Raw genomic sequence first — 60948 nt, 5'->3', positions numbered from 1 at the left:
TTTTGCTGCACTGTACATAGCTTTCACAATAAAGAACTTAGCTTTTAGAAGCTCTGCGTTCTGGCGCGTTACTCACAAGCAACCACTGAACGTCCTAACAGCAACTAACCACAATCTTCAGAAGGGGAGATTTCTTCGATGTACTATTGCTAGTGGAAAAGTCTCATGACTGCAGCACCTTGGAGGAAAAAAAGCTTATATATATAGTGATAGTGATCTCTACAGTGTAGTGAGAACCTCCCTTCTTGCAAACGCCTCCCCATTCATTCTCAACCTGGCACAAGTCTTGAGGTCAACAATGGTAAGCCAGGAAAAGACAGGTCTCTGTCAACCAACTTATCCCACTTACAAGAGCCTATATAATCTTAAGGGCAATAGTCATCATTCACCCTTCTAAGCTTAACGGACTTTGCCAGATTAATTGCACTGCAACGGTTTGTCTTTCAGGAAGCACAGAACCCGATTACGGTGTCTGAACAAGTTGCCACTGACCCTACAGCGCAGCAAAGAATAAACTTCAAATGGCATCTACAATTAAAGACTCATTCAATGATTTCCTAGTACGTTTTCAAGTTTCTTACTGTGTATTCATGGTCCACATAACCCGATATAAATTTACTTCTGCTATTCTAGAACAGCAGTAATAATTACCCTGAAATGTGATCTAATAAGTTAAAACATTGAAGGAAGAACAAGATACACACAAGACTGAAGCCAACGGACTCTCTGTACCCAGCCTTAAAAACGGAATTAAACAAAACTGAAACGCTGAACTTTATTCAACCTTCCAGATTGCTATCTTCCCTTCTTCCTTTCCAGAACCACTAAGAACATATCTGTCCTCTGCAGAGCACAGAGCTTTCACCGTATCGATGTGCCCAACCAATTCTTTCTCCACCGTCTTCTTTTCAGCATCAACCACATAGATCTTTCCTTTGGTTTTGCCTTGAGAAAGACCTCTGCCGCCAACCCATATCTGAAAGGCAAACACGTCCTTTTAAAACAAAATACTGTATTTCCATCGTGCATGTAAATATGGATTATTTTAATCATTTATTCCAGCAGTAACAGGAGCAGCTGCAAGAAAGCAAGGGGGGGACACCTCAAACTGGTGACTAATAGCTAATTTATTAATACAAGTACTAATGCCCAACTTATTTTGGCATATGTGATCACCTTCAGGAGACACAAATATATACCTGATCTTTAATGCTTCATGCATACATTTCTGAGAAGGAAAACACAGAACTGCACAGTAATATGAATCAACTTGGCATGTTAGCTGCATAACCAGGTGAAGTTTAACATTTAGTAACCATGTAAGCTAGGGACACGGGTGGCGCTGTGGGTTAAACCACAGAGCTTAGGGCTTGCTGATCAGAAGGTCAGCGGTTCGAATCCCCACGACGGGGTGAGCTCCCCTTGCTCGGTCCCATCTCCTGCCAGCATAGCAGTTCAAAACTACAAGTACCGGTAGATAAATAGGTACCACTCCTGCGGGAAGGTAAAGGGTGTTTCCGTGCGCTGCTCTGGTTCGCCAGAAGCGTCTTTGCCATGCTGGCCACATGACCCGGAACCTGTATGCTGGCTCCCTCGGCCAGTAATGCGAGATGAGCACCGCAACCCCAGAGTTGGACACGACTGGACCTAATGGTCAGGGGTCCCTTTACCTTTACGCATGTAAGCTAGCGTCACTATCTGCCTATATTACTGTACTTTTCCATGTATAAGACACCCCCATGTATTTGGGGGGACTCTAATTTAAGAAAATGGGGGGAGATGGCACAGAGAAGTTGAGCTTTTTTGAGGGGGGGTTGCCAAAAATGGCTCAGCAACACGCGTCACAAAATCCACCTCTTGTCTGTCCTCTCGCCGGCCGAGAAGCTGCCAGTCATAGAATCATAGAATCATAGAGTTGGAAGAGACCACAAGGGCCATCCAGTCCAACCCCCTGCCCTATTACCACGGCATCAGCCAATCAACACCGGCCATTGACACAATAGATGTAAGACGCCCAAAAGCCGTTGATAGCCATGGCAGCAACCAATCAAACGTCCACCCTATGCACTATCCATAGGACTATAAGACGACCCCAACTTTTAAACATAATTTGTACAAAAAAAAAACCCTAGTCTTATACATGGAGTAGTACGGTAATTGTTATTTAAATTAAAATAAGGTATTTGAGACTGCCCACTCCATAGTAAGACTCCCTGGAAAAGACCCTGATGTTGGGGAAGATGGAGGGCGCAAGGAGAAGGGGACGACAGAGGATGAGATGGTTGGACAGTGTTCTCGAAGCGACTGGCATGAGTTTGGCCAAACTGCGAGAGGCAGTGGAGGATAGGGGTGCCTGGCGTGCTCTGGTCCATGGGGTCACGAAGAGTCGGACACGACTGAACGACTGAACAATAACAACAACAACTCCATAGTAAGTAAATACTGATAAATGACAGAACACACCATTTCGCCTTCATTAATTGTAGATGCGTCACGAAAAAGCTACGCAATGCCATTCTGGAGTCCTTAAAGAAAAAATACAGTGGTGCCCCACTAGACGAATGCCTCGCTAGACGAAAAACTCGCTAGACGAAAGGCATTCGCTAGCGGAAGGCTGCCCCGCAAGACGAAAAAGTCAATGGCCTTGCCTCGCAAGACGAAAAAAAATTTTTTCGCAAAAAACGCTATTCTGCCTTGGTGCTTCGCAAGATGAAAAATTCGCTATACGAAGACACCCGCAGAACAAATTATTTTCGTCTTGCGAGGCACCACTGTACAAAAAAATACTTTCCAAGTGTGGCTGGTTCATTAAACAATGAGAGGATTATAGCTAAAGAACCCTGAAACCAAATCCTTGAGCCGAACAGAAATTTAGATTTGTGATGTGGCAAATCTGAGGGAGGCTTCAAAAGCAAAGTGATGCCCTTACCACAATTCTACGGAGTTAGCAAGCAGCCTTTGCATAAACCTAGGGGGACTTCTGTATCATAGCTGAGATCACTGAATAAGCCAACCAGAGGCAAGCAGAGTTCCTTTGCATCCGATTTACCTGGTTTTTAACTTTCATCATACATGTGATCTCTGAGCAGTCTTGCAGGCTGATCTTTTGAGAGGGTGTCGAGAGATCAGTCATGTTCCAGAAATACAACTCGGCGCTCGCAGAACAGGATGCCAACACTTGGTCACTCTAAGGCAAAAACGAAGAGAAAAGCAGGAGAATACTCATATGAATGCAAAAGGATTGTCTAGCGCATTTAGGTTAAGGTGGTAGTAATAAATCGACTGCCACAATCTACCGTCACATACCTCGGGGAACAACTGGAAACAGAGGAAGGGCGTAGCACTCACGCTGTCTTCCATTTGTACTTTTTGCCGGATAACACCATTTGTTGAGACGACCAGAATGCAGCTCCCTATACCTTAAAACAAACATTCACAAAGCGCTTAGTAACAAAGATAATATTGTCTCATCCTTTTAAATGACATTCTTTTCAGGTAGATAAAGACACAGGAAACTTACAGCACCAAAGCCTGTTACTGTGGAATTTGATAGCAGTCAGAGTTTCGCAGGGCAACTGGAACCTGCGGTTCACTTTCAAGGTGCTGATATTCCACATAATCACTGTTCCGTCCACGCTGCAAGAATAGGCCTCGCTGCCCATGCACAAGGAAAGTACGTGATGTTAGGACATTGTGATACGATTTTTTTAAAAAAATTGACAAAAAATTAATACTGTGGCTGAAGTCACAACATGTAATTCGATTCACGAGTCCATATCTGTCAGAGAAGTCTATCTGTCTACCGTATTTTTCGCTCCATAAGACGCACTTGTTCCCTCCTGGAAAGGAAGGGGAAATGTTGGTGCGTCTTATGGAGCGAAGGCTTAGTTCTCCGCTGCCTCCCCCCACCCCCCTGCATTCGGCGGGAGGTGGGGGGGCGGCAGCGGAGATGTTGCTGGATCCTCCACGCACCTCCATTCGCAGAAACATGTTTGTTTCTGCGAATGGAGCCTGTGGGGTGGATCCAGAAGTTCCTCCTCCGCGCCGCCCGCCGATCCCAAAAGCAGGCTTTTGGGATCAGCGTGCAGCGTGTGGGGTGGTGTAGGAAGCGGCAGAATCCCAGCTGCTTCCTCCAACAACCTCCGCGCTGCCCACCGATCCCAAAAGCAGGCATTTTGGATCGGCGCAGAGTGCTGGGCGGTGGGGAAAGCAGCCGGGATCCCAGCTGCTTCCTCCACCAACCAGCAACCCGCGCCGATCCAAAAAGCCAGCTTTCTGCATCGGCGCAGGGAGGTGGGGAAAGCATTGGGAATCCCAGCTGCTTCCTCCACCACCCAGCACCCTGCGCTGATGCAGAAATCAGGCTTTTGGGATTGACGTGGGGTGCTGGGTGGTGGAGAAAGCAGCGGGGATCCCAAGCTTTCTGCATCGGCGCGGGGTGGTGGGGAAAGCAGCCAGGATTCCAGCTGGCAGGATTTATAGGTAAAATATTTCAAGTGGATACCCAGACATGCACAAGAGAACAGAAACGTTTTACAAACTGGTGCATCATCCAGCTTCTCTCCCCCAAACCATGAATGGTTGCAGTTCCCACAGCTCTCGTGTGCAACCCTTTTACTGCGCTTCCTTTTCCTTCCCCATGAAATCCCTCATACTTTTGACATTTGGCTTCATTGGGTTTTAAAAAATGGAACTTCTCACTAAAAATTTTCCCACGTGCTAAGACTGCACAGTTGCAAAGCTACCCCCTAGTAGTTTCCACTAAGCTTTGCTAAGTTCTGTGTCCTCTAGGTTTTGGGGGAAATAAATTCAAAGCTGCTCTCCATTTTTCACCTAGGGGTGGGCTGAAAGGAAGAGGTCCTAAGAAACAGGGGCTCAGAAATTACTCAAGCATCTGGCTATCAGGAGGTTCACAGCCTGGTTTTTGGCAGCACATTATAGTTCCCTTTTGAGGGAAACACTTTGAGGAAAAGAGGGTCCACCAACAGAAGTCTCTCCCCCCCCCCCCCGCCCAATCCCTTGCACTAAGGATACAACCCAGCTGGTCTTTGAACAAGAGAACCTGCCATACTATATATTCAGCTGACCTGGAGATGCCATCTCCGTTTTCCACAATGATGTCCACAACTTCGGAGCGATGGTCGTTCAGCTGCTTATTGCAAGACATGCTGTGGGTGTTGATCAAATAGATAATGGAGTCCTGGGAACCGATCCAGACTTGGCTTTGTTCCGCCATTACCATACAATTCTGCATTTGCAAGAAGGAGGAATACTCAAGGAAGACTATATCACTGCAACGTGGAAGCTCTCAATACCACCACCAAAACGTTACAACCCTGAAAAGCCCTGATGATACTGAAAGACACACAAATGTTTTCCAGAGGTGAAATTCCAGGTAACTGTGTGCTGCACACACAACTGTGTGTAACCTTGGGCCTCTTGGATGGGCAGTTCCCTATCCCAAACACTGTGCTGTGAGGGAGGAGAAGCACCTGTCTCTACTGAACTTAAGGAAACACCTGTACCCCTTTCTGAGATATGCTGCAGAGAACCTGCGCCTCTCAGGTCTTCATTGTAGTGTCTCTTTGCCCCATCTCTCAGTGAAGCCTTGAAGAATTCCAAACAGTGTGTGTCAATTCCACTAGCAGCTAGCCACTATTTACCTCTCAAGAAATAAAACATGGGTGGTTTTGCTTTGGCACCATACTCTGGATTTCCTGATACAGTCAGGGGCGTCGCTGGGGGGTGGGGTGGAGGGCTGCCCCGGGTTCCAGGGGAGGGAGGGTGACTCTCAGCATGCCCACCCCACAACTCATAAGTTGCTCAGTGTAGCAGCTGGCTTACACAGCACACACTTTGCTTTTTCCTTCTTGCTGGGGAGAGCCACAGAAGCACAGCTCTGCCCAGCCAGGGCTCCACCCAGCAGCCTGGCACATTTCACCAGGGCACTGCCCTCTCAGGCGGCACAAAGGTGCCATCTTCAAGGGGTGACATTTGGCACCTCCACCTAGAGCCTCAAGCACAAGCCAGAGCAAATCCAGTGGCTTTGGGCTTAGCATTCACCACAGCACTGCAAAAGCATTAGCTGTGCTTGCTTTACGCAGTCCACCTGGACCTGGGTACCATCTGTGGCGGTTCGCTCAACCTGCACAGGACCCCCAGACATTTAACGGTCCGTTGATACCTGCACTCACCACTTTGTTAATTAACCACTGCCACCAACCAGTTTGTCTGGTATTTTACTTCACTCTGTTCAGTCAAGGAGAATATTGGAGCAAAACTATTTTATTTGAAGTTTAGTACATAAGCATGTGGTTTCTGAATAAACAGTTATTTCTTGGTTGTGTTTTTGTTAACAACAGTGCCCAACGATTTCTCCCGCCCTTGTTCCTACTCCTTCCCTTGCCACCCTCCTTCCAACCTCTCAATACCCACAAGCCCCCAAGACAAAGACAAAGACCAAGACCCCCGACAAAAGACAAGACAAAAGACCAGCCCCCCTGCCTTCCCCGGGAGGGGTTTATATAGCCCACATAACTCCGCCCCCTAAAGGTTCATGCTGGTTATTCCTTTTAACTCCTTCTATGCCTTCTATGGGTGATCGCCACACCATCCGCCCACACCCCTTCAAGTCACAGTGAGCATTTTGCACCTCATACATGCAAATGAGGTGCCACAAAGCATTGTGGGGGAACGCAAAACGCTCACTGTGACTTGAAGGGGTGTGGGCAGATGTGGGGGGGGGGGGTTGTGACAAAAAAATCTGCACCGGGTACAATTTGGGCTTGCTACGCCTCTGGATACAGTATATTAGGACAGAATATATTGTCACATAAATAACAATGAAACAAGAAAAACAACAACACAACTCACATCTACTATAATTAAAACTATGAGGATGGAAGACTCAGAAAAGCTTAAAAAGTCAAAACACCCATGCGCGTTTCAATACTTTTTGCTAGCAAATTAAAAAGTACCGTATGCGGTATTTGCACATTGTTGCTTACCAGTTTAGAGTTTCCTACTTTAAGATAGTGCTGTATGGACCATGTAGATGCATCGAACACGACCACCTTCCCCTCATTTAAGGCACACCATAATTTTGGGTGGGCGTCACCATGCTTTTCTGCTGGATCAAGTTGCCCTAAGCGTTGGAAGGAGAAAACAATGGCACACTTGATATAAAATACGTTTGAACCAAATACCGGTACATTATCGAGCAACGCACTATCTAAGAGTATACATCTGGCTACGTGGGTGGCGCTGTGGGTTAAATCACAGAGCCTAGGGCTTGTCGATCAGAAGGTCGGCGGTTCAAATCCCCGCGACGGGGTGAGCTCCCGTTGCTCGTTCCCAGCTCCTGCCCACCTAGCAGTTCGAAAGCACATCAAAGTGCAAGTAGATAAATAGGTAAAGCTCCAGCGGGAAGGTAAACGGCGTTTCTATGTGCTGTTCTGGTTCGCCAGAAAGCGGCTTAGTCATGCTGGCCACATGACCTGGAAGCTGTACGCCGGCTCCCTCGGCAAGTAATGCGAGATGAGCGCCACAACCCCAGAGTCGGACATGACTGGACCTAATGGTCAGGGGTCTCTTTACCTTTACCTATGCCATCTTACAAATTGGGTTACTGGGGAACACTGGGAAGAGCAGCTGTATTTATGATGCCTATTAACGTCTCCCTCAGCTGTTACCTTTTTCTTTTCTTTTCTTTTTTGAATATAATCTTTATTAATTTTCACACTTTGTCATATACATATTATATTACCTTTTACCTTTTCTCCTAGGAGCTGACGTCCCTTCTCCCTTCTTCTGTCTTCTCTTTATCAATTCTTATTTTCCACATTATCTTCTCACTTTCTAGATATTTACTCCATTTACAAACATTAATTCCTAGATTGTCTATATATAAATAAAACCTTCTATATATACAATACTCATTAACTATTTGTATATTATTTATATATCATTTTGTTAACTTGGTTACCTTGTGTTTCCTAATGATTTGTTATTACTATTCCAATAAAAATGTTTATATTTTACATTATGAGGTTTATTTCAATTCTACTGGTATTCCAATTTCAACATATATATAGCATCATTTTTTCCCATTCTTTTTGGAATTTTTCGTCTCCCTGTTGTCTGATTTCCCCCGTTAATTTAGCTGTTTCTGCATATTCCAGTACTTTCTGCTGCCAATCTTCCACAGTTGGGATTTGCTGTTGTTTCCAAACCTGCGCTAACAACAGTCTTGCCGCAGTTGCGTTACCTTTTTCACTAAGAAGTGTTTTTGTTCAAGATGGTCCCTGTATTTTACAAAGCTTAACAGAGCCTAGAATGGACAGGCTACAGGTTTCAAGCTTTACACTTAAGACCTGCACTACAGTATTTCCAACATAGGTGGTGATTATAAGAACCACTCTTCAGCTTAAATTACCAGCACTTTCAAGACTGGGAGGAGCACAAAGAGAAGAAATGCTTTTTTCTGGTTGCATAGCCAAAATAAATTATTTTGATACTATGCTATACTACACTGAAATGCTTACATTTGATTGTAATTTAATCTTCCTGGCATACAGGCGAAACTTGAAAAATTAGAATATCATGGACAGGTTCATTTCTTTCAGTAATTCAACTTAAAAGGTGAAACGAATATATGAGATAGACTCATGACATGCAAAGCGAGATATGTCAAGCCTTTGTTTGTTATAATTGTGATGATTATGGCGTACAGCTGATGAGAACCCCAAATTAACAATTTCACCTTTGGGGTTTTCATCAGCTGTGCACCATAATCATCACAATTACAACAAGCAAAGGCATGACATATCTCGCTTTGCATGTCATGAGTCTATCTCATATATTAAACTCCAGTAGCTAATGAAAACAATTGCTTACATAAATGGACTTTTCCACGATATTCTAATTTGTCAAGTTTCATCTGTACTTGGCATCCTCTTCTGCCGCAGCCTCTGAGAACCATTGCAGTACAGTGTTCACTCCTGAACTACTCTGTAATGTGTCTTTTAGCCCAGGGTTTTCCAAACTTGTGTCTTCAGCTTTTTCTTTTTTGGGGACTACAAATCCCATCATTCCTAGCTAAGCAGGACCAGTGGTAAGGGGTGATGTGAATTGTAGTCCAAAACAACTGGAGACCCAATTATGGGAAACCCTGATTTAGCCTTCACAGAATAGTGAGATAAATAAAGGTAAAAGGTAAAGGATCCCTGGACAGTTAAGTCCAGTCAAAGGCGGCTGGTATGTCCTGGGTAGGACCTTAAGGTCCTCAAATAATAACTTTTTGGAGGTCCCAAGCCACAAAGGATGCTAGGTTGGCTTCAACTAGGGCCAGGGCCTTCTCAGTACTGGCCCCGACTTGGTGGAACAGTCTGTCACAAGAGACCAGGGTCCTGCGGGATTTGGCATCTTTCCGCAGGGCCTGCAAGATGGAGCTGTTCCACCTGGCCTTTGGGTTGGTTTCAGTTTAACCCTGATGTTTCATTCTTTTGGTGTGATTGGTGGGCTACTTAAAAATGAGGCTGCAGTCTAAAATAAATTTTAAATTGTATTTTAATCTGTATTTTAATGAATTGTTTTATGTTTTCGTTGTGATTTTATTGGTGTTAGCCGCCCTGAGCCCAGTTTGGCGGGGAAGGGCGGGGTATAAATAAAAATTTATTATTATTATTATTATTTATTATTATCTCGCTTTCAAGTCAAGGGAGCCGGTGTTTGTCCACAGCCAGCTTTCCAGGTCATGTGGCCAGCATAACTAAACCGCTTCTGGCGCAACTGAACACCGTGACAGAAACCACTGTAAACAGAAACACTGTAAACAGAAACCAGAGCGCACAGAAACACCGTTTACCTTCCTGTCACAGCAGTACCTATTTATCTACTTGCGCTGGCATGCTTTCGAACTGCTAGGTTGGCAGGAGCTGAGACAGAGCAGCGGGAGCTCACCTCGTCGCGGGGATTCAAACCGCCGACCTTCCAATCGGCAAGCCCAAGAGGTTCAGTGGTTTAGACCACAGCGCCACCCACGTCCCTTTTTAGTGAGATGAATATTTGGCCTTGGAATGAGGATACCAGAGTTCTTATTGCCTCCTCTCCTCGGCCATGTATCTCACCAGGAGACTCTTTCTCGTATCTACCCCAACTTCTACAGTTGTTGAGAAGCCAGCATACCTCATCCTGACACACTGGGGTGCTGTAATGTCACCGAGTGCCACCAACTCCAATTGTTCCCTGACACACACACCCCTTCCAGGAATACAGTATTCCATACCTGGTGTGTAAAGTAAGACTTCTACTGCTTGTGGGAAAGTTTCCCCAGCTGATGGATTAATCTTGTGCTTGAGCGTTTCTCTTGTTGTTTTGGGGACCATCATGGGCACTGAAGAAGAGCAGACAAATACACGTTGTTTTTTTCAAAGTTTATGTCAGGCCCAGAAGGATAAACACATGCAAATGCCTGAAGAAATAAAAGCCAGTCCCAGAACGAAAACAGAAGTCTGTTTGGAAGGCAGTCAGAATAGTCACACAACAGGTCCTGGCATCCTGCTCCTCCCACTATTCGCCCTGGGCCTGGAGAAGAGCCTTTGGGTGCAGTCAAACTCTGACACACTGTAGGCTACTCTGGCTCCTAGGTATTCCTGGGCTTGATGCATGACTGGAGATGTCTTGGCCCAACAGAGTTCTGGACGGCGCTCTTAGATATATAACAACGGTTCTAGCAGGAGCATTTAAGCCACAAAACAGCTCACCTTCATTCTTCATCTTGTCAAAGTAAGATAGTTTGGAAGCAGCATAAATGATCTTGGAAGACTGCAACACACCCACGACCGCATCCATCAGGAGAACGTTCGTAAGTGCTTGTTGAATATATTGAGGGTCCTGGGGGACAAAATGAAAAGAATCCATTATGTTCTGTGAACCGCCCTGAGACCTCTGGGTATAGGGCAGTATATATATGTGTGTGTGTGTGTGTGTGTGTGTGTCTGTGTATACAGTGGTGCCTCGCAAGACGACATTAATTCATTCCGCGAGTGTTGTCGTATAGCAGAAATTTCGTCTTGCGAAGCACGGTCAGAGGAAGCACGGTTTTACGGGGGGGGGGGGAATTGCAAAACATTTTTGTTTTGCGAGTCATGGCCATAGGAAAATTCATCTTGCAAGTCACCCTTTTGTTAGCGAATGCCTTTCGTCTAGCGAGTTTTTCGTCTAGCGAGGTGCCACTGTATATATATGCAACCCGAGGTATGACTGTAATTGCTTGTTGCCTTCTGTTCCTTTTTTATAAAGAAAACGCCCATGTTTATCTCCCAATGTGTATGTCCATGACGATCCCATTCGGCTTTGCATGTGTGCATAACGCAATATTCTATATAATCAATCTAACAATATGAAGCCTTTGTTTGTTTGCTTATTAAGTTCCCACTTAAGGGGAGGAAATACTTTCCTTCAGGACCTTTAACTACCATCCCATTAACAGTAAAAACGGATCGCACCAATCCATCCAGAATCAGGTTGAAATGTGCGCCAAGGAAGCCATACAATAAAACGGTTGTTTAAAATATGGATCTAGAAGATGTCAGGCACATTAATCAAGAGTATCGTGATTTTTGTACCGACGGCTGCAGTCCTGGCAAAACTGGTCACTTGACTTCTCTAATTATTACTCTCCTCTTACAACGGAAGGAAGGCGAGCAGAACATGGGAATTTGAAAAGTCAACGAGATAGCAAAAGCATACGAAACTCTTCTTTAGACAATACAAAACATATTTCAGCCGCCAATTCAAAGTGCCAGACCTTGTGATCATCTGCCATTTTCTTGCCAGCCCACATCTCTTTTACCATCAGGTGCCACAGATCACACTCAGATTTAAGATTTGCTTCGAAAACCTCCTTTTTGGACATGGCTTTTATCTTGAGGGTGGGAATCCGGAGAAGCAGGAAAGCAACTGTCGTACTCTTCACTTCCTGGGTTTGGGGGCAGTGGGAGAAGACAGAAAAATTAGAACTTAAAACTGAAATGAGGCCAAGTACAGCTTACACAGCCATCTCCTCCAAAACCCTTCCCTGTAACTTTTCCAGTTCCTCGGATTCTAAGCTCTTTCCAGGGGATTGCTTTTCTCTAAACCAGGCATGGCCAAACTTGGCCCTCCAGCTGTTTTGGGACTACAAATCCCATCATCCCTAGCGAACAGGGTCAGTGGTCAGGGATGATGGGACTTGTAGTCCCCAAACAGCTGGAGGGCCAAGTTTGGCCATGCCTGCTCTAAACAAACAATGGTCACAGTAGCGAGGGTGTGGAGAAAGCACCAGCCTTCCAGATGTTGTTGAACTACAAATTCCATCATGCCTGGCCATTGGCTATGCTTGCTGGGGCTAAAGGGAACTGAACATCCAGATGGCCAAAGCTTCTCCAAACCTGCAGCAGATTCAACAGAGCCCCCTGGATTGTATTGTATGTGATATTATTAAAATGCCGGGGTGGGGACACAGAGTTTGCATGTGAGTTCCAGTAAGAGATGGCAATAATTTCCAGCGCTGAACAGGTTGCCAAACATGCCCCCAGACACAACTGACCCGAAAAATTAAACTTCGGTATGGTAAAACTGATGTTAAAAGCCAAACACTTACACAAGATGATAATGACTGTTTTAGATATAGCGCTGCCTCAACTATTTCTTGCGCATACCACCATCAGCCCTAAAGCACATAAATATCTAAAAGGCCTCTATAAAGGCCACCAACTGGGATATAAGGTAGGCCCAAATCTGCAGCCGTATAATAGATACCTTCAAAATTAGGGTATTCAGCTATTGAGTCCGTGTCGCACTCACCTCTATGTCCCTGAAAGTTGCAATCTCTTGGTAGCCGGGCCGAACTCCTTCAGTCAGAAGGAACATGCGCTTTTGAGTCATGGCTATTTTCCCAACTCCTTTGTTCGTTTTAACAGAGGACGACAACTTGTAGACACATTCGTTTTTGTCCAAGCGTTCTATCACGCTGGGGGGCAGGTTTACTTCTTGAGCCTCTGCTTCCGTTTCCTTCCAGTAGGTGTAAAAGTCCTTAAATGTTTCCGGGTCTATTTGTTTCTGATGTCCTTAAATGAAAGGAACAGTTATTTCCTGTTAACATTTTCTACACAACCTGAGACACCCTGAGAAAAGTCATGCTAACCTGGTTCGACAAGACACAGGAAGCCAAACTAGTTCCTCTTTTACCCAAGCAGTGGGATAAGGTTTTAGCTTCTGTGGCAAATGTGTTTTTAGATTATCAAACACGTCTTAAAACATTTAGAATTTAGTGGACTCCGTTTCATTCATATAAAAAGGGATTAGGTTTATGCAATGTTCAATGCTAACGAATTTTTGCAGGAAAATATTAGGATGCATAAATACTACTGGGGGGGGGGAATTAAACCTGTCAGGTGATAATATTGTCCTAAACCACATGCCAACAATATGGGGTTTGACAGTGGGTCAACTTAGATAGATTCTTCGCACCTTTACTTCAGCCAAAAAACAGATATTGGTTCATTGGAAAGAGAATATGGTGGCTCCTTTTGATCAATGGATACAAGATATGATAACTCAACATATGAAGAAGAAGAGTTTGGATTTGATGTCCCGCTTTTCACTACCCGAAGGAGTCTCAAAGCGGCTAACATTCTCCTTTCCCTTCCTCCCCCACAACAAACACTCTGTGAGGTGAGTGAGCCTGAGAGACTTCAGAGAAGTGTGACTAGCCCAAGGTCACCCAGCAGCTGCATGTGGAGGAGCGGAGACGCGAACCCGGTTCACCAGATTATGAGTCTACCGCTCTTAACCACTACACCACACTGGCTCTCCAGCAATGAACGGATTGCTTTTAGACACAGATTGCGTATGGATAAATGTAATGGTATTTGGAATGCATTTATAAAAATTATAATGACTTGTTAATAATTTTATAATCATACTATTTATATACCCGTACATTGTATTTTTGTAACAGTTTGAAGCACTTTTCTCTTTTTGTTTTGTCTTTCACTCCTTCCTTCCTCCAGTTTATTTCTCCACTGAAAATTTTCAATAAAATATAAATAAAAACAGTAAGCTTTCGGTCTTCTTCCTGGCCCTCTGCCTCTGCCATTACGGCCCCTAACATCTCAAATCCAAGTTTCTATCCTCTATTTTCTGAATGGAAGAAGTGGCTTCATAAGGACTAGGCTTTGCAAGAGGAGATGGGGCAAGTGAGATGAAGTGGGCAACCCAGTCACAGGAGAAACTGGAGAAACGGATCGGCAGCGAGACATGGAACAGCAGCGTGATGGCTATACCTCATCCACAAAACAATTGCTAAACCTGCCGCGATGTCCCACGGACAAAACCAAAATCAGCTGCTACTATACGTACCATCTGTGACTGCAGAACTGCCTCCTGGAAAAAATACCTCAGCAACTATTATCAATTCGCCATTTTAAGTATGGTTTGAGTAAGAATTGCTGCCGGTTTAGAATCATAGAATCATAGAGTTGGAAGAGACCACAAGGGCCATCCAGTCCAACCCCCTGCCAAGCAGGAAACACCATCAAAGCATTCTTGACAGATGGCTGTCAAGCCTCTGCTTAAAGACCTCCAAAGAAGGAGACTCCACCACACTCCTTGGCAGCAAATTCCACTGTCGAACAGCTCTCACTGTCAGGAAGTTCTTCCTAATGTTTAGGTGGAATCTTCTTTCTTGTAGTTTGAATCCATTGCTCCGTGTCCGCTTCTCTGGAGCAGCAGACAACAACCTTTCACCCTCCTCTATATGACATCCTTTTATATATTTGAACATGGCTATCATAACACCCCTTAACCTTCTCTTCTCCAGGCTTAACCTTCTCTTCTTCTTCTTCTTCTTCTTCTTCTTTCATTGCCACAGTCTCCCACTTAGCCTAGTTTGTGCAAGCCAATATACACAGAGACAGATTCCAGACCTGGCCAAGGAAAGGGTGCCAGCTCTCAGTAGCAAACATGCACAGGTTATTAGAAGTGTAAAATGAGATATCAACCAAACCACGTGAAGCTGGCAATTTTGCCTGCAGCAGGGTAGGTACCATCTTTAAAATCCATCTCGCTTTGGATGATAGCGCTGCAGAGAGGCAACAGAATCAGCCAAGGTATCCCATGTTTTTCACTCATAGACCTTTCCTCTGCAGCAAGACTGGCCTCATTTCATTCCTACCATTATTAAGCTACGGATGCAGGACTGGGGCAAACACAGTAAAAGTCATTATCCCTACAAGGGATAATAAGAACACCGAAATACGGAGAGAAGGAGAGAAAGCTCAGTTAGTAGAGCATGGGAATCTCAGGGTTGTGGGTTCGAGCCCCGCGTGGGGCAAAAGATCCCTGCATTGCAGGGGGTTGGACTAGATGACTCTCGTGGTCCCTTCCAACTCTTATGATTCTATGGAAGCAAAATTACAACTGAATATGAATCCAACCAGGAATCATTGATTATTACTGATGTTGTTGTCTGCACTGCAATAATCATCTCAGACACTATGCAACAGGCTAGCAATGGAGAACTAAGAACAGGTGGATACAGATCAGTATTTGCTTAGTGGCTATTGGTTGCAGGATGCGTGCAATCACTTGGTAGGCAATGGGCTTCTACATCACGAGGAGAATCTCACCCCAATTGTGGAGACTTGGCTCATGTTAAAGCCTCCATATCACCGCGTATCTGTATGATCAAGCAAGAGATTTGAGTTCAGGCTCTAGTCCAGTGAGGAGTGTTGTGTTTATAGCACATAAGGGTAAAGGTAAATGACCCCTGGACAGTTAAGTCCAGTCAAAGGTGATTATGGGGTTGTGGCGCTCATCTCGCTTTCAGGCCAAGGGAGCTGGCATTTGTCCGCAGACAGCTTTTGCGGGTCACGTGGCCAGCATGTCTAAACCGCTACTGGTGCAATGGCACACCGTGACAGAAACCAGAGCACACAGAAACACTGTTTACCTTCCCACCACAGCGGTACCTATTTATCTACTTGCGCTGGCATGCTTTCGAACTGCTAGGTTGGCAGGAGCTGGGACAGTGCAACGGGAGCCCACTCCGTCATGGGGATTCAAACCGCCGGCCTTACGATCGGGAAGCCCAAGAGGCTCAGTGGTTTAGACCACTGCGCCATCCGTGTCCCATGTTTATGGTACAGTACCTTGCTGGTGTAGTTAGCTTTGCCAGCATCTCCTTCACAGCAACAAACGTATCGGGGAATGAACATGTTTTACGTCAACAGTAAGAGCAATCTTCAAGGAAGTAAAAAACGTAGGCATGAAAATTCCTGACAAAAAACAACTGCGTTCGAGCATATTTTTCCCCCCTTACCTACTGTCAGTGCGTCAAACAGCCGGTGAATCGTGTCTGTGTCTTTGACAATCCCAGATTCTTGAATGCGCTTCACAAAGTCATCCAGCTGCATGTGCGTTTTCGGCAACTGGAATTTTTTCACACGGTCGTCAACTTTGCTTATTTCCCTTTGGTTATCCATCACTTGACTTATCAACCTCTTCAGCTCCGGCTTCTGATCCGCTTGGGAACGTTCGGAAGGAGGAAGGTTTTCCACCACTTTCCTCACAAGGTCTGTGGGGAATATCCTTATGTCTGTCTTATAAAGGTTCTGGAAGTCAGAAAGCGCGTTCAGAAGCTTTCCTTGCATCAAACCAATAAGTCCCCGGAGGTAGAAGTACCTTGCCAGAAGCGCAGAGTTATCGGGAGACAAAATATTTATAGCTCTGCTGAGATGAGTGTTGAAATCAAGGTAGTAAGAGAAGACACACTGGCTCAGAAGAGGAAAGTGGATCTCTGGGATCTTGAAAGTAGTCACCGACTTAGAGGTTGATCTCATAGCTAGAAAAGGTAACAAACAATTGCTTACAACTGAAACAAATGCAACTAAATTAAAATAATTATACAACTTTTAGAAGGCAACTGAAGGCAGCCCTGTATAAGGAAGTTTCTATTTTATTATTAGACTTTCCTTTAAAAACATACAAAGATAAATGAACACAAACGAACAATAACTCTCTTGTTTCATCAACCTTTTACAACCTTATTTCCCTTAGCTCTGCCAAGCTATGACTTCCCTCCCTCCCGAAAGTAGGCTTTCTTAACAAATCTATTCTCACAGACTCTTAATATCACAACTAGTCCATGTCGTAGGGTTTACTTCAATCCTGCTAGTGTTTTCAAACTTCTACAGTTATTATCTATATAATCAATAAATTTACTCCAGTCTCTTTGGAATTTTGACTCATCCTGGTTTCGGATCCTGCAGGTCAGCTTTGCAAGTTCCGCGTAATCTATCACCTTCGCCTGCCACTCCTCGATCGTTGGTAACGGAAGTTTTTATTTTTTAAATGTTTTATTATGCTTTTATATTTGTTGGGTGCTACCTTGAGTGGCTGGGGCAACCCAGTCAGATGGGCAGCGTGCAAATTATAAAAACAAAATAAAAATTTCTTTCCAGTAGCACCTTAGAGACCAACTAAGTTTGTTCTTGGTATGAGCTTTCGTGTGCATGCACAGTTCTTCAGATACACTGAAACAGAAGTCACAAGATCCTTAAATATAGTGAGGGAGTGGGGAGGGGTATTACTCAGAGGGTGGTAGGAATGGGTGATAAGCTGATTGGTGTGGAAAACCTGTTGACGACTCTTAACGGCTGCAATTAGTCTTGCAGGGAAAGGCAAGGGGTGAGATGGCTAAAGATAGCTTTGTCATGTATAATGAGATAAGAATCCAATGTCTTTGTTCAGACCAGGTTTCTCCATGGTTTTAAGTTTGGTGATTAGTTGCAATTCAGCCACTTCTCTTTCCAGTCTATTTCTGAAATTTCTTTGTATTAAGACAGCTACTTTGAGATCTTTTATAGAATGTCCTGGTGACTTCTGTTTCAGTGTATCTGAAGAAGTGTGCATACACACGAAAGCTCATACCAAGAACAAACTTAGTTGGTCTCTAAGGTGCTACTGGAAAGAAATTTTTATTTAGTTTTGACTATGGCAGACCAACACGGCTACCCACCTGTAACTCAAATTATAAAAGTAAGATTAAGATAATGACAGTAAGATTAGGAAGCAATAGGCCACTGACTATTGTTGTGCCCATCGCACACTGGTTTCAACGCCCCTACTAGGAAGGCTTGCTCATGTTTGCTCTTCTGAAAAGGATCGCAAGGAGACTGGCAAAAGTAACGGCACAGCGCTTTGCAGTAGGACGAAATTGGATTCTGAGACCTGACAACCTTTCCCTAACAGCACCATGGACTGGTCTAACAGAATGTGGTTCAAGAGAGGAGTGCTGCATTTGACATTTATTTTATCTTCTTCATTTACGCTGGAATGAGAAGGGAAACAACCACAGTAGCCCAATTAAGTTCTCCTCTTACCTTGTTTCATGTCTAAACGCCGAAGAGACGAATTCCTCGCCGGGGCATCGTTTGGCGCGATCTCTTGCAGATTAGGCAAGCTCAATCCCATTCGCCTGCTCATCATGTACTGAGGATTAAACCTTCTTGAAATTACTTTTTCCATGGTTGGCCTCCTTGGGCTGAATACTGAAGTTAACCTACAGATAACAACATTTATATTTCAGTGAATCTGAAGAAGTGTGCATGCACACGAAAGCTCATACCAAGAACAAACTTAGTTGGTCTCTAAGGTGCTACTGGAAGGGATTTTTTATTTTTTATTTTGTTTTAACATTTATATATATATATATATATATATATATATATATATATATATATATATATATATATATATATAACCTACTTGCAGCATCCAACAAACTCTCCGCCCTTGTGGCTGTCACAAAACCCAGGCTAGGGCATAGCCCAGGCTGCGTTTCACAAACCCAAAGAAGAAGAAGAGGAGTTTGGATTTGATATCCCGCTTTTCACTACCCGAAGGAGTCTCAAAGCGGCTAACATTCTCCTTTCCCTTCCTCCCCCACAACAAACACTCTGTGAGGTGAGTGGGGCTGAGAGACTTCAGAGAAGTGTGACTAGCCCAAGGTCACCCAGCAGCTGCATGTGGAGGAGCGGAGACACGAACCCGGTTCCCCAGATTACGAGTCTACCGCTCTTAACCACTACACCACACTGGCTCTCAAGACATTTACCAACACATAAAATTATTTGATGAAGTGGCCAAGGGATTTCAAAGATTATTTTAAATCATGCTTCTGTAGCAAAACTTCCCAAAAAGAAAAGAAAAAAAAAGCCATGCATTCGGCGGAGTAGAAAAGGTGTCTTCTGCCATGCAGCCGCTTTATAAATAGTGAAAAACCTTCCTCACCTGTCTTTCTCAGCTTCAGTGCTCAGCTCTAGGCGACCAAAAGCATCCATCCTTCTGTTGAGGCGAGCTTTAAGGAAAAAGTGAAACATATAGGTCTCCAAAACCTGCGAAGCGTAACAGGAAAGCGGCATTATTATCTTGACATATTTAAAGGGCTAGCTATTCACTGACATGAAACATCCCCAAAGCGTCCCCTTAAAAGCTGGACTTGTATGCCTGCACACTTAAGATGAGTGCTTCACACCAGAGGTTCACCTGTTTTGTTTTTCAGGGCAAAACACGGTTTTGTAAGGGGAAGGGGGAGAACCATTTACCTAAGAAACTTTCCAATGCTCTGACCCAAAGTCCAGAGGTAGCATTACTATCAATTTACGATGGGGTGGAAGTTTCACAGGCTACAAAGGACTCGCTCACAAATTTATTTGACAAGCTGCGCAAATTATTATAGCTAGGAAGTGGAAGGGGCAAGCAGAATATAAAATGGAAGGGTGGTACAAAGAGGTGTGGGGTATAGCTATTAATGATAAATTAACACATGACGTTAAGGTAAGACGGGGAATATGCAGGAGAAATGATTTTGAGGAGATAAGGAGGGTATTTGTAGAATTTGTACTGTTAAAGCGGAAAGGGGTCAAACCATTGCAAGAGGTGTTGAAATTTTGGGAGGTTGGATAGTTACAACGGAATGGTCTCGGTGGTGGGGCGCACATTTTTGTTCTTATTTATTTATGGTTATTAGTTTGTAAAAAACTAATAACCATAAATAAATAAATTTCCCTTTTCGCGCTAAATCACTCCCATTGCTTCTCCAAGCTGCTGCTGCTGGTACTTTTTTAAAAAACAAAAACAACAGAATCTTCTCCCTAGGAGCAGTCAATGTGCTCAGACTCAGGGATCAGGGCCACAGAGTGAACCGCATAATGGTGCTCAATGATAAACTTAGCCAGAGAGTTACCTAAGTGTGGACCTTGCTGAGGGATGGGGTGCCAAACAAAGCAGTATGGCCCTCCGTCTCAAGGGGGGGGACACATTTTAAGCAAATTGTGTGTGTGTGCACAGCTTTTAAATCTCCTTCCTGGGGAGAGCATTCCACAAGCGGGAAGCCACCGCAGAAAGGGCCCGCTCTCATGCTGCCACCCTCCAGACCTCTCACAAAGGAGGCACACAAAGGAGGGCCTCAGATGATGATCACGGGGTCCGGGTGGGTTCATGTGAGGGGAAGCTGCCTGTGAGCTATTGCGGTCACATAGAGCAAATTGCAAAAGTTCAACCAGGACGTGACAGCAGCCAGATTTGCCTTCTCCAAGAAGAGACGAAGCTGGCACGCTGGCCAAAACTGTGGGAAAGGAACACAGGCACGTGATCGTGAAGAGACAGAGGGGTTACCCTCTTTCGATGCAACGGCTGAAAAACTGGAAGGGGGGTGGTGGTGGAATGGCTTCTTTTCTAATTCTCTCTTTATTCTCTATGTGACTTTTTAGCTGTGTTCATCCACTAGGTGGCATGTTATCGACATGGGATATTGGTTCGTCACTGACAGCCTCGCCAGAATTTCATCACGGGAATAACGATTTCACTTCAGGGATGTTGACAAGACACCCTGAAAACTCTTGTTATCCATTTCCAAAACAACGCTGGTGGCTAATGTTCAATGGATGACCTGGTCCTATGGAGTTGAGGGATGGGGAAGAGGCGGGGGGGGGGGCATTTGCATCTCACACTCAAGCTCCAAGCAGGCCCCTCAAATTTGGGCCCTTGGTAAAATGATTGGCATTGGGTAAGTTTCGCAACTTGTCCTTACGCATTTGAGACCAAAGTGTGACAATCTCACAGCTTAGGATGGCACGTTTAAACAAATAACTGATACAGATTTAGCCATATTAAAAGAGATTTAACTGATATAGATTTAAAATTCCTTCCAGTAGCACCTTAGAGACCAACTAAGTTTGTTCTTGGTATGAGCTTTCGTGTGCATGCACACGAAAGCTCATACCAAGAACAAACTTAGTTGGCCTCTAAGGTGCTCCTGGAAGGAATTTTTTATTTTATTTTGTTTTGACTATGGCAGACCAACATGGCTACCTACCTGTAAGTGATATAGATTTAGTCACGCTTGAGTTTTTGTTCTCGTGTTATTCCAAACCTAGCCTCCCCCACCCCCTCAGAATCAGGGGCAGAAAGACTGGAGATCTCCCCTCTTGTTTTATATTTATTGTCTTTCATTTCCCCACATTCTCCTCACAACAACCCTGTGGGGTAGGTATTTGGGGCCAAACCCAGCGTTTGGCCCAAGATCTTGCAGTGAACTTCATGGCTGTGTGGTCTCCCAGATCCCAGACCAAGTAATATCCCACCACTTCATTTCATAATCTGGGAAGTAGGCCTAAAAGTGAATATGATCTTTTCCCACAGGTCTGGAAAGTTGAGGAAGCCCCTATTATAGGTTGTGGGTGGCAACTTTTAACAGCCCACTAACGCTGCCTAATGCATCCTTCTGGGCCACACAAATTCACCCTACCACGTCCAGGATCCACCAGCTACCACTGAGGTATTCATGGCAGTTTCCTGGTCCTTGGCAACAGATGCCATAGTTCCACTCCTCTTCCACTCAGAGGAGAGGGCAGAAGAAAGACTCAGGGAGCTGGCCTTTCCGGTGGTTTTAGTCAAGGTTCTCCCATTACATAATGCTATGCCAAAAGGTGAAATCCTTCTTTCGACTGAGCTGCACAGGTAAGACCAAAGGAATGAATTAACAGCTAGAAGCTAAATGGCTTTAAAAAAAACACACCATTGAATTCATGTACTTCCCATAAAAGAACACTTGCGAAGGAAAGCTACAGGCCACATCCAAAATACCAGAATTGTTTAAAACTCTCCTTATAATATTGACTGACAAAACGATACAAATCAGTTCTGAAGATTTACCTTTTTGTAAAACTGCTGGTCGCACACTGCTCTCGTTTTCATAAATTCTTCACTGTTAAATACTCTGTGCTCATAATTCAGATGATCTTTCACCTCCCTGTTGGTAAAACAAAATTATCAAAATCAATAATGAATAAAGGTCCTTATTAATTGTGCCCAGTTCTTTAGGTGGAATCATTAAGCCCATACCCCCCCCCACCTTAATTATATTGTCACCTGTATGCCTTCAGCAACACATCTAATACAGCACAGAGCACTCACCATATATAAATGACACGGGGGAAAGGCATGTGTCATGGAAGTGTACAAGTTAGGGGTGAAGAAGGAATTTATCTGGGCCACTTGTCACAGAATCATAGAAGTGTAGAGCTGGGAGGGATCCTGTGGGTCATCTAGTCCAACCCCCTGGAATATAAGAATCTTTTTGCCCGACTTGGGGCTTGAACCCACAACCCTGAAATTAAGAGTCTCCTGCTGAGCTATCTCAGGGGATCAAACTGGCCTGACACTCATAGAATCATAGAGTTGGAAGAGACCACAAGGGCCATCCAGTCCAACCCCCTGCCAAGCAGGAAACACCATCAAAGCATTCCTGACAGATGGCTGTCAAGCCTCTGCTTAAAGACCTCCAAAGAAGGAGACTCCACCACACTCCTTGGCAGCAAATTCCACTGTCAAACAGCTCTTACTGTCAGGAAGTTCTTCCTCATGTTTAGGTGGAATCTTCTTTCTTGTAGTTTGAATCCATCGCTCCATGTCCGCTTCTCTGGAGCAGCAGAAAACAACCTTTCTCCCTGCTCTATATGACATCCTTTTTGAACATGGCTATCATATCACCCCTGACTTGCTTGTGGATCAGAACACAGCTCCCAATCGGACAGCACACTTCATCATATTTTGAAATGCATTTCGGGGCGCAGAACATGCACACACCAAAAGGTTTAGGAAACTGATACACATGATGGATCATTCTTGTGTATAACAGCTGAAGCCAATGACTGATGTTCTGCAAATCAGTCTAACCCCTTTTTAAAACCATCTGCCCTAGTGGCTATTACAGCAAGATGGTATGCAAGCAATACCTTATTGTTAATTATTGCAAACACACACATCCCGATTCACAAGCAACAAATGCTTCACATTTGTATTTGTCTTGGTCCAGGGTTCTGGCGCATAAAGCAGTAGAAGAACGGAAAGACACTACTGGAAGAGAAGAACAAAGGGAAAGTTGGAAGAAAAGAATGAAACAAAAATCTCAAGCCCATTGACAGAATGTTGACTGGCTTTAGCACTGTAACGTTTTACCTCTTCATAGAAATCATTGGCTCAAATATTTATGAAAGCAGCAGTCATTCCCCTTGAGTGTTGGTATGCCTGTCTATGGTGCTAGGGGTGCCAATTCTGTGCAGTGAATCAATATTGCAGTTTTGAAAAATACATACCTAGCATTTTTTCCCCAGATTCCAAATTCTAATTCTTTTCTCTCTCACTCTTTTTTAAAAAGCAACCACAATGATGCTCAACTGGTAGATGCAACATTTATTGACCTCTTTCCACACCGACTCATCTTCTTCCACCGAAACTCCACTGACTTTTCAGCAGTGACCACAGGGCAGAATCATGTCTGCACTGAAGTGGCCATTAAAAACAACTCAAGCACATTTCCAGCTCTCTTTGGAAGCAAACTATGGCCAGCAGCCTTTGCAACCCCATAGTTAACACTGGGAAGGGAAGGGGAGGCATTGAACAGGAGAAGAGAGAACACAAACTTGTAGGATGCTCTCATTTATTTTAACCACGGTTAAGATTAGCAAGGCATCAGGAAATGTCACAGCTGCAAATGTCAAACAAGTGCCAAAATTCAGGTGGACCGTTAACCTTATTTAGGCACAGTCAATCCCCCAGAGCAGATGGGAGGGGGGAACAGAGGGGAGGGAGTCCTGATACATGAATGCACCTCGTCCCATGCACACGTCAACTTAGTTGAAGCCCATCCAATAGGTCTATTCAAAGTAAAACTTATTTGAATTCCACCCTCAGTCGCCACATTACAATGAATTCACACAGAGTCAACTGGCAACAGCCACTTGAAAGCTCAGCATAAAATGGTCTGCACATAATCCTTTTCCCTTAACAATGATTCTGTCCTCAAGACCAAGTCCTGGAAGCCTGGGGAGCTTCATAACATTACTCACTGAATTGTTTGCAGTGCTCCCCCCTCAAACCAGCCGCGAGTCTGATGAGTAATGTGGTGCACTTTCCAGCCAGGAAGCTTAAAAGTACATCTAACGTAAATTAGGGTAATTAACATTCACTATGAACACAGTTCACAGTGACACGGGTGGCACTGTGGTCTAAACCACAGAGCCTACGGCTTGCCAATCAGCAGGTCGGTGGTTCGAATCCCCGTGACGGGGTGAGCTCCCGTTGTTCGGTCCCAGCTCCTGCCAACCTAGCAGTTTGAAAGCACATCAAAGTGCAAGTAGATAAATAGGTACCGTTCCGGCGGAAAGGTAAACGGCGTTTCCATGCGCTGCTCTGGTTCGCTAGAAGCGGCTTAGTCATGACCTGGAAGCTGTCTGTGGACAAACGCCGGCTCCCTTGGCCTACAGAGCGAGATGAGCGCCGCAACCCCAGAGTCGTCCGCGACTGGACCTAATGGTCAGGGGTCCTTTTACCTTTACCTTTATGGACTTAAAAGGAGCCCTGACGCATCGGAATGGAAGCCCATTTAGTCCAGTATCTTGCTCTCACAACAGTAAACACTATGCCCATGAGAAACGCAGCCATAACTGAGTGTCAGATTCAATGCCTCATTTATTCCATTGCCGAATCTAGGGACTCTTTGTTTTAGTACAGAAGAGAAGCTGAGAGAGAGAGGGAGAGAGAGAGAGAGAGAGAGAGAGAGAGAGAGAGAGAGCGCTAATGCTTTGAGTTCCAGGATCATGCACTGTGCGAGGGTTATTTCAGCACTTACCTAAAGATATTGACTATTAACTGCAGAGTAATCTGCTGAATTTCAGAATTCAGCCTCTGCTGCCAAATCCTCCTTCGCAACTGAACTTCACCAAGGTCTGTGCAGGAAGCAAGGTGAGAGAGCTCCAGGTCATAGTGCAGCTGAAGGTTTTCAACCCTGCAGGGGGGAAAAGAACACATAACTCCCTAAAATTTAAAGCATTTGTGGGAGTGGAATGTATTCTTAGGCTTTCCACAAATGTTACTACCTGACCCCTCCACAGACTGGGAAAGTGGTTCCTCAAGCATACAAAAGTGAGGAAGAGGGGAGAGACTCCCTACCTAACACTCAAACTTGAAAAATCAGCTCCAAGATGGTGTGGCAATTGAGAACCTCCCTCTGGCCACACAGTGCTCAGTCAGGCTCAGATGCATCGCGGCCCTTGGTACTGTCTTCAAGCCCAATGTTTTTCTCCCCTACGCAGACGCGGGGGGTGGGGGGAGGCGTTGTGGTCTAAGCCACTGAGCCTCTTGAGCCTGCCGATCAGAAGGTTGGTGGTTTGAATCCACACGACGGGGTGAGCTCCCGTTGCTCTGACCCAGCTCCTGCCAACCTAGCAGTTCGAAAGCACACTAGTGCAAGTAGATAAATAGGTACCGCTGTGGCGGGAAGGTAAACAACGTTTCCTTGCGCTCTGGTTTCCATCACAGTGTCCCATTGCGCCAGAAGCGGTTTAGCCATGCTGGCCACATGACCCAGAAAGCTGTCTGTAGACAAACGCCGGCTCCCTCGGCCTGAAAGCGAGATGAGCGCCACAACCCCATAGTCACCATGGACTGGACTTTACCGTCCAGGGGTCCTTTACCCCATCATTCAGCCCAGACGCTGAGGTCCAGCGCTGAGGGCCTTCTGGCGGTTCCCTCACTGCGAGAAGCAAAGCTACAGGGAACCAGGCAGAGGGCCTTCTCGGTAGTGGCGCCCGCCCTGTGGAACGCCCTCCCATCACAGGTCAAGGAGATAAACAACTACCTGACATTCAGAAAATACCTGAAGGCAGCCCTTTTTAGGGAAGTTTTTAATGTGTGATATTTTTGTATCTGATTTTTGTTGGAAGCCGCCCAGAGTGGCTGGGGAAATCCAGCCAGATGGGCGGGGTACAAATTATTATTATTATTATTATTATTATTATTATTATTATTATTATTATTATTATTATTACCTTTACTTTTTTTTTTACCTTTTCTCCCCTACAGAAATAAAGGGATGGGGGAAGGGTGGATAAAAATCAAAAATATTTTTATTTAAATTGGATTATTTTGTTTTAGATTGGATTTTTAAAATAAAATGCTTTTGGAGGGAAAAATCTTTCTAAACATACCGGTAGTTTTCTGTTTAAGTTACATTATACTCCAAAGGCTATTCATCAAGAAATAAGGATTTGTTTTAAGTTTTTCATGTGTGCTAAAACTCAGTCTAAGTTGTGTGTTTTTTAATGTTTAACCACATCAGTTAACAAACATGGATATATATGCTATAATGTTATTGTTTTAGTTAAATAAATTGTTTAAATTGTTATTAAGGAAATGATTATCCTTCTCCTTCCGATAAAGTATAGCAGAAAAGTTGTCCAAATATAAACAGTTAACTTATTAAACCTCACAATAATGTCATAATTATCGGTCTATGTATTTCTAACAGTATAACCAAATCAGTAATTTTTGATATAACTGTAAAAAAATGCTCTGAAAATTTATTATTCCAAAAATGAAACCTTCATCTGGCTGTAAATATTAAGATTATACCAGCAAGAATGAGTCTTTCTGTAAAAAAAAAAATTAAATCAAGTCTTACTAACCAGTGATATAAATTGATTTGATTTAAATCAAATCCACACTGGGTGAGGGGAGTCTGAGGATTTCACTCCCCATCCAAGAGAGATGGGGGGCAGGGGATGCCAGGATAGGTATTGTCTCAAGAGTCAAAAACTCACCCAGCCTCAATGGTAACCCCAGGGATATATGAAGGAAAGAAACAGAGTGGAATGGCTTCAAGGCATCCTTTGAAACCCAAGGGCCTTAAGCTATGCCTGTCTCGACAAGCAATCAGACTTAAGAGAATAAAAAATAAAAAATAAATTCCTTCCAGCAGCACCTTAGAGACCAACTAAGTTTGTTCTTGGTATGAGCTTCCGTGTGCATGCATACCAAGAACAAACTTAGTTGGTCTCTAAGGTGCTACTGGAAGGAATTTTTTTATTTTTTATTTTGTTTTGACTATGGCAGACCAACACGGCTACCTACCTGTAATTAGACTTAAGAGAGAATTTGGAGTATATATGGGGGAATTTGCTCAACCAGTCAGGTGTCAGTATGCAAGAGAAAATGGGATTAGGTGTATTACAGAAGAGAAACTATCATACTGGATCATGCACCATTATCCGAATTCCGCAGTTCAAAGTTTTTGGGTGTTTATTTCAGAAAACCTATCAAAAATCTCTGTGCATGTATTTGGGTGAATGGCATAACTTAATTAACACACACCTCTTGCTACCATTCAGGTGCCCTGTTGCCCACCCCCACCCCCACGTCCTCCAATACACCGAAGGAATCCATCTTTCTAATCACACAGGATGAAGATAACTTCAGCCCCCGCACAGCTCACTACCTCACACCGCTTTGCCAAGCAGGAGAATGGGCAGGTGCACTGTGTGTCTTTGCCAAATCATTTCATTTTTTCATCCTTAGCTTTTATTCCTACCTTGCTATGAAGATGTTTGCCGCCTCCAGTGGGATATCTGGAATTTCAGTCTCCTCTTCTGATGACTGGGATTGCGCGATATCGCCATTATCAATGTTAATTAGAATTAAGTCGTCGGCTTCCTTTTTAGTCAAGATACAGACAGGTACATCATTTTAAAACAATGTTGATTAAGCAGTAAGAAGCATTGCAAAATGCAAGCTATGGCACTGTTAACAATGGAATAACTGAATACCACCCATAAAATGCAATTAAAATTATCTGAAGAAGTGTGCATGCACACGAAAGCTCATACCAAGAACAAACCTAGTTGGTCTCTAAGGTGCTACTGGAAGGATTTTTTGTTTGTTTGTTTTAATTAAAATTAAGTTTTACTCAAGAGTAGAACTATTGAAATTAATGAACCTGATTTTGTGAATCTCAGTGGGTCTACCCTGAGCAATGCTTAGCTGAATACCACACGATGTATATTTCATTTAACGTGGGCGGAATTCAATGCAGCACTTAGGTCTTTTGCAATCATTTTTGCTTGGCCAAAGGGATGGTCTCCCCTTTCCTCCTTCTGTACACCGTTCTGGGAGTTCTTCTCAACCCCCCAGAACGGATTAGCAGGCAATACGGAGGGATGGGCAGGGAATAAGCCTTTCTGCGCTGGCATGCTCTGGCTTCTGCAAATGAAGCCAGCTACAGTCATACCTCAGGTTGCGAACGCTGTGGGTTACATTTTCTCGGGTTGCGCTCGCGCCGAACCCGGAAGTACCAGAACAGGTTACTTCCAGGTTTAGGCGCTCGCGCATGAGCACTAAATCGCACTTCGCGCATGCGCAGAAGAGCCGACTCGCGACCCACGCAAGCGCAGAAGTGGCGCTGCGAACGTGCCTCCCGCACGGATCACGTTCACAACCCGAGCATCCACTGTAGTTGAATCCAGCCCCATATGAATAAAAATACGTAGGTTTCGAATTTTTGATCACAGAGCAGGGTGGATAAAAATCAATAATAATTTTAAAAATCAGATTTTTAAAATTTAAATCGGATTATTTTGATTTAAATTGGATTTTTAAAATAAAATACTCTTGGAGGAAAAAATCTTTCTAAATATAATTTTCTATTTAAATTACATTATACAGCAAAGGCTATTCATCAGGAAATGAAGATTTGTTTTAAGTTTTTAATGTGAGCTAAAACTCAGTCTAAGTTGTGTTTTTAAAAAAATGTTTAACCACATCAGTTAACAAACATGGATATATATGCTATAATGTTGTTGTTTTAGTTAAATAAATTGTTTAAATTGTTATTAAAGAAATGATTATCCTTCCACTTCCAATAAAGTACAGCAGAAAAATTCTCCCGATATAAAAAGTTAACTTATTAAACCTCACAATAATTTCATAATTACCTGTCTACGAATTTCAAATAGTACAACCAAATCAGTAATTTTTTTAATATAACTGTAGAAACTACTCTGAAAATTTATTATTCCAAAAATGAAACCTTCATCTGGTTGTAAATATTAATATTATACCAGCAAGAATGAGTCTTTCCGTAAAAATAAAATAAAATAAAATAAAATAAATCAAGTCTTACTGACTAGTGATTTAAATTGTGATTTAAATAAATTTGATCTAAATCAAATTCACGCTGTCACAGAGCAATAATTTATGAACAAAAAGCATTGATCTTGTCTGTGGATAAAATATTACAACACAGTTCAAACCGGGGGGAGGAGATCAGTGGTGGAATACACACTTTGCATGCAAAAAGTCTTGGCTCAATGTCCGGGAACAACAGGAGACGCCGACCCTGTCTGAAACCCCAAAGAACCACTGCCAGTCAGTGTAAACAGCACTGAGCAAGATGGAGCAAATATCTTGACTCGGCATAAGGCAGCTTCCTATGTTTCTCTCCAGTCCATCTCAGCCTCGTTAGGGAGCTGCTTGGACTCGCGCAAAAATATCCTACACAAATCTTCCCATTCCAAAAAAATTGAAAAGTCCTTTCAGATGTGAAGGCTGACAACGGGAGCCAGTTCTTTAAGAGCGTGGCCACAACCCTATAAAACAGGAAATGAGCTAACTCTCAGGGTTCCCTGGAAGATCAGCCAGCTTTTATAATCCCCTGTGAAAGGTTCTGACCTGAGACTGCACTGGTGGTGGCAGCAATTATGAGAAACGTCAGGGGCAGTGGAAGAGTGGCAGATGAAGTTAATGGAATACATGGAACTCGCCGAGCTGACCGTGAGAATCCGAGACCAGAGGGAGGAGAAGGTGTCACAGGATTGGAAGAAATTTAAGGATTATTTAGTAAATAATGTAAAATTGAACATTTGAGCAGAATTAGTTAACAGAATTGGCTTTAGCTTGTTAATGTGAGATAAAACTGTTCAGAAGAAGTTTTGTTGCAAATGATTTAATTGTTTAAGAATATCTTAAGATATTGAGTTTAAGTGATGATTTATATTTGATTAATTAATCTAAAGATTATTAATAGATATGCTAAATGTTGATAGAAAAAGATATAAAGTTACCCAAAGTATATATGATTTGGAATGCAGTGGAGGGAACGGGGGAAGCCCCTATACAGAGAAGATAGAAACAAGAAAGGTACAAAGATAAGTGTGTGTCTAGGTATGTATATGTTCTTTTTCATGTTTATTGTTATTGTTATTGTTATTATTGTTGAATTTGTTTATTGTTTATTATGTATTGTGTTTTCTTATTGTGTATATGTAGTGTTTTTCTTTGTCTTATTGGGAAATAATAAAAACTTTATAAAAAAAAAAAAGAGAAACGTCAGGGGATTTACACAGCAATCACAGCGCAAATGAGAGGCCGGCATTCAGGGGGTAGGGGCAGCGGCAGAGAAGTTCGTCCTTTGCCACTTGGTTGGTTATCTGGGGTTGCAGCTACAGCACAGCTAAGAAGCAGATTAAATGGGTGCCCTACATACATGACAAATATTATTAACTGTGTAATCTCTTTCAAAGGGCCCAGTTATCTATAATACCACGTGTTCATATACTGTAAACCATTTCCCCATTTTTAATTCGTATTAGTTCACAGATTACGTCGATCAGACAAGCCATTTTAGACACATCTAGTCTCCCAAGGTTTACATCCTAGAGCATGGGTAGGCAAACTAAGGCCCCAGGGCCCGGATCCGGCCCAATCGCCTTCTAAATCCGGCCCACGGACGGTCCGGGAATCAGCGTGTTTTTACATGAGTAGGATGTGTCCTTTTATTTAAAATGCATCTCTGGGTTATTTGTGGGGCATAGGAATTCGTTCATTTCCCCCCCCCCCAAATATAGTCCGGCCCCCCCACAAGGTCTGGGGGACAGTGGTCCGGCCCCCTGCTGAAAAAGTTTGCTGACCCCTGCCCTAGAGCAGGCATGTCCAAAGTCCACCGGTCAGTTTAATCCAGCCCCCGCAGGCAGTTCCTTCCCATGGTTCTAAAAAACAGTCAACAACTTTGGGGTAAAATCCTTAAAAAAAGGACAAAAACTTTGGTCGGCCCTCATGCATGTTCACTTCAACAAATCCGGCCCTCTTTGGAAAAAAAGTTTGGACGGTTCTGCCCTAGAGCCTATTTTCATTCTGATCCCATACATAATAGGCATGTGAGAAACTTCTATAGAACAACAACTTTTGAGTGCAAGAGAAATAAACGTACAGAAATCGTTTGACTGTACTGAGGCGTTTCTGTTCTTTTATCTGTTATAAAGCTGTACTGGGAAACGTTTTTGAAATGCAAGGTATAAATACTTTAAACAGGAAAGCCAGGCAGCAACTTCACACCATCAGACCATTTATCTATCGACAGCAGTATTGTCAACACTGGCTGGCAGCATCTCTCCAGGGTTTCAGGCAGAGGTCTCTCTCCCGGTCCTTCCTGGAGACGTTGACGGTTGGAGCTGGGACCTTCTGCATGCAAAGCAGAGGTCCCACCACTGAGGCACAGCCGTTCCTCAGTTAAGCACTGCTAAGTAATAAATAAATCGAACTTCAATACCGAATTGAACTTAGCAGCACTTAAATGTGGCTGGATTGCCCATGCTCAAACATCCCTGTCTAAAGGAGACACAGGTACGCCTCATTTATTGAGGATATTGTACAACTTTCAGGCAACAAATATACAGGTGAAACTCGAAAAATTAGAATATCGTGGAAAAGTCCATTGATGTAAGCAATTGTTTTCATTAGCTACTGGAGTTTAATATATGAATCATAGAATCATAGAGTTGGAAGAGACCACAAGGGCCATCCAGTCCAACCCCCTGCCACGCAGGAAACACCATCAAAGCATTCCTGACAGATGGCTGTCAAGCCTCTGCTTAAAGACCTCCAAAGAAGGAGACTCCACCACACTCCTTGGTAGCAAATTCCACTGCCAAACAGCTCTCACTGTCAGGAAGTTCTTCCTAATGTTTAGGTGGAATCTTCTTTCTAGTAAGATAGACTCATGACATGCAAAGTGAGATATGTCAAGCCTTGGCTTGTTATAATTGTGATGATTATGGCATACAGCTGATGAAAACCCCAAAGTTGAAACTGTTAATTTGGGGTTCTCATCAGCTGTACACCATAATAATCACAATTATAACAAATAAAGGCTTGACATATCTCACTTTGCATGTCATGAGTCTATCTCATATATTAGTTTCACCTTTTAAGTTGAATTACTGAAAGAAATGAACCTTTCCATGATATTCTAATTTTTTGAGTTTCACCTGTACAGGCAACTCCCACTTTAGGCGAGGCCGCTAAGTGCGCATAAATTGCGCACAGCGGCATACCTGGAAGTGACCTGGAAAAGTCACAAAGACATCACTGGAACATCACTAAAAGGTTGGCATGGGGGTAGAAAAAGGGGTAAAGTTAAAGGGACCCCTGACCATTAGGTCCAGTCGTGGACGACTCTGGGGTTGTGGCGCTCATCTCGCTTTATTGGCCGAGGGAGCCGGCGTACAGCTTCCAGGTCATGTGGCCAGCATGACAAAGCCGCTTCTGGCGAAACCAGAGCAGCACATGGAAATGCCGTTTACCTTCCCGCTGGAGTGGTACCTATTTATCTACTTGCATTGTGACGTGCTTTGGAACAGCTAGGTTGGCAGGAGCTGGGACTGAGCAACGGGAGCTCACCCCACCACAGGGATTCGAACCACCAACCTTCTGATCGACAAGCCCTAGGCTCTGTGGTTTAACCCACAGCGCCACCCGCGTCCCTCTGAAAAAGGGGTCTGTGGGCTTGTTCAATGGGTTTCCGATCCAACACAAGTGGGCAATGACCCAGAACGCAACCCCAGCACAAATGGGGAGTTGCCTGTACCTCTGAATGTATTTTACATCCTATAGGTGAGAGCAGAGAAGCAGAACTGGAAATGACCCACCTTGCAAACCTCTCCAAAGTGATCGATGTGGCATCCCATGAGGAACGATGTAGGGGCCATGACAAAATCCAACATCTGGCGAGAAAGAATGGGTACGAAAGTGTGCTGCCACTGAATAGGGTGGATATACATCATAAAGCACTCGGATATGAGCGTCAGCAACGCCCAGTCAGAGGAAAATAAAACAATCTTCCGCTCTGTTAAAATGCAGGTTATGATCTGGAAAGGGAGGGAAAATAGGCCACCATAAATTCCATATAAGGAGAGCTTCAGCGTAACAGCACCTTATCATTTGTTTAACAAATTTTAAGTGCTCGGCACTCTTTACAAAAGTCATCTCATTACATCTTATTACATCTCTTCTAGCAGAAAGATGGAAGGAGAATTGAACTGGCAACATCCCTCTGACTTCTTACTCTCACTGCCACTACGAGCATTCAGTATTTACGGCGACCCTGTCGAAGCCCTGGCCTCGCTATGGAAAGGCAGGTGAGATTTTGCCTGGTTATGGGGATCACTGTGTTCCCGTTGTTAAAAGTATGGTCTGTCTTCTCCCATGCTCCTTGCCAGAGGCCCGTTTCACTCATTCAGAGCAAGGGCATTAGGCTGAAATTACTTACAAAGTAATTCTGTGCAACTCCCACAAACTACGCCCGGATCAAGTTTCCACCTGCTTGAAACAAAACTGCCATGCTATACCTGTAACACCTGTTCCGGTTTGAAGCATAGGAAGGGAAGGTGTAGATCCAGATCGATAAGTGGGCTGTCAGGATCCTCCTGAGATGGAAATATTACCTGGAGAGGCTTCATATTAAATATCTAGGAGGAACAACAGAGGTGGGTGTTCAGCTAGTTTATGTGTCATAACCACTAACTGCAACTACAATTTATTTTACAAACAAAAACAGTGAAAATGGGCCTAAGAGTCAGGAACAAGAAGAGTGGTTTTGCACGCAGAACACTCCCAGATCTGCAGTACTATTTCACATTTCTTTGTCCAAATGAACGAGCTTTTGTATTTTTCTTGCTCTGCTACAGGAAGGGACTAAACAATGAAACCGGAGAAATTGACAATAGATTAAACTTATCTGACATCTACTGTGATAATGAGCCGTCTAGTCTAATCCCTTTCTGAGCAAGGAAATGTTAATTCATGTGAGAGTTGGTGGGAAGAGAAAATGACGGTTGCATTACTGAGCGGATGAACCGCGAAGACAAATGCACATTCCGGTGTTACGTAAGATGAGATTTAGTTAATAACTCCTGTAGAACTTATATTTATTATTATTTGAAGCACGATCATGAGCAGTTGCAATACAAGGTCGGATACTATAACACAAACAGAAAACTTGCATTAAATTGCATCACTCAGTGACAGGTTCTCACACAGACTAAAGGTCCTTGGGGAGACTACAGAAATGTTCTGCACTCTCATGATTGCCAAATACTGGAATAAACCCTGAAAACTGTTGTGATCAGATACCTATTGACAAAGGCTCAACCCAGGCTCCTGACAAAGAGAGAGAATAGGGTTGAATGCAAACTCCTACAGTCTGCACTGAAAACAAAACAAAAAAAACCAAGAAACGCGCTGTGAGGTTCTCAGTTAGTTGCTCATGAGTAAGCAGCCAGGACTCTGCTGCTTCCTTTAAAGATTTTATTGTGCAGACTATGTACAGTGCAGAGCTAAAAAGTTCATGTCTGTATCAAGCAGTGTCAGAATCCGGGAATGGCCCCTTCCGGTTCTGACCCCAACAAAAGAGTTTCGGTATACGAAAACCCCGCCTCCCATCTTTCCTTTTCACCCCACGACGTCTTTGGGGCGACGGAAATTGCGTTCCCCCTCTATTGCCCTCGGGACTGTGGGAGTGCTGGGTCTCTCTTGCACCCCCAGAGTCTCTACTCCCTTCCCCCTGTGAACTCTCCCCCTCCTCGTTGGACGTCACTACCAGAGGAGGAGCTGCTGGCAAGGTGGGACTGGGGCTCTCTGTAGCATCCGGAGATCCCTTCCACCACCTTGCGCTGCATCGGGGACAATTCCCTGACACGCGCATTCTTCGATGAATTATGTCATGTCCTGCAAAATGAGGATAACCTCCATTATTCCTAAAAAAAACCCAGCATGGGCAGAAAAATGTTGCAGAGTAGAAATAGAGATCCTAAAAGACAGGAAACGCCAAAGGACATTCATTAATTATAGCATTGCTTTCGACTACCTGTTGGGGCATACTTTCCTGCCAATCTGCAAACCTACTGGGGACAGTTTTAAAATACCGTATTTTTATAACACCACGGGCCTTAGGTTGCCTACCCCTGGCCTAGGGGGAAAAAAAGAAAAGATGGGAAAGTGGTCATGAGCCTTTGCTCTTCTGAGCACCAGTCATGAACCGAGTTCCTTCATTCCCAAACAGTAAGGAAACTAATATACAGCAACATCAGATGTAGTATCTTGCAGAATTACCAAGTGCAGAGGTCCTGGAGGAGGAGTGGGGATTAAACACAGTTTGGCGGCGAATTCTTTTATATAATTATCAACATCTAAATCCTTGTAAGACTTCAACTGTGCCAATAAACTGAAATTAAAAAAAAAACAATAGGAAATAGTAGTGAAGCATATGCAAGTAGAAGGCAAAATTACTTTTTAGTAAAATTCTCATTCCTTCAAAGTATGTTGTCTTCTGTACAGTATATACCAGGGGTCAGCAAACTTTTTCAGCAGGGGGCCGGTCCACCGTCCCTCAGACCTTGTGGGGGGGCGGACTATATTTTGAAAAAAGAATATGAACGAATTCCTACGCCTCACAAATAACCCAGAGATGCATTTTAAATAAAAGCACAAATTCTACTCATGTAAAAACACCAGGCAGGCCCCACAAATAACCCAGAGATGCATTTTAAATAAAAGACACATTCTACTCATGTAAAAACACGCTGACTCCCGGGCCGTCTGCAGGCCGGATTTAGAAGGCAATTGAGCTGCATCCAGCCCCCGGGCCTTAGTTTGGGGACCCCTAGTATATACCCACCAACTTAATGTATTCCTTCTCTGTGTTATTTTCGGCGCCTGCTAAGAACTGCTTTGCTCCAACAGAATATACTTCAGATATATTTTTAAAATATATATTTAGATTTTCTTTTAATGTATCTAAATACGAGCCTTGCTTTCATCATTATTTTAATGAATCTTTTAGACTGTCTTTAGCTTGAGTAAGCAGTATATAAATTTTGTAAAATAAATGAAAGTGCATCACAATATACGTAACTGCAGCAGACTAAATCCATGCTTACAACCATCACTGACCTCTGAAGAACGGTTGAAACAAATACATTTTAAGTGCAGTTCTGAGCACAGGGAACCCAATTAATTTCCACCTATAAGGACATTCATTAATTATGGCACTGCCTTCGACTACCTGTTGGGGCATACTTTCCTGCCAATCTGCAAACCTACTTGGAAGGACAGTTTTAAAATACCGTATTTTTCCGTGTATGAGACTAGGTTTTTTCCCTTAAAAAATAATGTTAAAAATTAGGGGGCGTCTTATACACGGATAGTGTCTCTCCTCCCTCCCCCCCCCCATTTTCTTAAATCTGAGTCCCCAAAAATAGGGGGCATCTTACACATGGGGGCGTCGTATAGACGGGAAAATACGGTAAATCATTTCCTATTCCACACTGATGTGAAGACAGGGACCGTCCAAGCAAAATGCTGCAGTGCTGCCTACAAACAGGTGCATCTGCTGCCTTAATTTGGCTTCCTTTGCCTCCCAATGGTTGTAATTGGTCACTAAAAGCTCTCTTAGTGTGTTACAGTGGACGCTTGGGTTGCGATTTGGCGCTTCGGCACATGCGCGAGCACCGAAACCTGGAAGTTACCCGTTCCGGTACTTCCGGGTTCGGCACGAGCGCAACCTGAAAAAACATACCCCGCAGCGTTCGCAACCTGAGGTATGACTGTATAGCATATTCTGACAGATTTTGTAACAAAACCACAGCTATGGGTGCACGTTACTGCCATCGAAGCAGCTTAGATCATAATCCTTACCAAGATAGACAGTCTTTGAGGGCGTTGAAGTAGGGATACCTAGATATGACGCACACTGCAAATGGCACAAAGTATGAAGCCGATCTAGAGCTCTTTGCCGTTTCCCAAGAAGCTTGCCCATTATAGAAGATGTGGGCATCCTACAAGAAAACTGCATGTTACTTTAGGTACTTGTCAAAAAAATTCAGTTTTGGAAAACCCAGAAGCTCATTTACAAAATACAGGACATAATGTTGACTTTAAGAACCCCTCATGTTGCAGTACATATTAGGCACTCAAGACTCATTCTAATTCTATAATAATAATTTATTTATACCCTGCCCACCTGGTTGGGTTTCCCCAGCCACTCTGGGCAGCTCCCAACAGTATATTATTATTATTATTATTATTATTATTATTAAAAGCAATAAACATCAAACATTAAAAACTTCCCTAAACAGGGCTGCCTTCAGATGTCTTCTAAAAGTCAGATAGTTGTTTATTTCCTTGACATGTGATGGGAGGGTGCCACCACTGAGAAGGCCCTCTGCCTGGTTCCCTGTAACCTCACTTCTCGCAGTGAGGGAACTGCCTGAAGGCCCTCGGAGCTAGACCTCAGTGTCTGGGCTGAACGATTGGGGGAGGAGATGCTCCTTCAGGTCTACAGGGCTGAGACCATTTAGGGCTTTAAAGGTCAGCACCAACACTTTCAATTGTGTTCGGAAACGTACTGGGAGCCAACGTAGGCCTTTCAGGACCGATGTTATATAGTGTTATATTCTTTGGGGAATTCCCATGTTCTGCTTACAAAAACCACCCCACAGGTTTATGGTCGCATGTTAAGAACAAGTTATCTGAGTTGACAAAGTCAAAAGCATTTCCCCTAGTTATATCTGTGACTAGAACGCACAATCAAGAACTCTGCTGGGTCTTCTTCTTCGGAGAGGTGTGCCCTGAACTGTAAGAACTTAGCTAACACTAGGTGACTCAATTTTGAGAACGGTCAGCATTTGTGAATGATCAACTCAGCATTTGGGCTTGTCGGATTAGGAGCACAGCAGCAGGCTAAACAACCTACTTGCATAGGCCGGTAATACTGTGCGACAACACCATAAGTTCTGTTACCACAGACGTCGGTGAAAACAAGGAAATGGATGCGGTCTTCGGTGGATTCCAACGCTATATTAAATCCTCCTGCAAATAAGATGAGCGTATTGTAAGGCACAGCGCTAATTAATTAATTAATAATAAAATAAATACAGTGCACATATTTGCAGACCCTGAAAACTGGTCCCAGGAGTGGAATTAGGAAGGCTGACCAAATCAACTTCCTGGGCAGAGCAATCCAAACAGGATTAAGGGTGGGCAAATTGCTGAACCCACAGCCCTACTGGGCCTACAGTGGCAACAACAACAACAACAACAACAACAACAACAACAACGGTAGGTCGGAAAGGCAGATACAATGGCATTCTTCTCCCTTTCCTGGGGTTTGTATTTTAAAATGCAAAGGCAACATCGCTTCCAAGAATACACGAGACAGTTCAAGCGGTGTTGTTTGTTTTCCCAAGCTGTGGGGGAAGAAAGGACACAAGATCCTTTGGATCCATGCCTTCCCATGATCTTCCCCCAGCACAGATGTTCAACATCTGCACAGACCGCTGGCAGAGGTCACAAGGATTGCCACATTGCCAGGGAGCAGCCTCGGAAGGACTCACCTCTCTCTCTCTCTCTGCTCTCAGACAGGGAAATCCGAAACATCCCATGGCCCCTTGGAACACCCTCCCCCTGGGGGACCAAAGGATCACAGCCTTAATCAATCAAATTAATTTAGCCTATTTAAATACCACCCAGAACGGCAGCGTTTTCGCTCTTAAGATTTTCTCAGGACAGCGTATTTTTCTCTTGTAGCCGAGATACAGCTTATACTGTCTGCATGGGGGTGAGAGTTATATACAGTAGCCCAGAATCAGAATAGGAATCATCGGTTAGATAATCATGTAACCCAGCCCTTAGATTCTAATGTATGATCTATATCTATCTATCTATCTATCTATCTATCTATCTATCTATCCAGTGCTTTCTTTCTGGGGGGGGCGCAGGGGGACGCATACCCCTAAACATTTTGTGTATCTTTGTACTTGTGCCCATTTACTGAATTTATTTCCCCCCGATTTAAACTATAAAATGGTGATTCTCTTGAGTGAAAATGAGAGTACCCCTAAACATTTTTTAAAGGAAAAAAGCAGTGTATCTATCTAACATCAATAAGGCACTTACCCAGAGTTTGTGTTTGCATTTGGGAATGAGGCACAGTGAAGACACGCCGGTGTCTTTAAGATCGATGGTTTGTTGACACACCCCACTTTTCCAGAAGCACTACAAGTACCCTGCTTTTATGCATCAATATTGCTCCTATCCGTTAACAGACATTAAACTGATTATTAAAATGACAGGGGCTCACATTACCTGGAAAGCAAAGCTGTGGCAATCCGTTAAGGTCAATGTCGATAGGGATGGTAACATCTTCAGTCTCAGGAATTTTATGGGCTCCATTCAGAACTCTTGCAGTGTCAATCTTGGATTTCTCTTTCTTTTTCCGAAAAGAACGTCGTTTCCCTTTATTGAATGTGTTACTATTTATATTTGCTGTTTGCAATTCCTCCTTGCTGATGAATGGAGGTACAAAAACAGAAAGAACTTCTGGTTCGAAGGGAGGGCTGCTTCTTATGTCATGTCTTTGAGCAACCTAAAAACAATAAAATAACAACAATTCTTATTTTGTCACCAAATGACATACAGGAATTTACTTCTGTTATTACTTAGCAGCAATTTATTTTTGTTATGAAACAACCCACCCCTGCTAAAAACAATATTTTACTTCTTCAGTAATGTATTGTCTTCGTTTTGTACACGGTGCTCTCTGCACACTTATCCGATACTGAATTCTACTGTATCTGTTGAATTGCACTTCCAAGGAAACAAACTCTAAACCACAGAACCTAGGGCTTGCCGATCAGAAGGTTGGTGGTTCAAATCCCCGCGATGTGGTGAGCTCCCATTGCTCAGTCCCTGCTCCTGCCAACCCAGTAGTTCGAAAGCATGTCAAAGTGCAAGTAGATAAATACAGGTGAAACTTGAAAAATTAGAATATTGTGGAAAAGTCCATTTATGTAAGCAATTGTTTTCATTAGCTACTGGAGTTTAATATATGAGATAGACTCATGACATGCAAAGCGAGATATGTCAAGCCTTTATTTGTTATAATTGTGATGATTATGGTGTACAACTGATGGAAACCCCAAAGCTGAAACTGTTAATTTGGGGTTCTCATCAGCTGTACGCCATAATCATCACAATTATAACAAATAAAGGCTTGACATATCTCACTTTGCATGTCATGAGTCTATCTCATCTATTAGTTTCACCTTTTAAGTTGAATTACTGAAAGAAATGAACCTTTCCACGATATTCTAATTTTTCGAGTTTCAGCTGTAACTAGGTGCAAAAGTCCATCAGGCAGTTTTTCACTGTCAGTTCTTTCTTCAAGAATTAATAATACACATGAACTGAAACATTAGCAGTGTTATTATTGCAATTTCTTACCTACCTTTCAACCTAAGATCCTGGGGCGGGTTACAGCAATTAAATCACAATGTTAAAAGCAGTTCAAAACAATTTACCAACACAAAAATATGGTGGGCCCTAAAAATAGACACCCCGGGTGTCAAAAAGCAAAGGTAAAGAGGTATGTGTTTAGCATTCGATGAAGATGCCAAACACACCTCTGTGGGATGGGAGCTCCATAGCTTTGTGGCTGTCACAGAGAATAGGTAAAGAAACCCTGGACCGTTAAGTGCAGTCAAAGGCGACTATGGGGTTGCGGCACTCATCTCGCTTCAGGCTGAGGGAGCTTTCTGGGTCATGTAGCCAGCATGACTAAACCACTTCTGGCACAACAGAACACCATGACGGAAGCCAGAGCACACGGAAACGCCGTTTACCTGCCCGCCACAGCAGTATCTATTTATCTACTTTCACTGGTGTGCACAACTGCTAGGTTGGAAGGAGCTGGGACAGAGCAACGGGAGCTCACTCTGTTGCGGGGCTTCGAACCGCTGACCTTCCAATCAGCAAGCCCAAGAGGCTCGTTGGTTTAGACCACAGTGCCACCCACATCACAGAGAATGTCCTCTCCCAGGGAACCAGCAGCCCAAGCTTTCAAAAGTGATGGAACAACCAAGAGGGACTCCTCTGCTAATCTTAACACCCAAGGGGATCTGTAGGGAAAGAGGCAATCCTTCATGTGCTTGGAGCCTGAGTCATTTGAGGCTTTAAAAATTAACACGAGGACCTTGAATTGCACCCAGAAATGGAACTGGCAATCAGTGTTGCTGTTTTGAACCAACTGAAGTTTCTCATTCGTCTTCAAGAGCATCCCCAAGCAGAGTGCAGTCATCCAATCGGGATGCTACCAGAGCCACGTCACTTCCTGTCCAAAAGGTGAACCATCCATGGCTGGAAAAAGACACTCCCAGCCATCGAGGTCATCTAAGCTTCCAGATCCAGGAGGACCTCCAAGCTCTAAACCTCCTCTTTCCAAAAACCCTGTCCAACCCCCTACCCACCTCCTGGACATGAGTAGGTCAGGGCCTTAAGTCTACAGTAAAAGTCAAGAAGAAGAAGAAGAAGAAGAAGAAGAAGAAGAAGAAGAAGAAGAAGAAGAAGAAGAAGAAGAAACTTTGATTTATATCCCGCCCTCCCTCTCCGGCCAAAGTCGGGCTCAGGGTGGCTAACATCAAATATATAACATTGGTATAAAATCAAACAATAATTAAATTACCTCCTAAAAACAGGTCAGAATCAAATTAAAGTCTAATTAGATGGCTTCCCGCAGGGTTAGGGTTGGGAACAGTAAGTGCTCAAATAATGGGTTGCATCCAAGTTAGTCCTACTCAAAATGGACATGAGGAACTTAGGATCATTTATGTCAAGTGGCCTACTCATCAGCATCTGTCTGTCTCGAGAGAAACAGAGTGCACCTCCAGAGGTGAAGTCAAACCACTGCATTAGCAAGACCAAAGTGACGTCTTCAGTGGGCAGTGTGTATGGAGGTCCTGGTCTGCCCAGCTGACAATCCCCACCTCCTGGCCTCACTGGTGTGGTCGAAAGGAAAGCAGAGCAAGACGTTTGGCACCAGATTGGGTGCAGGAGTTGCCAGAAGGTGAGCGTATGAGGCGTCATCCAGCTATCTTAGAGACTCCTCCAAATCTGTGTAGTTTATACTCCAGGCTTCCTCCACCTCGGCCCTCCAGATGTTTTGAGACTACAGTTCCCATCATCCCTGACCACTGGTCCTGCTAGCTAGGGATCATGGGAGTTGTAGGCCAAAAAAAATCTGGAGGGCCGAGGTTGAGGAAGACTGCTTTACTCCCTAGACCTTTCTTCTACCAAAGATATCCCACAAGGCAGCAGAGGTTTAGAAACAGAGTTTTCCTTCTCCTAGGTAGGCTACATTCCCAGGTTGGCAAGCCCCATCTGCCCCTCACTACTCAGAATAGAACTTAATCGTATACAACCCAATGTTTTCTTTCACTGTATATGCTCAAATCCATCTGCCCACTATTCTGCCCCAGATGAGAAGATCCCACAGCAATGCTGATGGCGCTCAGCTCTGTCCTCTTCAGCCAACTCAGGTCTTCAGCCCTGAGGTTGAATGCCAAATGACTGTCTGCTACCACATATGCCTGCCTGCATTTTGAAATCCTCACCCTCACAGTCGGTGGTTCATGGCTGGATGAAGATAAACCAGTTAAAACTAAAACCCAGTAAGACTGAAAGAAAGGCAACGGGAGCCTCCTCCCATCTTTGAAATTCAACTATCCCCATCCACTAAGGCACTCTGTCTCTGTCTCCCTCACACAAACACAGAGCTAATTGTTTAGAAAGTTTATTAAGTTCCACCTCCACAGGCACATACTTCCACATGTGGTGGGAGTGCCCCAAAATCCAACCATTCTGGACAACAACCATACGAGAAATATGTAAAATAACCAAGCAAGTGCTAGAAACCACCCCAGAATTGGTCTTACTAAACATCTTCCAAGACAATAATGCCCACTTACAACACAAATAACTCATAATCCATCTACTCTCAGCAGCCAGAAACATCATAAGCAGACACTGGAAAGACCTGTCAGGAATAAACATGGATCAGTGGTAGCAAGTAGTATGGGGAAAAGCCCTACTAGAAAAACTAACCAATAACCTGAAACTGACACGGGGACAAACAGAAGAAGACACCTTCACCCCGGTATGGCTCCCCTTCATCACACACACAGCCCAACAAGACAATGACAAAAATCTACCGACAACATACAAATCAATATGGCTAACCTGAACCAAAACACCCACTCACACATGAAACCAAAGATCACCACAGCCAACCACAAATGAACAATCACACCCTACGCCAATCCCAACCTCTCTCACCACCAGAGGAACACAACTGAACAACAGAGAACCTGCACAAACAACGCTGACACCAAACCCAACATATATTAAGTAAAATAGAAACATCATCACCCCACCCCACTCATCTCCCCACCCCACCCACTTCCTTCCCCCTTTTCTTCCTCATGTCTCAACAACCAAAATTGATTTGTAAAAATGTTACATTGAAAAAATATGAGAGAGGCATTGCACACACTTTTGTAAATCAAGAAAATATTTAATAATAAAAAAGAAAGTTTATCAAGTGAAAACTGGCACATTTGCATTCTAATTTGGGGCAGTGGAGCAAGTACCGGTAACCAACAGAAATGTACCTGTATTGCTATCAACCTGTTTTAAAGCAAAAATTCAACCAAACAAGGATGACTGACACTTTTCTGAACTAAATAAAAAATAAAATAAAAAATCCTTCCAGTAGCACCTTAGAGACCAACTAAGTTTGTTCTCGGTATGAGCTTTCGTGTGCATGCACACTTCTTCAGATACTTTTCTGAACTGTATAGCCAACTGACTATAGTACTTTGCATGTAATAGCTGCGCTATTTTTAAAGGTTACAGATTTTAGGGGGAAATAGGGAACGCGTGTGGTTATTTTATCAAATCTACTATCATCTGTTGAATTTTTCAGCTAGTTCACTCACAAGCTCATGCACAATGCGCCATATGAACTTTATTATTCATAAATAATATGTCCCGTATGTGAAGTCCTGAAACATTTCCCTAACGAAAGGGAGAGACACACTCCCGTTGTTCCAGGCGCATTTTGCGACAAGGATTTTCATTAGCGCGAGCAGTTTCTGATCTCTGGGCTCAATACTGCGCCTAAGATTTCAGATTAAAACTGCAGAGTGGAAGGAAAGGAGGACCTTTTTTCTGCCTCCCCACTTCCAGATACTCTCTGAAGACTGGAGAAGAGACCCACTTAAGAATATTAGGGGGTGGGCAGGGGAAGGACTAGACCATGTGAAAAATGAACGTAATATTTTAGCTGCAGTTCATTCATTTTCAGCTTTGCATTCTTGTTATAAAAAAGCTCACCGAGACGTTCCGTTGTTGCGCCCATAACCTAGGTTTAAGGTGCCATTTAGATCCTAGCTTTCGTATCTCAGTTTCTAACACTGGACCCACATACCCTACTTGAGGATAAACAAAAGCCCACACTCATTAAATCAACCATTTGTGCCTCATTAATTTAAAGGGCAAGTCTGCACCTAGATAAAGATGACAGTCAAACTAAAGATTCAAACTGGCAGTTCAGATTAAAGTCTTGCCAACACCACCGTTTTCATCATTTGTGAGCAACGTAGAATAATTTTAACTGACAGTTTGAATCACTGACCCCTAAACGTGCCGAATGCGAGGATAATCTACATTTTAAAGGCTTGCCAGTGCTTTTTCCATCCTAGTCTCTGACATATTATTTGATGAGGTCCACATCGACTATGAAGCACAGCATATTACCTCTTTTTCAGAAATAAATGTTTAGCTGAAGAGCCAATTCAATTCTTAGGTGCCCACAGATGGAACAGGTTTTTAGTGCTGTAGGCGCATAGAATCATAGAATTGCAGAGTTGGAAGGGACCCCCAAAAGTCATCTAGTCCAACCCCCTGCAAGTAAAGCATCAATGACAGGTAACGAAATATGTATTTTATCAAAGTAGTTGTTGAACTGAAATACAATCAAGAAGAAGTAAATTAATAGTGAATTTTTTTGGAGGCCCCCAAGAGAGTGGGGCCCTAAGCTATAGCTTGTTTAGCTTATATGTAAATCCGGCACTGGCACTAGCCATTTGGTTTTCGCCTACCTAGCAGCAATCATCATAACTTTGTAAGGTTAGGCATTGGGTAAGCTTTATTCTGGGAGGGGAGGGGGTTGCCTCTGCCTGCCCCTCCACGTTAAGTGTATCCCGTTAAAGGGATCGGGGGGGGGGGGATCCTGTCCGAAGCCTGGGCATGGGCTAGGGCTATGCCACGACCCCAACGGTGACCCGGGGGGGGGCTCAATTGATTTACATCATAGGGCTCCTCTCTTCCAGTGGTTGACCCTTAAAGAGACTCCCTGCAGTCATAGAATCATAGAGTTGGAAGAGACCACAAGGGCCATCCAGTCCAACCCCCTGCCAAGCAGGAAACACCATCAAAGCATTCCTGACAGATGGCTGTCAAGCCTCCACTTAAAGACCTCCAAAGAAGGAGACTCCACCACACTCCTTGGCAGCAAATTCCACTGTCGAACAGCTCTTACTGTCAGGAAATTCTTCCTAATGTTTAGGTGAAATCTTCTTTCTTGTAGTTTGAATCCATTGCCCCGTGTCCACTTCTCTGGAGCAGCAGAAAACAACCTTTCACCCTCCTCTATATGACATCCTTTGATATATTTGTTTTTTTTTTTTATAAGATTTTTATTATTTTACCATAAAACAAGACAAAAACAACATTAAACATACATAAACACAGTAAAAACATAATACACAATCAATAATATAAAACACAACAATACCATACAAAAAAGAAAACTTATACATACCTTACCAAACACTTATCTTTGTTTCTCAACTTATTTTTAACTTCTTGGGGGGACTTCCCCTGGTCCCTCCTCTGTCTTCAAAAACATATATACTCTTTAGGTAGCTTCATTTCTTTTCTCATTAACTTATGCTCAATATCCTAATGCTCTTTAAATTTATTTAAACCAATATATTTCTTTACTTGTATTCTATATCTTAAAACCTTCTTATACAAATAGATCTATCACATCAAAATTTCTTCTAAACCATTATAACTAACCTTAAACTTCTAAAAGCCGACTCTTTTATATATATCTGCTCAAATATTCAAACATTCAGTTTAACATGCTTAACTAAATAGTCCTTAAATTTCTTCCAATCTTGCGACACCTTCTCCTCCCTCTGGTCTCGGATTCTGGCGGTCAGGTCTGCGAGCTCCATATACTCCATCAGCTTCGTCTGCCATTCTTCAATTGTCGGTAGCTCTTCACCCTTCCAAGTTCTTGCCAATAAAATTCTAGCCGCTGTCGTGGCATACATAAAAAATACTCTGTCCTGACTGGGTATCTCTTCATTGGTCATGCTCAAAAGAAATGCCTCTGGTTTCTTACAAAAGGTAATTTTCATTACCTTCTTAAGCTCATTATAAATCTTGTCCCAGAAGGCCTTTACCCCTGAACACGACCACCACATATGATAAAAGGTACCTTTCGACGATTTACATTTCCAACACACATCCGACATTTTAGAATTCATTCTGGCTAACTTAACTGGTGTCAGATACCATCTATATATCATTTTCATTACATTTTCTCTTAAACTATTACATGCAGTAAAATTGATACCTTTTTGCCACAATCTCTCCCAGTCATCCATCATAATATTATGACCCACATTCTTTGCCCAATCTATCATTGTTGATTTAACCTGTTCATCTTTCGTATGCCACTCTAGCAACAAATTATACATCTTGGAAAGGTTTTTAGAGTTCGATTCGATCAGTTCTGTTTCCAGTTTTGATTTTTCCACTTGAAAACCAGTTTTTTTTATCTAGTTTAAATGTTTCATGTACCTGGTGGTATTGCAGCCAGTCAGGGACTTGACTTTTGACTTGATCATAGCTTTTCAACTTAAATGAGTCCCCTTCCTGCTGCAATATGTCCATATATCGTAACCAACTTGCAGACATATTTGGTCTCTTATAGGCCTTAGCCTCCACTGGTGATATCCATCTAGGAGTCTTTCTCTCCAGTAAGTCTTTATATCTAATCCAGACCTGATACAGAGATTTCCTAATTATGTGACTCTTAAAAGTTCTGTGGATTTTAACTTTGTCATACCAAAGGTATGCATGCCAACCAAACATGTTATCGTGTCCTTCCAAGTCCAACACATCTACATTCTCTAATTTAAACCAATCTTTCAACCAGCAAAAGGCCGCTGCTTCAAAATAAAGTCTTAAATCCGGCAGGGCAAAGCCTCCTCTCTCTTTTTTGTTGTTGTTCAGTCGTTCAGTCGTGTCCGACTCTTCGTGACCCCATGGACCAGAGCACGCCAGGCACGCCTATCCTCCACTGCCTCCCGCAGTTTGGCCAAACTCATGCTAGTAGCTTCGAGAATACTGTCCAACCATCTCATCCTTTGTCGTCCCCTTCTCCTTGTGCCCTCCATCTTTCCCAACATCAGGGTCTTTTCCAGGGAGTCTTCTCTTCTCATGAGGTGGCCAAAGTACTGGAGCCTCAACTTCAGGATCTGTCCTTCTAGTGAGCACTCAGGGCCGATTTCCTTGAGAATGGATAGGTTTGATCTTCTTGCAGTCCATGGGACTCTCAAGAGTCTCCTCCAGCACCATAATTCAAAAGCATCAATTCTTCGGCGATCAGCCTTCTTGATGGTCCAGCTCTCACTTCCGTACATTACTACTGGGAAAACCATAGCTTTAACTATACGGACCTTTGTTGGCAAGGTGATGTCTTTGCTTTTTAAGATGCTGTCTAGGTTTGTCATTGCTCTCTCTTTAGAGTCTGTCAAAATCTTAAACTTAATTCTAGGCTTTTTAGACATCCTTTGATATATTTGAACATGGCTATCATATCACCCCTTAACCTTCTCTTCTCCAGGCTAAACATACACAGCCGTTCCTCATAAGGCATTGTTTCCAGGCCTTTGACCATTTTGGTTGCCCTCTTCTGGACACGTTCCAGCTTGTCAGTATCCTTCTTGAACTGTGGTGCCCAGAACTGGACACAGTATTCCAGGTGAGGTCTGACCAGAGTGGAATACAGTGGTACCATTACTTCCCTTGATCTAGATGCTATACTCCTATTGATGCAGCCCAGAATTGCATTGGCTTTTTTAGCTGCTGCATCACACTGTTGACTCATGTCAAGTTTATGGTCTACCAAGACTCCTAGATCCTTTTCACATGTACTGCTCTCAAGCCAAGTGTCACCCATCCTGTATTTGCGCCTTTCATTTTTATTTTTTTTGCCCAAGTGTAGTACTTTACATTTCTCCCTGTTAAAATTCATCTTGTTTGCTTTGGCCCAGTTTTCTAATCTGTTAAGGTCATTTTGAAGTGTGATCCTGTCCTCTGGGGTATTAGCCACCCCTCCCAATTTGGTGTCATTGCAAACTTGATCAGGATGCCCTCAAGCCCATCATCCAAGTCATTGATGAAGATGTTGAATAAGACTGGGCCCAAGACAGAACCCTGTGGCACCCCACTAGTCACTTCTCTCCAGGATGAAGAGGAGCCATTGATGAGCACCCTTTGGGTTCGGTCAGTCAGCCAGTTACAAATCCACTGAATGGTAGCATTGTCTAGCCCGCATTTTACCAGCTTCTTTACAAGAATATCATGGGGCACCTTGTGGCAGGAGTCAGGTTATAGTCTTGCTTCACCCAAGCCAACAACCGCTCACATCTGTAACCAATAAAGTTGTGGCCTTATTTATCCCATTAACCTAATATACTTGTGTATGTGTATTTATTTCGGAGGGAGCTAGCAGGTCTGGGGCCTCGCTGCGCAATGAGAATTCCCCACTGGAGTTTAGTTCATGCTGAATATCTTTTAGGAGCAGACTGTTTATGTTCCAAATGGAAGTTCTTCTTGTTGCTCAACACTTGAACCTGTGGGGAGGTTGTGACTGTTCCCGTGAGGTGTTAAAACTATCCTTCACAAACGTAATAAGTAAGGTGACAAGAATGCAATTCTCAATAAACATTAAGTAGTTCCTGTAAGGGGTTCAGTGTCAAACCAAACCCCAAACTGACTGCCACTACCCCCGTTAACATTTCAGGCCTAGGAGATGAAAGTTTACCCAGAAAAGAACTCAAGCTCTGAAACACAAACTAAAAATCCTGACAATTCTAAGCAATTATCATCACCACACAAGTGTCCCTATTGTCACAGCTGGGCATCCAATGTATGACTAGCAAATGCATCGCAAATCCTGAAAGACACTGAGCCTAGAAGAGCAATTCTTCCTACTCAGGTCTTCCGAAAAGTTATTGCTTTACCATCCTGCCTCAGCACTTCCAAGTCTCATCTCTCGATAGCAGCCCAACGCAGAAACCTGCCCCAGCTTCAATGTACATATACAAACTAAAATGTTTGTGCCAATACACTGAACCAGCAATGCCGGTCTGCTGAAATGCAGCACATTTAGTACACAGTTCATTTCCTCCTGGAGTTTCTGAGGCTATGGTCTGCTCACGAAGTGATGTCCTGGCGTAATCAAAAATATTTTTATTAAGTTGCTTGTTCAAAGTACACTTGCATTTTAACAAAAGCACCTGCAGTCCAAACTGCATCTTACAAGCTGTTCTCGCCACCAGCCTTGTTCTTGGAAACAAAGGATATGCCTTTTGAATTAATTAATTTACTTTGAAACAATTAATTTATGGCATTTACCGTACTTCCACAAGATGTGATGTTGTCTACTGGCTTTGAATGAGCATTAGATAAGTTTGTGGAGAATAGCTTCATCGGTGGCTATTAGCAGTGACAGCTAAATGAAACTTGCATGTTCAGAGGTAACTGAGTCATGGCACAGAAACAGATGGTTAAAATAAATAAATAAGAAATGGGTCCCCAAATGCGCATCCAGGTTAAAGATGGGTCCCAGGTCTGAAACAGTTAAGACTATTGGTCTACTAGTACAGGCATGGGCAAACATGGCCCTCCAGATGTTTTGGGACTACAACTCCCATCATCCCTAGCTAACAGGACCAGTGGTCAGGGATGATGGGAATTGTAGTCCCAAATATCTGGAGGGCCGGGTTTGCCTATGCCTGGTCTAGTAGTTAACAATATTGGAAGCAAAGTCAAGAAATCCTAAGCTAATACAGATTCTATGCCAGTTTCTCAGGAGTTTGTGACACCCTTAAATCTATCTTGCTTCAAGACATTTTTCTTTCAATCTTATGCAAAGCATGACCATTATCAACCAATAAAAAGCAAATAAAATCAACCAAGCACATTGACCTTCATCTAGTTCATTCTACCAAAGTCAGTTCGTAACATGTCGGTGGTGAAACAAACAAAACATGCTATTTTGCAACCAGTTCAGTTCATTCTACCGAAACTGACTCATAGGAAGAAGTCCTCCATAGGAAGTTCCCAGGCCACTCCATCATATTCTATGTCAGATGGTGTGCCCCCCCCCCCCGCAAATGTTGCTGAACTCCAACTCCCATCAACCCCAGGCAGAGATGGTGGGAACCACATGGGTTACCCCTGCTCTAGGCAGATTATTAAACCACCTTCAGGATCAGGAAGCAATGCCTTTCCCTGGAGTAAGGGGGCAGACCTACCAATGGCTATCACCATGCCTGTCATCTTTTCCCCCTTCCCAGTCTAGCCATGAAATGAACAGCTGGCAATGGGGGTAGCTTTCAGCTGATGAAAAAAGAATTATTTAAATGGCAAGGATGTTTCATATAACTGCCTAAGCATGCAAGCAGTGGTGGTGTCTGGGAAAGGGGAGTTGGGAACCAAAAGAGTACTGATCAAAACCATATTGCCGTTTTCATTGGATAATAAATCACTTTGGCACCCTGGTCATATGAGTGACACCCTACTTTAGATTCAGGTAGATAGCTGGGTTGGTCTGACGCAAAGATTTAAAAAATTGTCCAGTAGCACCTTAGAGACCAACTAAGTTTGTTCTGGGTATAAGATATACCCAGAACAAATTTAAAAGGTAAAGGACCCCTGACAGTTAAGTCCAGTCACGGACGACTCTGGGGTTGCGGCGCTCATCTCGCTTTACTGGCCGGGGGAGCCAATGTTTGTCCGCAGACAATTTTTCCAGGTCATGTGGCCAGCATGACTAAACCGCTTCTGGGGAAACCAAAGCAGCGCACGGAAACGCCTTTTACCTTCCCGCCAGAGTGGTATGTATTTATCTACTTGCACTTTGACATGCTTTCAAACTGCTAGGTTGGCAGGAGCAGGGACCGAGCAACGGGAGCTCACCCCGTCGTGGGGATTCGAACCGCCGACCTTCCGATCGGCAAGTCCAAGGCTCAGTGGTTTATACCACAGCTCCACCCGCGTCCCTAGAACAAACCTAGCTGGTCTCTAAGGTGCTACTGGACTTTTTTTTTTTTAACCCTACTTTAGAGACCACACAAACGTCACAATGCCAAATAGTCGTTGCCATTCCTCACACAAACTATCCCCACCAACAAAGGAGCTGTGGATCCACTTTTAGAACAACTTGTAACCAATTCAGATGGAAGATAGTTGTTCAAAAAAAAACCCGGAGCTGTTCTGCTTAAATAACCCTCATCAGAAAAGAAAACAGCAACATACTATGAAAAATAAACTTATTGGTCTTTAAAGTCCCGCAAGTCTCTTGGTGTGTCCTTTTCCTGAAAGCAGCCCACACAAGCTAACCCTCTGGAAACCATAAGGGCTTGGTGATTAAGATGGTTTTTGCAATGTTTTTTTGCGGCATGCTAATGAAACGTCACAGGCTGGTGACGTGCCCACTTTAAAGCAAAGTGGCACATCTCCATTTCACAACATCTTAACTCTTAGGAAGTGGCGGCGGTTGGTTGGTTGGTTGTTTCTTTCTTTCTTTCTTATCTGCAAAAACCACACACTCTCACCTTGCAAAAGGAAATAAAACCTTTTTTAAAAAAAAGGTCTTCCCCTGCCCCCAAGTTTGTAACATGGAAATAAAGGCCAAAGGAGGAAGTTGACAAATTAGTGAGACAGGCAAGATAATCTTAAGCTCCTGCAATTTATTATGTATTTACAAGGGGATCTGTGGGAAAGAACCTGTGTTGTTGTTGCTGCTTTTTTTTTCGTTTTCAGCCTCAGGGTGGATTTGCCAGTTTCTCGATGCGTCAAGAACACGGTTAACAGCTTTGCACAGTTACACAGCACAGAAATGCAGCTACATTGGTTTAGAAAACGGATCTCAAGGGTGAATAGAAAGCGAGGGGGGTTTGTTCTTCCACCTTTTCCCATTTCTCCTGCAGTCACCAACCACTGCTCCAAACTCCAACCCAGTCCCTTTCCCCCTTTTTACCTGGCAGATTTCCTTCGCCCTTTCTCGAGGGACGCCGACCAACACGCAGATCTCCAGCACTGCAGAAGGCAGCACATCTTCCATAGCAAGGGGGCACGGAGCCAAGAAGAAGCCGAGGAACCGGGGCAAGGAAGGACTCCTTCCTGTCCCTTCCAGGCGGAGCCCACAGACCCCGGGCAGCCAAGTTCAGTTCCTTCAGCCCTGCAGGGGAGGTGGGGAGGGGGGGGGGAAACAAAGGGAAGGGGAGAATGGAGGTGAAGACAGCAGCCTCCTGGCTTCCGAGAAGGAAAGAAACAAACGAGGTCTGTGTCATCCGCTATGGGAGGAGCCTCTGAAAACTCTCCTCAGTCTCGGAGAGGGTTGGAGAAAAGTTAAAAACCAACAGGGAAAGTTGACACCTTGAAGGAGCAGCAAATCTCACCCCATGGCACTTCTGCCTCTCCAAGCGCCCTTGGCAACAAAACTGGGGGGTTTGATCCCCCCAAAATAAGGAATAAAAGGAGCCTGGTGGGTGTTGCCTTCAGCCTCTCCTCGCCCTGGGATGGAGGAGAAAGGAACACTTATTTGGGTGCACTCTCTCTCTTTTTTTATATCTCAAAATTGACAGCAAATTGGGGGGGGTGAGATGGGGGGAGCTCCCTCGTCCCGATTTCTTCACGCGACCCCAACATTTGGGGAGGCGGGGTAAGTTGTTGGCCAGCTCACCACATTCAAACAACACCCCAGTGAAGGGGGGGGGGGTTCGTTGGGAAACTGGGGGTGGCATATAGCCCCCTAACTTCAAGCTCAGCAGCCAAACACCCGCAAAATAATGGGGGGGGGGAGCAGTCCTCTCTAAGTTGGCTCTCCTGACATCCATCTGCCCATTTGCAGAGGCTTTGAATCATAGGATCTGTGAGAGTTGGAAGGGACCCCGAAAATCATCTATTGTAGTCCAATCCCCCCTGCAATGCAGGAATCTCAACATATGGTCGCGCGCCCCCCACCCAATTTGAAACCATACATACAGGACCTTGCAACTGTGCCAGCGGTTTTATTGCACACACCCCGCCCCCCGCCCCAAAAAAATGAAGATAAGAAAGGTGAAAGCAGAAGCCCCGGTGGTTTTGAAAATGGGGGGCACACCTCTCCCCAATATTTCCTTGGCCCACCTTAACGGTTTAGAGAGCTCCTGCCCACCCACCCCCTCAAAAAAGGGGGGAGGCAAAAAAGACCCTCATCCCCAAAAGGGGGAAGCAAAAAGACACGCACCCCCCCCCAAAAAAGAGGGAGGCAAAAATGACACCTCCAAAATGGGGAAGGCAAAACCCCCCAAAAAATATTAATTAGGGAGAGAAACCTCTAAAGAGCTGCCTCTGAGGTGCTTCTCCTCACTTCGCAGTGCCAGGGTGGCAAAAAAAAATGGGGAGGCGCCCACCCCCCACCCCCAAATTCAATCTCTCCTCAGCCCGGTTAAAAAGGGGAAGATACGGAAGACACACACGGCTCCTTCCAGGAAGAAGGGCCGGCTCCCCTCACACACACCCCGGCCGAGGAGAAGGGGGCGCCCGCAGCCCCCCACCCCACCCCCAGTCCCAAAGGCCAGCGTCCCTCCAGCTGGGACACCCCCGCGCGCCGCCCTTGCCCACTTCAAAGCCTCGGCGGATGGGAGGGAGGGAGGGGGCGGGTGGGAGAGGCGGAGTCCCGGGGCGACTTCCCTCGAACAGGGGAGGAGCGGGAGAGGCTGCTGCCCGCGGCACGGAGGCAGGAAGTCGGGGAGGAGGAGGATTTCTTGTGGTTATTATAGGGCAATCGGTTTAAAAAAAATAAAACCCTGGTAGGATTTATTTATAGATTTCATAAAGTTTAATGCACCACTAGTGTATGCATATAAACTCTATTTGTTTGTTTCATCAAATTTAATGCACCACTGGATTTTTATTTTTTGTGTGTACATATATACATACTATACACACATACATATATATATACATACATATACATACATATACACACATATACACACACATATATACACACACACACACACACACACATACATATAATCCCTCTTTAATTATTTCATAAAATTTAACACACCGTTGTAGTGTGTGTGTGTTTGTGTGTGTGTAATTTTTTACTTAAAATCACCTCTATAATTATTTCATAAATGCGCCACTTGATCATTTTTGGGTTTTTCTATAATAATTAAAAAACAACAACAACACTCAAAGTGGTTTACAAAAAGGCAAGGCAATAAAATGGAGAGAAATCAGCAGCCCTGCTTTATGACATACGAAAGCTAAAATGGCAAAAGCAGATCAGAGTTTTACCTCAACTTTCTAAGCATGCCTAAATGGGAATGCTTTTAGCGGGTGCCGAAAAGAGAAAAGTGGAGGTGCCTGCTTGATCTCAATGGGCAGGGAGTTCCAAAGTGACACACTAAATGATCAAGTTCTTACAAATGCAGAACAGTTATTAGGTAGCACCTGTAGTAGTGCCAATTAAAACTATACACAATACAGTATATAAATCAATTTAATTTTCTCTGTTCTTTTTGTTTCTTCATTGGATTTCTATTTCTTGTTTTATATGCAATATCTTTTGTTTTCTCTTTACCTACTTACAGGCTGTCTTTTTAGGGATTCAGGGCAAGCTAATGCATCATAAACTCACACACTACAAATTTCCAATAATATTACTGTATGAACAAACATTTAAAAACTCAGGGCCAGGTTAAACAGATACAGTGCTGCCCATCTCGGCAGAAATAAAAAAAGTTATCCATTATAAGATTGTGCTCTAAAAATAATGCTAGCAATAGTTTGCAGAGGAGTAGCTGCATTTACAGAATGTCCCAGGAGCATGAAATGTTCCGCCCCACTGGCTTTTTTTGAATGTTAACCATTTCCTTTTCTTCCTTTTTTTTTTGCAAAGTTTATTATTATTACTATTTCATTTATAATGTTTATAAAAACAGAAGGAACAATTATAACAAACAGGCAAAAACTGAAAGATGAAAAACAAGGCATCACAATTGCTCTATTAGCAGTAGCTATTCTTCCTACAATGGATTGTGGGAGACAGGTTCCATGATCAGAACAGCTCATGTATTGGTGGAAAAATCAATAACATTGTTCCCCTTCCCTTGGTCGGCTGCATTTGTATTTCTGTTAATCTGTTCCGAATTAACTGTAGAAGTGGATGGTGGGCCTCAAGGCATAAGGCTATTAAATGGCAAAAAAAAAACAATTTCCCCAGTCTCTGTGGAAAGAAGCAATCGCAGATTTGAAACAGTAAGGAAAGGTTCCTTTTGGGGGGGAAAGGGTGGTATTATTCATAATGTATCCACAGCTCAATGCAAGTTCCATTGAGGGCTTTCGCCCACGAAAATGGGTACAGGGTTTGTTTATTTATTTATTTGCTGCAGGGAAAGGAAGAGGAAACTGCTGCCCTCCAAATTTTGTCGCACTGCAGCTCCCTCCATCCCTAAACATTGATTATGCTGCCAGAGGCTGATGGGATTTGGAGTTCAACAACAACTGGAAAGCCGCAAGTTCTCCATGCCTGCTTTGGTAAATCAATGCAGCCACTCATAACAGAAGTTCTTGGGGCAGTGTGCAAAAGGGGGGAACCACACACACCATTTAAACAGGCCTCTGTGCGCGTTCTTACAAAGGTTGCATAATAACAGGGCTGGATTATTTGTCCAAGTTCACATCTCATTCAAATAATCAACATGCAACTCAAACCTATCCTTTCTGGAAGTTATTATATAGTGCACCTTATGCATATAACGTCAGATGAACCGAACAGACTTGCATGTGTAATCTGTCAAGGCAAATACTTGTATAAATTGTGATAAGCCTGAATGACAAGGTTGTTGGAGGAGGTTATTGCAAGCTGCAGCCGTCAAGCCAATTGGCATATTTAAAACGCTGCATTTGGGTGTTCAGATTCACACGTTATACCAAACAATGCCTTTGTCTTTCCTGAATCCGTTTTTCTCTGTGTAAGAAATGGTGTTAGGAAAGGGAAGAGAGCTGCGTTTAAATCAATGTACAGCATTGCATGTGAATTATGGGTGCAAGAGACAATAAAAACACATTCCTTGTAAAAAAAACAGGTTCTAATTAAATTTAAACCTTGAGCAGGAAGTAAACAAAGATAGATGTCTCCAAAGGGAAACACAGAGAATGAGATTTACATTTGCACCGGCAGTCTGCATCATCAGATATAAATCACACTCCATGTCCAGGGTCCAAATGATGAAGGTTCAAAGACTCTGTAGCGTTTAAGGTGTTCTCTCTTTCACAAAGGTTGCCATATTCCCTTTAGTGGAGGGGGGCTCACAATTTTGGTGCACAATGGAGCATTCATGGAGCACTGGACTGGGTCGCAAACCCTCGATAGGAAAGTAGAACACTGCCTTATTTGTTGGCAATTTGTCTCGAGAGATAATGGAAGAGTGCACCTTTTGGGGTGAAGTCAAACTGTTGGGGAAGCTTGAAGCACCTGCTGCGGCTGTAGAGACTGATGTGGCAGAGACATGTTTTGTTGCAGATGGGGCAGATGAAGGTGTCCGGTTGTGCCGCTGCAGATGCACCAAGAAGTTTCTTCTCTGACTTTGAAGACACTCAAACTCAGAACGCAAGGGAGAAACATGTTAAGAGGAAGGCATGCTTGGCAAATCCACACCGTGATCAACTCCTGCCCAGAAACCAATGTCCCCACTGTGGAAGGACATGTGGGTCCAGAACTGGCCTCCACAGTCACTTACGGACTCATTATTAAAACCGTGTTTATGGAAGACAATCTTACTTGGCTACGAGCGATCGCCAAAGAAGAGAAGAAGAAGAAGAGTTTGGATTTGAAATCCTGCTTTTCACTACTCGAAGGAGTCTCAAAGCGGCTAACATTCTCCTTTCCCTTCCTCCCCCACAACAAACACTCTGTGAGGTGAGTGGGGCTGAGAGACTTCAAAGAAGTGTGACAAGCCCAAGGTCACCCAGCAGCTGCATGTGGAGGAGCGGGGAAGTGAACCCGGTTCACCAGATTACGAGTCTGCCGCTCTTAACCACTACACCACACTGGCTCTCACAGAAGAAGAAGATTGCTATAGCACTGTAGTGCTATAAATGACCTGGTATAATGTTTCCTAACACCTTCCAAATGGATGTCTGCCATCATGTTTGCTTTCCATTTTCATCATGCTTTTGCTAGTTGCAAGCTTATGCCCACTTACTTGGAAGTAAGTCCCATTGAGCTCAATGGTGCTTACTTCTGAGTACACACCCCTAGGTCTGCACCATCAGCGAGGGAATTATGTGTCCTGGTAGTGGTTTATAATGCTGTTTGTTTGGAATTGTTTGTTTTTAACATTGTGTTTTTAGAACAGCAACATTTTATTATTTTAATGCATTTTTATGCTTACCCACTTTATACTTCTGAACAGAAGAGTGGGATGTGAGGGTATGAAAATATTTCTTTACAAAACAGGGGCTACCCACGGACTCCCTTACAAAAAGCTGCAGCTCTGATTCCCATTTTGCTCATCTCTCTTCTCTGAAGAACTTTCACACTGAATAATCAAATTCAAAAGCTCTTTGAAATTCACAATTTTTCCCATGGCGCTTTCCTCTTCTCGGTTTCATGCATAGTTTTCCTGCAGTTATTTTTTTCCAGTTCATCAAAGAGCAAGGTGAATTTCTTTTTCTATCCATATAAAGTGAATTATTCATCACAAACTTCATTGTTCATCTTCCTTTTCCTACTTAGCCTTTTGCCTTCATCCATTCTACTGCATTTAATGAATTCATTTTGATTTAGGGGGTCCTTTTTTTCCTGACGCCTGGGAAACTTTCCCAAACTTCACTTGCTTCAGCCTTGAGGTCTCATCCTTATTGCCGTTTGCAACCTCAAGATGTTCCTCGTTATCAGCGTAATTACTGCTCCTCCAGTGCTGTCTCAAGGATTATGCATAATCTTTTCTGCACTTTGGTCCAGGTTATTGCCATACAGAGCAGACTTCAAAAGGTAGGCTGGTGGGTATTATTATTATTATTATTATTATTATTATTATTATTTACAGAACGTGGGTGGCGCTGTGGGTTAAACCACAGAGCCTAGGGCTTGCCGATCAGAAGGTCGGGGGTTCAAATCCCCGCAATGGGGTGAGCTCCCGTTGCTCGGTCCCTGCTCCTGCCAACCTAGCAGTTCGAAAGCACTTCAAAGTGCAAGTAGATAAATAGGTACCACTCCGGCGGGAAGGTAAATGGCATTTCTGTGCGCTGCTCTGGTTCGCCAGAAGCGGCTTAGTCATGCTGACCACATGACACAGAAGCTGTTTGCGGACAAATGCCAGCTCCCTCGGCCTATAGAGCGAGATGAGCGCACAATCCCAGAGTCGTCAGTAACTGGACTTAACAGTCAGGGGTACCTTTACCTTTAAGCTTTGCTTGCAGCACTAAAATGTTCAGCCTCCTGCCAGGGAAGGAAGTCTCACTCTGATTGCAGAAAGGCCTGAGGATTGTTGAAACATATCTAATTTGCATTCACAGATGATGATGATTTCAATTTTTTTACATTTATTTATTACATCCTATGCACTTTTGAAATGTGTTGTTTTGGGGGGGTTGTCGTTTTTATTTTTATTATGTATTTTTACTATGTATTATGTATTTTGTTGTTTTATATCTTGATTTTATTCTGTGAACCGCCCTGAGACCCCTGGGTATAGGGCAGTATGTAATTTCAATAAATAATAATATTAATAATGATGGTGGTGGTGGTGATGCAGTAAAACGGCTGCATAAAAATTCAATAAAACAGAGAATACAGTCCAAAGCAATACATCATGTAACAATAGTTTTTCCAAAGCAGCTCAACAAACCAGCCGCAATGTGTTGATTAAAACCTGAGAAAATAGAATAGCTTTTCAGCCACATGGCTATATTATGTGAAGCAGGTGCCAGGCAAATGTCACTTAACACGGTCTTAAAACATTGGCGGTCCAACTTTGGCAAAAAAAAAACAACAACAAACAAAAAACTTTTGTGTTGGATTTTCACTTTTTGAAAGATGGCAACCCTATTCACTGTCTGTGTTCACAGGTACACAGCCTCTGAACACACAGGTTCGATTTAGTCAGGCCTGGCACACCCATGAGGCAAGGTGAAGCGATTGCCTCAGGCGGCACGATCCACAGGGCAGCAGATCTGGCCTCCAGTGAATGTATTGCCTGCTGCTGCTGCTGCCATCACTGCTGCAGAGGCAGCAACAACTGCAGTGTGCTCATTGGAGGCTAGATTTGCCATCTCCCCGGGAGCCCCCCAAATATGCAGAGCCAAGTGATGTATCGACTATTAGCCATGCTGACTGGGGCTTGATGGGTGCTGTAGTCCAGATATGATCATCCCTATTTTCAATCAATCAACACTAAGGTAAAGGGTAAAGGGACCCCTGACCGTTAGGTCCAGTCGTGGACGACTCTGGGGTTGCGGCACTCACTCTATAGGCCGAGGGAGCCGGCATTTGACCACAGACTGCTTCCGGGTCATGTTGCCAGCATGACTAAGCCGCTTCTGGCAAACCATAGCAGGGCTCGGAAATGCCGTTTACCTTCCTGCTGGAGTGGTACCTATTTATCTACTTGCACTTTGACGTGCTTTCGAACTGCTAGGTTGGCAGGAGCAGGGACAGAGCAACGGGAGCTCACCCCGTCGCGGGGATTCAAACCGCCAACCTTCTGATCGGCAAGCCCTAGGCTCTGTGGTTTAGACCACAGCACCACCCGCATCCCAATTTTCAACCATAAGACTAAACCATATGTTAATTCTTAATCAACACTAAACCATATGTTAATTCTTAGTTCTTTGGAGTAGCCACAGTCCCCTCCTGCTAAGGAGAAAGATGTCCACAAGTCGCTCACTCCAAGCATTTCCAGTGGCCAATGACTGCAGTGCAATGAAAACGCGCTCACTGTCTCTCGCTTGTGCACCCGTTTCCCCCCAAAAAGT

At 43.7% G+C, this 60948-nt stretch overlaps 1 protein-coding gene across 1 annotated transcript; it reads right to left on the bottom strand.

Moving 5' to 3' along the window:
* Positions 1-755: 755 nt before the first annotated feature.
* On the bottom strand, positions 756-53054 carry DENND3 (DENN domain containing 3). Its single transcript, XM_033155925.1, has 23 exons — positions 52952-53054; positions 39856-40135; positions 38465-38580; positions 37408-37547; positions 35824-35935; positions 34062-34181; positions 33363-33581; positions 27974-28095; positions 25238-25393; positions 22261-22357; positions 19336-19439; positions 18426-18604; positions 16364-16885; positions 12847-13109; positions 11810-11980; positions 10764-10893; positions 10286-10393; positions 7008-7144; positions 5088-5248; positions 3521-3654; positions 3307-3419; positions 3050-3187; positions 756-976 (listed from the first exon to the last, which is right to left on the bottom strand). The coding sequence occupies exons 1-23, from the start codon at positions 53033-53035 to the stop codon at positions 776-778; spliced, it is 3807 nt and encodes a 1268-aa protein (XP_033011816.1). The 5' UTR covers positions 53036-53054; the 3' UTR covers positions 756-775.
* Positions 53055-60948: the final 7894 nt, after the last annotated feature.

Source organism: Lacerta agilis, chromosome 7 (genome assembly GCF_009819535.1).
Source record: "Lacerta agilis isolate rLacAgi1 chromosome 7, rLacAgi1.pri, whole genome shotgun sequence".
Classification (NCBI taxonomy): domain Eukaryota; kingdom Metazoa; phylum Chordata; class Lepidosauria; order Squamata; family Lacertidae; genus Lacerta; species Lacerta agilis.
Note: the sequence above shows the minus strand (reverse complement) of the source record. Positions and strands in the feature narration are given on the sequence as shown.

Coding starts and splice junctions, on each gene's coding strand:
- DENND3 (XM_033155925.1), bottom strand. CDS start 53,035: ATGGAAGATGTGCTGCCTTCTGCAGTGCTGGAGATCTGCGTGTTGGTC. Junction 37,548..38,464: donor AGTATTACCGGCCTATGCAA/GTAGGTTGTTTA, acceptor GTTTTCTTGTAG/GATGCCCACATCTTCTATAA. Junction 3,655..5,087: donor AACGGAGATGGCATCTCCAG/GTCAGCTGAATA, acceptor GTGCATGGGCAG/CGAGGCCTATTCTTGCAGCG.